The sequence below is a fragment of the Carya illinoinensis genome, chromosome 2 (assembly GCF_018687715.1).
Source record: "Carya illinoinensis cultivar Pawnee chromosome 2, C.illinoinensisPawnee_v1, whole genome shotgun sequence".
Classification (NCBI taxonomy): domain Eukaryota; kingdom Viridiplantae; phylum Streptophyta; class Magnoliopsida; order Fagales; family Juglandaceae; genus Carya; species Carya illinoinensis.
Window position 1 is genome coordinate 17,399,431 of NC_056753.1, and position 72,089 is coordinate 17,471,519.

A 72,089-nucleotide genomic window follows, 5' to 3' on the forward strand; every position below is an offset into this window, starting at 1 on the left:
CTAACAGTATCACAACCTAAGCAAAAAACATTCACCAAAGGGTTAATAACTCAAATAAGCACAAAATTAACTTTACTAATGAAAACCCATAACCCGAACTACAGATTCAGCATGCACAAATCCATCACAACATTCAAAGAAATTCACTACTTCCAAAAAACTAGCCCATCCTGCTCGTATTTGCTTAACCATTTAACACAAGCTCACTACTATTTACAAACTCATTCCTGACATGTTATACAACAGTCCACATGTTCAAAAATAACTTACACTCGACTTATCAAACAAATAGACAACTACATTTACTTTTGACAAGTCAAACCAACATGTCAAATAACCAAACAACCACCATTAAGTCTTCTCTATCCACAACACTATAAATGCAAGACCCTTGGCATGTCAAGCAATAACCTAAACATTCACACTATAGAGTCTCCTCTACCCACAACAACATAAACCAAAGACTCCCTACTTGTCAAACAACCAAACATCCCACAACTCAACATATCAAGTAATCAAACAGTCCACACTTACAAGTCAATTCCTTCCTCAGTCTCCACATTACATGCAAAAGAACCTCCACACACCAACCCACTATGTATTCACTACCTTAACAATTTCAAACACACAAACAGAGATAGTACAACCTTCCACAAGACACCAACATACAAGTCACATATTAACAATGTGATTACAAGACTATAACTTACTTGCATTACTGTGTTCTATCTTAGTTCAATACAAAATGAGAGAGAGTGTGTATGTGTAAAAGCCCAGGCCTAGACAAAGACTCAGCCCCTAAAGGACTAAACGGCGCCGTTTGGTAAGTTGGCCTTCTTCTTCCTGAAATTCCTCTTCCCCCACGAATTTCTCCCCTTCATATTTTCCACCTTCCCACGTTTTTAAAGTTTCTTTTATTTTATTGTTTCCAAGCCCAATCTAAACTCAATAGACCCACTCTCAAACTTTCCCTCAAATTTTTGGTCTTCGAGTGCTGCGGTTCATGGGTCTCACTGAATCCCAATGTCCCCATCAACCTCTTGCCGCTCTCTTGTGAGAGATGGTAAATCTCTCACCCACTCTCAGTTTTCACTCACACACACACACTCTGACACCCATTCACTCTTTGTTCTCACTCTCACACATCCACACATGCCGATTCTCACTCACGGAATTATCTTCAGAGAGCTTTTCCTTATCATGCCACTCCATTGTTACGGACCCCATCTCCGATCTCCTCTTCAGACAAGTAAAACCCATACACTCTTCAACATGATGGTTCAACTTCCCTTTTCCTTTTAACCCACTATTTCAGTGATGCTATTTTGGTGTTTCCCTTGTCGTCGCAGTGAGCCAGCCACTGTAAGCACTGCGTGCCACCAAGTTGGTAATTTTGTACACTAGAACGGTACTGAATGGGGTAAGTCTCTTGTCTCACACACTAATCTTAGTTTTACACAACCTAAATTTTCACACAAATCCCTCACAACATGCCCTTTGTTTTCGCATAAGCCATTTTTCCTTCAAATTATATTGAAAATTAATTATTGTTGGGTTGTGTGAATACTAATCGAAGGGTAGTATTCACTCACAAACCAGCAAATCATCACTTCAGGATTGTGAAAGGTAATCACGAACACTAGTGTTTAAGCCATGATTTATGTTAAAAATTCTTTTATCTACATCGATTGGAATATTTGTGTTGTTATGATATTCATGAATGAGTTAATGAATTATATGAAACTTTGGTGATAGTGTTGGGTGGTTTGGAATTGTTGTGGTTAGTTGGGGTTAAAGTGGTGGTGTGAATGGAGCTCTTGTGATTGTCTGAAGTTTTTATGGTTGTTTTGGGTTTAAGTGTTGTGACGGAGGCAATAGAGAACATTTACCAGTGTTGAACTCAGGTGAGGAAATTCGTCAGTTGCAAGAGCCCTAGAAGCAGCGGCATTAGCATACTAAGTAATTAGCCAAAAGTCAATCTCGGGTGTAGGGGAATAAATAGTGTAAAAATGGAGAGAGAGAGAGAGAGAGAGAGAGAGAGAGAGAGAGAGAGACACACACACACACACACACACACACAGAGTGAGAGGAACACTAAGAGAGATAAATAGAGAGACTAACAGTGAGGTACATATCAGCATTAGCGATGAAAACCCAAGGCAGAATGGACGACATGAGAGAGGGACCAAGAGAGGGACTTATGGAGAGAAAGACCATATCAAAGTGAACGCAGTGGGCCTTATGTTGTGGCAACTTGCTACAGCATCATGGTGTGGTGGCTCAATTCGACGGCAGCATGGGTACACAATGACTACGACAACCAGATAGATGAAGGAGAGAGAAATTGAGGCAGAAGAAAAAAAAAAAAAAAAAGAAGAAGAAGAAGAGAGAAATAAGCTTGGAGCTTACCAGCTGCAACTAATTTAGGTGAAGGAGCTTGCCGGCGACTAGAACTTGACAAGGAGGAGGCGGCAAAATGCAACACCTGTAACGCCTCATCCTAGAGGTCTAGGGAGTTAGCTCATGTCACCTTTCATCATATCCCATAACACAATTATATACTCCAAAGAATCTATAAAATATTAGTTTATTTCTTCAACACAAATATGTATGTTTCTCCATATGGACACCAAATAAATACCTCAACATAAAAATAACATTATGTGAAATTATATTATTTAGTAATAATATCTTTTAAAAAAATTTGAATATAAGAAGTAATAGTAAGTGTGAAGTTTTACATGGGCTTAGTTTCAATTGAGTAAAAATATTAGTCATGCATTTTATTTTTGTATATAAATAATTTAGAGTTTAATAGTCAGAGAAATTAAATGGATATTGATGAATTTGAGAAGTGATGGTATTTTAGGATTATGAGAATTTTAGGTTTTGAGGAATTAAAATAAGTTATTTAAGTATTTCAAATTAGGAAATAAGCGCTCAATTGGAAAATTTACTCTAGTTACATGACTATTCTATAGGTGACGATTAACATTCCTCGGCACTATTGTGAGGAAATCCAAAGAAGTTAAGAAGTAAAGGTAAGCAAGGTTCCTACACTAGACTTTGCAAGAAAAGAAAATAAACTGAAGTTGATTTTAAGGAAAATATTAATGTGCATTATATGTTTTGAAAAGAAATGTGAAAACAACCTCAGTCATGTATTCTACATTACTCATGAAACTTTGTATAAGAAGAAAGTATTTTCTATCATAACTGGTGTAAACATAGGCTATTTTTGGCATTCTGTTTCTGAACAGTGGGAAAAATAGCAAATATGAGAACTTTTGCATGCTTAAGTGAAAATGCTCTAAATCTGTTTTTAATTTTGTAAAGATGATATGAATTCATTCTGTACTCTATTTTGATATGATATAGCATCTGAAAGATCTTTGGCATGACTTTTTGATTCTATTATGGTTCTGATTCTGATTCTATTTATGTTTTGTTTAGTAATGGCCTTGCCATGGGTGATAATAGTGGCATATGACCCTACTAGGATATCAACTAAACATGATACAAATAATAAAAAATAATCATGTTTAGGATATCAACTAAACATGATACAAATAATTTTGCTTTTTTATTGATAGTAAAATAAAGAATAAAAATAATAAAAAAAACTTATTTAAGTAATACAAAAATACCTACAAAATCTTAGTTGAATTTCTAGGATGCCCTACCTGTAAATGCCATATATCGCATTCCAGTTCTGGAGGGAGGGAGGTTAAATAGAACTAGAGAAGAGAGTTCACGCGTTGAGATCTTAATGTGACACCGTTTAATTTCTTTCCTTTAATATTTAATAAATAATGTATTGATGACTTGCAAAATTTTGTATTGCAGATTTTACAAGATCGCTCGAGCGGAGGCTTTTGGCCGCTCCAGTGAATTCAGGCAGATTCAAATGCTCGACTGCCGCTCGACAATGAGTTAGAGCGGAATCAGGCAGAGTCAAACGCTCGATGTGCGCTCGATATCCCGCTCGAGCAAACATCGTAAATTGACAGATCAAGGGTTTTCCGCTGTCACACCATATAAAATGAATTTTTCACTCTATGGCCTAAGCTGTTGACTGAAGAACACTTTTTGGGACAGAAAAACACAGCTAGAAGGATTCAATTCGTCTGTTTTGGAGAGGGAATTCCATATATTGCACGTACGTTGGAATCATACACGAGGACATACGGGAGAAAAGCATTGAATCATTTTCTTGAGTTTTTTAAGATGAGTTGCGGCTGCGAGGAGTATTTTTCAGCCTTTATTTTCTTCCAATATTCTCAGAACAATTATGGTGAATTCATTTATGTTGAATTCCATTTCTAGCATGAGCTAAATTTTATTTATTCTAGGAAAACGATGTAACCTATTTCCGAACTATGCTTGATTGTCTATGCTAATTTAAGGCAATTCTCTCTTTGTTTATCTGATTTATTCTGAGTTTATTGCTTCTAATTAACTGGCCATTGATTAGATGATATTTAATCTTGTGATTTGCTATCGAAAGAGGGAATCATAGGGTAGATCTTGAATATTTCAGCATAGGTAAATATAGAGATCGAAAGACTTGTATGAACCTATGTAGTAATTAAATCATTGATCTTATTGCTTTCTTGATTATTTAATTTGCATATTCTTGTGTGAATTAATAAACAAGAGTCATTTCCAATTGACTATCGAAAGAGGCTTTTGGATGAATTAGAGATTTTGCTAATAGACGAAAAGAATTAAATTAAATTAACTGGATGAGAAAAGCATAGTGAAGAATTAGGTGAAATCGATTTCCTAAAAGTTTTCTTTCCCATAAATTTGATCTTTGAACGTCAGTTTTATTTCTTTTGAGTATTTCTCTTTGAGTTGATCTTAGTTTAATTTGTAACTATAAAAATCTTAGTGATTCCTCTAGATAAAATCGAGATTAGTATAATTTTGGTATTTGGCAAAAGTAAGGTACCAATCCCTGAGGACGATCTTTTCTTATCACTTTATTATAAAACTACGATACTGTGCACTTACAGTTTTGCACCGATCAAGTTTTTAATGTATAATACAGTAATGTAAGTATTGTGCATTCCTTTTAAAAATTGTGCAAGTGTCGTACAAAATTCATATTGAAAAAAAAATAGTCTATTATTAAAAATTTAATCTTTTAATATGGATCTCGTATTTATTCTAATTTTTTTAAAAAGAATGTGGCGTTTGCGAACTTTATAACAAAATATGTTAAACATCGTACTAAGATTCACAACTTTCAAAAAGAGTAGTAAAACTAATGCATAATCCAGCACTTATCCTTTTATAATCTGTCCTAATTCCAACTTAGCAAAACAGAGCAAACGTCAGTATATGTCATAACCATAAATTTAGTCTTAATTAAGGAAAGTTGCAAATACCATTAAACAGAGCAAACGTCGATATATGACAAATACCATAAATATAGTCTCAATTATAGTCTAACTTATAATCCTAACCCTCAATCATTGTCGTCATTGTTCTCTTCCTCTTGATCTTCTTCCTCTTCAGCATTTTCCTCTTCTTCATCTTTCTCTTCCTCTTCATTCTCATTTTGATTTTGTCCTTAAGCCTGAATATAAATTCAAATGAGGTTCAAAAATTCCAAAATAAGGTTGATTGATATCAACTAAACATATGTGGAGTGCTCACCTGCACGTGCATGAATGTGTTTACTAAGTTCCGCAATGCAGTTAATTCGTTCTGCATTTTATCAAACTCTTTCTTTGATATACCATCTTCTTGGTTTGAAGTTGGTAGTGAATGTTGACAAGTTTGCCTTGTAGGGGTTGGCCCAAACCCCAAACCGCGCACACGTCCAGGCCGTTCTAGGCCCATACCTTTCGAATAAATATCATCTGATTTCCAAGTCATGGTTCCTCCAGACCCCATTTCTATAGGATTTGTGTCCTGTGTTAAAATTTCCTCAATCTCAACCTGTAATAGACAATAAAAAATATACATTATTCTCCATCTTATAAATCCATTAAAATTAAAAAGTAATAAATTTGAAAATAAACATACCACTTTCTTTCTCGTTTCATCATTGTAGTGTGTGCCATCCTTTTTTTTATGGGTCTTGACAAACAACTGGGCTCGACTTGGCAATGCCCCAGTTGATTTTTTCTGCTTTCAATATTTTAGATTAAAGACATATTTTGAAAACAAAAAATTAACAAATATTCAACAATAAATAAATATTAATTAAATAAATACCACATCATGGGCATATCTTGCTAAACTTTTTGATCCTCCGCTGTGAACAATCACCTGCTTCTTACGATACTCCTTGTTTTTATTACATTTTGACTACAACATCACAAAGATTATGAGAAGTATGAAAATAACTAGTTGGTTGATTTTATAAATCTATAACAAAAATGTGCACGCTATTATCATATATTCTGGATCGAACCAAAGATTGACCAATTCTGTCAGTTGCTCTAAGTCCACCATATTGGGGACTTGCCCTTGCCACAACTTGTGCTGCTGATATGTCTTTTTCATTAAGTAACTTCTTCTTCAGCTCATGCTTGTACTCTTTCCATTTCTTCCCCATGTCCTTTAGTATCCATTTTTTAAATACATCCAATTTGTCATCAGGAACTTTAAACTTGCCCTACAGTCAAAATAAATTTACACAAGTGTGTGAGTAGCTTTCTAAAAACAAATTTCAAAATATACCTATTAATTAATAATAATGTTTTAATATGATTTTATAAAAAATCATACATTTATAAGACCCCACGCTTCCTCCTTCACGGTTTTAGGCACCGACCTCCAATCTTTGTAAATTATTAGAACCAACTTATTACTTCTCACTATCAGACCACCAAACCTTACCACCTTTGAGTCGTGCTTTTTTATACGTTGACCAAGAAGATTGAGCTCCATTTCAATGTGCTCCCCTTCTGGAAGATGCCAAATGTCAGGAATCAAGTGCAATGGTCTCTTTACTCGATCACCATTACTATCTACAAAAATGGATTTAGTTACATTGTTAGTATTTTGTAAATATTCATTCATAGTTAAATAAATAATAAGTAAGAAAAACATAAACATACATACGACGACGACAATGTGATCACCAATGTCAGAACACGAGTCGACATTTTCTGCTTCTGAACTAGGTGCTATTGGTACAGATGTGCATGGCTCGGTCTCTCTGCTTATCTCCGTATGTATGGATAGTTGTCCTCCCATTTGGTTAGATGTAGAAGGTTGGGTCTCTTGCTGTGAAGATAATGATGGCTGTGAAGGACAACCTATAGAAGGTGATGACTCCACCATCCTATTAACGGAATGGGGTGGCCCATCGACAGAGGGTAATGAAAGGGCCACCCTATCAGATTGTGTCTCACTGTGGACAACTTGTAGTCTTGTAGCTTGTCTTCGCAAGTGTGGTATGATAGTCTTTGCTTCTTTTTTGGACCCATTGTACCTATACAAAAAAAAAAATAAAAAAAAATTGAATATATGCAAATCAATAGAAATAATAATATTTTGAGCATGATATGAGATAGATTTATGTGATAAGAGATATCATGTTTTTTTTTTAAAAATTAATTAAATATAAATTAAATATAATTTATATAGATTAAAAAAATTAAAAAGAGGGTAGTCACATGTCCATTAGTGACCCCCGCCCAAATTTATTAATAAACCCCACTTTTGGTGGAGGAATACCATAGTAACAATCAAAGTACCTGGATTTTACAAAAATATAGAACAAAATTAAAAAATCCAAGTACCAACAAAATGCTATAGCAAAAAAAGTACCACTAAACAGGCCTATATAAAAGAAAATTGATGTAAACAAGCCTATAGAAATATAAACGAAACCTCAACACTATTAGTGAGTTTCGATTGTCATTCCATCTATGTCATTTCGCGTCCACACAACATCGTCAATACCAGGTTCAATAGCTTCATCGTTGGAAGTGTTAATATAATATTCATTGACTAAATATTCATCCTCATCGTCGTCAGTCACTTCCTCTTCACCAGTGTCATACACGTCTCTTGATTTTGTCTTAACGACGACGACCCAATTTGGGCATCTTTCATCTGCCACATAAAATACTTGAGATACTTGGGGTGATAAAACAAACGGATCATCAGTTATCTGACTACCAGTGTGTACTAGATGAGAAAAATTTACAATAGTAAAGCCAAACTCGTCCTCCTTGAAACCTCTACCCCGAGTAACGTCTGCCCAATCACATTTGAATAACACATATCGGGACCCATCATAATACATAACCTCAATTACGCGTGTTAATTGGCCATACCAAGCAGGGCCATCTTGATCAGTACACACACTAACACCACAATTATGAGTTTTCTTCCCATTTTCGTGATTCCTAGTGCGATATTTTATGCCATTGATGACAATTTATTTAAATTCTTTGGCAACTCGCATGGGTCCTTTAGAATGCATTACGACTTTATGGCCCAATTTGCTTCTTCCATTGTTGACTCACTCAAAAATGAGTAGCACTAATGTTATCCCAAGTGCAGGAGGATGTCGTGTAATAATTAGGAATAAATTCCTAGATCGTCTCCTCAGGGAAAGTTGCTTAAAATTAAACTCGTTGAAAAAATGTGAAAAACTTTACAAAGAGAAAATAAAATGATGGTATATACAATGGATGGAAAAGGGTACTAGTCATGGACTAGATTCATGTCTTTTGATTTTTTTGTTTGTTGGATTGGAATGTAAAGGACTAAAAAATTAAACTCAGAAATTAATAAAACTAAATTAAGCATTAAACTAAATTAGAAAGTAATTGACAAAACATGAACGGAAAATTTAAAATGCCCAAAACCAAGATTCTAGAATTCATCTTTGTAATTAAATCACGAATTCTCAAAATAACACATAACAGTTGTAATCACTATTAAATGAAAACTTAAAGAAGTAAGAAAAATAAATAACACAAAATAAGTAAACAGAAACTCAAAAGTATTCTATAAACTTTAAACTGAAGTTAAATAAAATAGGGAACGAAAAGTCTAAACGAAAACTTCCTTTCACTATTCAATTGAAATTCGAAACAAAAAGGGACAATTTCTCACGTATCACTCTTGAAAATTAATCTCTAAACCTTTAATAAAAACTCAATAACAATTCCTCTGCTCTCCACGTATGATGTTCAAAAAAATCAAAAACAAAAACAAAAGCTTAAAACCAAACCTTTCTTGCAATAAATTAAGGAAACACAATTAATTAGAACTTCTAAAACAATTCTTTATGAAACAAAATAGCACACTTGATTAAAACTTCTAAAACAATTTCTTTTTGTTACATGAAATAAACTAGTAATGAAACAAACTAGCACACTTAATATTAAGATATTACTTAATGAAATAAAAGTCTAGAACAAATCTTAATACACTTAATAAAAATGCTAAAACAACAAAGCTTTGAAACTAAAAGGAGAAAAAAAAATTCTTAAAACAAAAAGGAGCTAATTCTTTCAAGTACATAGCAGAAAATTGTGTGTGTTGGGTTGTGTTTGTCTAAGTTTGAGTTGTCCTAGTTGTTCTCCTTGTAAGCTTCGGACTGCACCCATTTTATAGCCGAACATCTTGGCTAGTTCATCTCTCATTCAATTGGTTTCACACTTCAATCTTGCATTCACACTCAATTTGCATTCACACCTCAATTGGTTTCACACTTCATTCTTGCATTCACACCTCAATTTCGGCCACTTGCATTCCTCTTTAATTGTCGTGTCTTGCATTGCATTCCTCCTCTCTTATTTTATTCAATTGGTTTATTAATTCAAACCAAACAACCAAGTCTTCATGCCTAACTTCTTGCCTAGCTTGTTGACTAACTTCATGCCTAACTTGTTGACTAACTTCATGCCTAACTTCTTGCAAATTCATACACGGTTTCTTCATTGCCTCCCAGCCGACTTCTTCAATCTTTTTGTTTTCAATTTCAGCACACAATACTTCATTCACACGTCTCTCTCTATTTCTAGAAATTGCCCTTTGACTTGAAGAATGCCTCTCACCGACTTTATATTTCAGCAAAATACAAACACCCATCGACAGAAAATTCTTTCACTCAATCTCGCCTGCACCTTTTACTCAATTCTCACTCCCTACACGTCTCTCTCTCCCTCTCTTCAACTGACCTCAACTCCTCTCTATCCCCCACTTAATCATGCACTGACTTTTCATATCATAAGCAGCCGACTCTCCTCAATGATTTCACAAATAGCCGACTACTTCCCTTTACAATCAACCAAAACAAATCCCAACCAATTAAATTATTCTAGCTTTCAACCCTAGAAAAATCAGCACATCATGCACTTTAATTTCAGCACATGTTTCTCTATATTTTCTTCTCATTTCGGTGGTCAGCAGCAGCCTTTGATTGCACCAACTTCTTCCTTCATTTCGGTGGACAGCAGCAGCCTTTGATTGCACCAATCCATCACATGTTCGTCACACTAATTTAGCTGCACCAACCGATGTAAGTTAAGCCAAACAAGCAGCCTCCCAATTAATGTATAATTTAGGTGGGTTGGAAATAAGTTGGTGGATTTGTGGGGTGATTGGTGTAGCCGTGTATGAGGTTAGATGGAGTTGGGATTATTTAAATGGTGGGAAAGCTTAAGACAAAGTATGAACAAGGCATGAACATAATTAACCATGGTATGCATGAAAAATGGAGATGGAGATTAAAAAAAAAAAAAAAACACTTAACAACAAAATAACACAAATGAAAAATTAGCTTGAGCAACTTGCATTCAAAGATGGCAAGAAGTGCTTCTATTTTTGGAGGTTCATGAATTGAACCCAAAAGATGGAAAGATAGCTCAAGAAACTTTATGAACATGAAGAACAAGAAAAACAATGGTACAAATGCAAATGATAATGAAAAGCAAGAAAAATTATGGACTAGAATGCACAGTAATCAATAGTTGGTAGAATTCAAGCAGACATTCATGCTTTTAATCAATTAAAATCACAACTTTGATTTATTCATTTTAACCATTTTTCCATTTAAAACCAATAATAATGTCATGATGAATTTAAAATACATTAGTTTTAAATAGCTAAAATATACAATATTTAAGCTCAATCAATTGTCATCCATTTTCATTACCTGAAAGGTTGGATTATTAGCATTGATTAAAATGACAAAAAACTAGCTACAGAGGCATAATAAATTAATATTGTGATACAATATTGAATGAGGTGTAATCCATACATATTCTTGGAACCAATTGCAAAATTGGTCTTCATGCATCTTCTGTAGTTCATCATTCGATAAATGATTCCCATCAACTGTATTCCTCATTATTTCCAAGTGCATCCTACTATATGTTCACGACATCACAAATGTCTGTTACAATTACACAAATATAAATTAAATATAATTTAATTCATACGTATCAAGCATTGCATCTCACATGCGGAGTGGAGTGAAATCGTTAGAGTTGAAGAGAATATAGCGATGTGCTTGGGTCCACGACGTAAAATCGAGGCGAACGTCAACAACTTTCCCTTTAGAATCATCCGGGTTTCTAGATGGTCTATTGAAAACAATTCGAGCGGATTCTAAATAACGAGAAAAAAATGTCAATAATTCGTCCAGCAAATATCCTTCAGCAATGGAACCTTCTGGCACAGCTTTGTTATGCACATGAAACTTAAGTCGGTGTAGGTCCTACCACATAAATCATTAGATGACTTTTATTATTTTTTTAAAAATATGTTCTTACTTTAATAGATTTATGTGTTTCTAATTCAATAACTATAGAATACCTTTCAATGGGATACATCCATCGATAATGAACAGGTCCTCCAAGCTTACATTTTGCAACTAAATGTATAGTTAAGTGAACCATAACTGTGAAAAACGATGGCGGAAATATCATTTCTAGTTGGCACAATATGTAAGGTATTCTAGATTCCAATCGGTCCAAATCTTCAAGCCGCAACGTTTTGGAACAAATTCCCCTGAAGAATCCAGATAGCTCGCTTAATGGTTCTATTACCTTCTTAGGTGATGACCCACCTAATGCAATTGGCAGGAGCTGTTGCATCAATATATGGCAATCATGACTCTTCATGCCCACTATAGTACGGTGTTGAAGCTTGACACAACGTGAAACATTTGAAGAATAACCGTCCGGTACTTTTATATTTTGTATAACCTTCAACAATCTTCTTTTTCTTTGTTACTCATTGTGAAAATAGCAGGCGGCAAATATGTCTTGTTTGCATCTGTTATAATCGGATGAAGTTGTGGTCTCAAATCCATCTCTTGTAAGTCAAGGCGTGCCTTTATGCCATCTTTTGGTTTTGTATCAATATTTAACAGTGTGCCAACAATATTATCCACCACATTTTTTTCAATGTGCATCACATCAAGATTATGACGCAATAAATTATCTTTCCAGTAAGGTAAACTAAAGAAAATACTACATTTCTTCCATGAGTGTTACCTAACACTAGTTGACCCCACAACTCTTTTTCTTTTGCGATCTGCTCTATCATTCCAATTTATATCATCTAATTGTTCCAAGATTTCATCAGGTGTTGGCATAGTAGGTGAAGGATCAATTTCTCGTGTACCATCAAATGTTTTTGCCATCATTCTCCACCTATGATTACTTGGCAAGAATCGTCTATGCCCCATATAGGAAAACTTTTTTCCATGTTTCAGCCATCTAGATTCGTGTGTTACCCATACAAATAGGACATGCTAAACAACCTTTCGTACTCCACCCAGACAAATCACCATATGTAGGAAAATCATTTATTGTCCACATTAAAGCTACGCGCATTGTAAAGATCTCTCTAGAGCAAATATCATAGGTTGGTGCTCCAACCTCCCATAATTCCTTTAATTCTGATATTAGAGGCTTTAAGTATACATCTATATTCATTGAAGGTGATGATGGTCCTAGTATAATCAACGATAGCATGAAACTTGATCGTTTCATGCACATCTAAGGAGGTAAATTGTAAGGTACCAACATAACGAGCCAAGTACTATAAGAAATGCTCATCTTCCCAAAAGGATTAAAGCCATCTGCAGATAAACCAAGCCTAACATTGCGAAGCTCAGAGGAAAAATCATCATGTTGTGTATCAAACGTCTTCCAAGCCATGCCATCTGCTGGATGCCTTAATACCCCATCATTTGTGCGACCCATAGCATGCCATTTCATTTGTGAAGAAGTCTTCGATAACATAAAAAGCCTTTGCAACCTTGTTTTCAACGGAAACCACCTTAATATTTTCGCTAGACCTCTTTTACCTTTTTTAGACCTATCATCCATAGACTCTTTTTGCTTCCACTTTGACGCTCTGCATACCATGCATGTTTCCAGATTCTCATTGTCCTTCCAAAATAACATACAACCATTGGGACATACTAAGATCTTCTCATATCCAAGACCTAACTCATTCATATACTTCTTCGCCTCGTATGTATTTTTAGGCAATGATGCTCCTGGTGGGAGGAGCTCATTCACAAATTCAAGCAGATCTGTGAATATGCTATTACTCAATCCACCCAAACACTTCATATTCCAGAGACGTACGATAGCACTAAACTTAGTATGTTTTGTGCACCCTTCATATAATGGCTCATCAGCATCTTTCAACATATTGTAAAATTTATTAACTCTTTCACTAGAACCTTGTCGATTTTCATTTTGCACTCCAGCCTCTCCAACATCCACACCTATTTCAGGTCCACCCTCTACCATTTCAAGATCAAACATGGGGAAAACGTCATGTAACATGGTTGTCATCTCACTAGAGTCTTCATTTATTTGCTCATTATTATTTTGGCCATCAGTAGCATGGTAAGATGCCCCCCCTATTCTCTCCCCATGAGCATGCCAAATGGTGTAACCTTGAAAAATTCCATAACTAATCAAATGATCATATACCATGTTGGGGATGAACATCTTACGTAATCCACATTTTCTACATGGGCAACAAATCAACGAATTTGTATCACAATGCTCGCATGCAAACTTCAAAAACTCATTGACACCATCGACATACTCTTTTGTATGTCGAGGTTTTTTCATCCAATTTTTATCCATAGCTTAACTATAATATTAATATGTAAACAGAAACCTATGAGAATGCAAGATCATCAATAACTTAAAATATAGTTTGGAAAATAATTTAATTGTATAAGTAAAGCAAAATAAAGCTTAAATTTGCATATAACCAGTGTATGGAGGGTTATGCTAAGAAACCAACCACAAGAATAAACAAGCCAATGATGTAGAAGCCAATAAATTTTAACACTATTAAACCACAAGAATAAACAAGCCAATAATACTTACGGCGATAAATTTCAAAATTTTAACATTAAATTTTAACCACAAGAATTTATATTTTATATGAATAAGGACAGCAGCCCACGATTCATGACACCGGTAGTAATATTTTGAAGTTTTTTTTTATTATTTTATTTCAAAATTGCTAGTTCACTTCATGTAGTATTTTAACATGTTTGTTTAATAAAGATTGCTAATTGCTAATTCACGTCATAGGCAAAATTGCTAATTCACGTCATAGTCTAATAAAGATTTTATTATACCTACTGAGAAACCTTTACAGGAATGCCATGCAATATTTTAACAAAAGAAAATACACAGAAAAAATAAAATCTTTATTAGACCCAATTTGTTTTTAGGATCTTTTTCATTTAAGTAATTTTTCAAGTCTTTTGAGTTTGCCGTTATTATTATGGGTTTGCCATTTGTATTATAACGATTTTAAATCTGTAAGAATGGACAATCAAAGTGTGCATCATATACGGTAACGATTTTGGGGCTATATTATAACAATTAAATAAGAGTTAATATGGGTTTGTATTATAACGATTTTCAGAATAATGGTTAAATTGCAGGGACATCATGTACGATTTTTAGTACAGCTAAAGGGAATAATGAGGTAGAGAATCTTACGTACGGTGTGTTTGATGGTGGAGAGCTGTTCTCTGGCGCCCTCTGCTAATGGTCTCGGTATCGTGCGTGGTGGGCCGTGGCAATGACGACTGAACTGCAGTTGAAGTGCTCTGTTTTGAGGGTGAAAAATAGAGCATGATGTGGTCAGCCGGTGTTCAAGCAAATTGCATTGAGTTTAAGGGAGGAAGGCTGGTGTTTTTTAATTGCAGTGTGGGGACATTGCTATGTGGAAGAGGAGATGGGATTAGTCGGCGTTATGATCAAGTGATGTGTGGAGGCGTTGCTGTTTGGGAACGTGATGCACGATCTATGTGTGGTGAACATTCGGCAGCCCTAGATATGTTAATAGGGAAGATGTTTAATGGGAATGTGATGCACGATCTGTGGGCTCGTTTGGATATATACTTGAAGGATAATTTGGCTAAAAATATTTAATGGCAAGGGTTCTAGAGTTGTAATCCAATTGGAAGAGTTGTTCGGCAGTGATAAGCTTGAAACGACTTCATAATTTATTTTAATAAAAAGCCTTCAATTATTTTTTTATTTTAATTTTGAAAAAATTAAGAACAAGAAGAAAATATTAATATTTTACAATAATAACCTTGGAGTATATAACTTTTCATGATACAACCAATAGTTCAGTATACGACAACTATGATCTTAATGTTACTGGAGAAAACATTGGATTTAAAAATTACTGCTGTTTAAAAAAAAAGAAGAATAAGAGAGTTTGGTAGGATATCCAGATTTCAATCCGGGTGGATAATCGGATTCAATCCGAATCTCCAGATTGTAACTGGATATTCGGATTTTTTTTTTAATTTTGACTTAAAACCTGGATATCCAAGTATTTGAGTATAAAACGTAAATCTAGATTGTGAACACTTTATTTAGTCATATCAACCCAAGCTGCCCACTACAACAGATATATAAGATTATTTGTTATATTTTGCTTTTGCCTGGGGGCAAATTTTGGTCCCAAATAGCACCCATTACAAAACATCCTACGATTTTCCATCGATTTGGTGTATCGCTTGAAATACCTACCTATTTGATTGGTTGTTTGTCGAAGCAATTGTGATATATATAGTATAGTTCCTCTTCGGAACGGTCAGGCTGATATAAGACGTTTAACAGCCTCCGATCATAGGTCACCACCTCAGCAATTCTACAAAAATGAATATAAGATTATCAAACTCGATAATTTCAAGATTTCACTTATCATCTTTGTCTCTTTGTGTGATCACCCACTTTTGCGTGTATTTTCACTGAAGGATTGTTTTTATTTTAATTAATATATTAGTTTAATTATTTTAATTTATTGCGTTTTAAAATTGGTTTTTAATTTATTTGGTGTTGTGTTTTATTTATTTTAGTCGTTTTGTGGTTTTTGATCTCTTTCTCAGCAGTTTTGTTTTGTTTTCCCGGAGTGAGGATTAGACCTCATCTCTTTCCTACATCTCTTTTTCCCTTTTTCATTTTTCTTTTTTTTTCTCTTTTCTTTTTTCTTCTTTCTTTTTCTTTCTCCCTTTTTCTTTCTTTTTCTTTTTCTTTTTCTTCCTTCCTCCCCGCGTCGACCCCGTCTCTCTCTCTCTCTCCTCTCCCACGCCGTTGTAGCCCAACCCTTCGACCTGCCGCCGTCCGGCTGCCGTGCGGCACACCGCCCCCACCGGTCGAACCCCCTCCCTCCGGCGCAACCCCCCACCAAATCTCAGCCCCATTCGGCCAGCCGTTTGGCCGAAAAATGCCATCAAAGCCCCCACAGTTTTTGCCTCGATCCGCCGCCGTCGCTCCACCTTCGGCCACCATTTCTTCACCACTTCATCACCGGTCCTTTGCCGTCCTAACCCACCCATTTCCGGCCCCTAATAGCCACCGGAACAACTCCCACGAACTAGCTTTCCTTTTTGGGAAATCCGGCCTCCCTCCGCCGTTTCCGCCGCCACCCACGGCCAACCACCACTTCCAATAGCTTCATAATCATCCTTAGACCATTCCCTATCAATCCCAAGCCCTGGTTTGTCCCCGTTCAAAAGTGGGTATTTTACAACCCACGGCCACAGTGAATTTTCACTGTTACGTTGCTTTTTCTCCGCCGTTTGCAATGGTGCAAGCTTTCTAAAAATACCATATAGCGCTGTAAGTATTTTCCAAACCCTATTTTCAGATTTAAATATATATTGCTCGTTCAATAATTTTATCTGCTGGTTGGTTGATTCCGAACTGAGTCCGAAGAGTTCGGGGGTCGGATGGATGGAGGACGGAGTTGTTTGTTTTATTGAATTATGTTGGTTGATTATTTTTGTGCATTGATATGGCATATACATGGTGCATGCACGTGTGTTTTTGTTTATTTGAGAAAAGCCTGTTTATTGGCGTAAGTGAACTTACGGGTGCGTGTGTATCACGACCCCAAGCTGGGATGGGGTATTATCTCGGTGGAGCTCCTCTGGTCACTCGGGAGTGGAATAAACTGAGTGATGTCCCCTAGGTTGTCGCTGGGCTACAACGGGAGCGGGGGCTAGGGGATGCTTGGCTACGAACGCGCCTGGCGCAGAACCGGGCATCGCCCTACGCACCGACTCCGTGGCCCTTCGCTGGTGAGGGCTAGAGGATGCTTGGCTACGAACGCGCGGGGCGCAGAACTGGGCATCGCTCGTTAGGTGTCACATGCATGGTGGTACTCTGCGGTGTGGCACTAGAGCCAGGGTGTGCGAATGACCCCTAGTGGAGGTGAGTGAGTAGCACTAATGCTATCCCAAGTGCAGGAGAATGTCGTATAATAATTAGGAATAAATTCCTAGATTGTCTCCTCAGGGAAAGTTGCTTAAAATTAAACTCGTTGAAAAAATGTGAAAAACTTCACAAAGAGAAAATAAAATGATGGTATATACAATGGATGGAAAAGGGTACTAGTCATGGACTAGATTCATGTCTTTTGATTTTTTTGTTTGTTGGATTGGAATGTAAAGGACTAATAAATTAAACTTAGAAATTAATAAAACTAAATTAAGCATTAAACTAAATTAGAAAGTAATTGACAAAACATGAACGGAAAATTTAAAATGCCCAAAACCAAGATTCTAGAATTCATCTTTGTAATTAAATCACGAATTCTCAAAATAACACATAACAGTTGTAATCACTATTAAATGAAAACTTAAAGAAGTAAGAAAAATAAATAACACGAAATAAGTAAACAGAAACTCAAAAGTATTCTATAAACTTTAAACTGAAGTTAAATAAAATAGGGAACGAAAAGTCTAAACAAAAACTTCCTTTCACTATTCAATTGAAATTCGAAACAAAAAGGGACAATTTCTCACGTATCACTCTTGAAAATTAATCTCTAAACCTTTAATAAAAACTCAATAACAATTCCTCTGCTCTCCACGTATGATGTTCAGAAAAATCAAAAACAAAAACAAAAGCTTAAAACCAAACCTTTCTTGCAATAAATTAAGGTAACACAATTAATTAGAACTTCTAAAACAATTCTTTATGAAACAAAATAGCACACTTGATTAAAACTTCTAAAATAATTTCTTTTTGTTACATGAAATAAACTAGTAATGAAACAAACTAGCACACATTTAATATTAAGGTATTACTCTTAATGAAATAAAAGTCTAGAACAAATCTTAATACACTTAATAAAAATGCTAAAACAACAAAGCTTTGAAACTAAAAGGAGAAAAAAAATTTCTTAAAACAAAAAGGAGCTAATTCTTTCAAGTACATAGCAGAAAATTGTGTGTGTTGAGTTGTGTTTGTCTAAGTTTGAGTTGTCCTAGTTGTTCTCCTTGTAAGCTTCGGACTGCACCCATTTTATAGCCGAACATCTTGGCTAGTTCATCTCTCATTCAATTGGTTTCACACTTCAATCTTGCATTCACACTCAATTTGCATTCACACCTCAATTGGTTTCACACTTCATTCTTGCATTCACACCTCAATTTCGGCCACTTGCATTCCTCTTTAATTGTCGTGTCTTGCATTGCATTCCTCCTCTCTTATTTTATTCAATTGGTTTATTAATTCAAACCAAACAACCAAGTCTTCATGCCTAACTTCTTGCCTAGCTTGTTGACTAACTTCATGCCTAACTTGTTGACTAACTTCATGCCTAACTTCTTGCAAATTCATACACGGTTTCTTCATTACCTCCCAGCCGACTTCTTCAATCTTTTTGTTTTCAATTTCAGCACACAATACTTCATTCACACGTCTCTCTCTATTTCTGGAAATTGCCCTTTGACTTGAAGAATGCCTCTCACCGACTTTATATTTCAGCAAAATACAAACACCCATCGACAGAAAATTCTTTCACTCAATCTCGCCTGCACCTTTTACTCAATTCTCACTCCCTACACGTCTCTCTCTCCCTCTCTTCAACCGACCTCAACTCCTCTCTATCCCCCACTTAATCATGCACTGACTTTTCATATCATAAGCAGCCGACTCTCCTCAATGATTTCACAAATAGCCGACTACTTCCCTTTACAATCAACCAAAACAAATCCCAACTAATTAAATTATTCCAGCTTTCAACCCCAGAAAAATCAACACATCATGCACTTTAATTTCAGCACATGTTTCTGTTGTGACTAAACTTTGACTCAAATTAATGGATCAAAAATCTAGTACAGTTTTACCTGCAAGTATACAGGTGTTGTAGTATCTTACAGGATCGAGTCCACAGGGATTGACTTTTGTGATAAATAAAATAAATTTAGACAATGAAACAAAATTATGAAAAGAAACGTGCAATCAAATGGAGGTTTCAAGGATCCGTCTAATAATTTATGATATTGTTTCCGATCAATTTACTTCAATTAAACTAGAATAATGATTCCGTTTAATTGGTAGATTTAGCATTTAAGATCGAGAAAAAAACAGACACTTATGATTGAGCGTGAACGATTGATGATTAAAACATTTACAAATCTATTTGAATACCACAGGGATTCCTCAAGCATTCACTGTATTCGGAAATCACAATGAATCAAGACGAGTGTATAGATAATCAAAATATCCAAATAAAATCTTTCAATCAATCAAGCTCGCAAAATAGATTTTACGTGGATTCGGAAACAATATTTAAATCATTAAACTTCACCTCTAACCTTAGTATGAAAATTTAGCCAAACATATTTATTACAAATACTATAGAAATCACATAAGCATTCTCCATTAAATAACTAACACAAGAAATACTAAGCAATAATTTAGAAACAACAAAATCTGAAATCCAATTGATACAGAGGAATAAAGCTCACGATAAAACAGAAATTGAAATTAAAAGATATTGATCAAGAAGAAGCTGCAGCCCCACCAGATGCCAAACGAAAAACACGAAGAAGCAAAAAAATAAAACTCCAACCACTTCAACTCCACGTTAAACTCAAGCATCAATCTCATCATGTTCCTTTCTCCACCAAAATAAATCCCATCCAATTAGATTACTCCAACCGGCCTACACATCTCCAAGAAAGAAATAATTCCAGCCGTCTCCCCTTAACTCTCTCAATCCGTGTCTCTTCTCCCTATCTTTCAACCGACCTACACGTCTCTCTCTCCCTCTCTTCACACGTCCTCAACTTCCTCTCTATCTCTTTTCGTCCAGCACACACCGTCTCACTTGGTTGAAAATTCTGCACCGACTCCTCTCTCCAATTCTCTCAACTCCCCACCTATCCCTTTCACTCTACACCCACCGATTGCTACCCTTTACTTCTCTCCATCTCTCCGTCCTCACTCTTCTGAACTTACCTCTTTTTATAGAAAAAATCAATAGCCGAACAACTCCACTTGCCTCTTGAAGAATCATTTAATTGGTTGTTTAATCTTGCACCCACCGGTTGGTCCTTCTCTAATCATGCACTGAATAATTAATCCCAGCCAACTACTCCACTAGCTGCCTCTTGAGGAATCATTTAATTGAATCAATTTCCTCAATTCCGGTTCCACGTTCCCCTCTCCTTCATCCGTTGCTTTATACTCCCTTTTCTTTCAACTTTTGCACCACCGGTTGGTCCCTCATTCCAGCACAACTCCAGCAAATCATGCACCGAATATACACAATAGAGATAAATTCAAAAGCAACCAATGTTTCTTTTTTAATATATCCAATGTGCTTTCATGCGTCCACTTGGTCTCCCTTGTGGTCTCTTTTATTTATTCCATGGGGTCCCGCATAAGCCTAAAGAATAAGCTTCAACAATTCTTTTCAACAGCCACCTGTTTTGATTCCGTAAAAATGCTTCTGTTTGTGTGTTTCCACCAATGTTGGTCCCGCGTGCATCTATAAACAACCACTGAAAAGTCATCTTGTCTTGGATCCCATGTGAATTTTATTCAAGCTGAAAATAAGTAGATAAAAATAACACTCAAACATAAATTAAAATGAAAAATAGATTATCAAAAATATGTTATATATGTGAGGAAATATTACCCAATTACATCATAGTTGTAAAATTAAGTATAAACATGATATCAATCAATTAAAAATCACAACTCGTATTTATGCTTATTAACCATTTTTCCATCTAAAACCAATAATAATGTCACGAAGAATTTAAAATACATTGGTTTTAAATAGCTAAAAATATGTAATATCTCAGCTCAATCAGTTTCTCTATATTTTCTTCTCATTTCGGTGGACAGCAGCAGCCTTTGATTGCACCAACTTCTTCCTTCATTTCGGTGGACAGCAGCAGCCTTTGATTGCACCAATCCATCACATGTTCCCCACACTAATTTAGCTACACCAACCGATGTAAGTTAAGCCAAACAAGCAGCCTCTCAATTAATGTATAATTTAGGTGGGTTGGAAATGAGTTGGTGGATTTGTGGGGTGATTGGTGTAGCCATGTATGAGGTTAGATGGAGTTGGGATTGTTTAAATGGTGGGAAAGCTTAAGACAAAGTATGAACAAGGCATGAACATAATTAACCATGGTATGCATGAAAAATGGAGATGGAGATTAAAAAAAAAAACACTTAACAACAAAATAACACAAATGAAAAATTAGCTTGAGCAACTTCCATTCAAAGATGGCAAGAAGTGCTTCTATCTTTTGAGGTTCATGAATTGAACCCAAAAGATGGAAAGATAGCTGAAGAAACTTTATGAACATGAAGAGCAAGAAAAACAATGATACAAATGCAAATGATAATGGAAAGCAAGAAAAATTATGGACTAGAATGCACAGTAATCAATAATTGGTAGAATTCAAGCAGAAATTCATGCTTTTAATCAATTAAAATCACAACTTTGATTTATTCATTTTAACCATTTTTTCATTTAAAACCAATAATAATGTCATGATGAATTTAAAATACATTGGTTGTAAATAGCTAAAATATACAATATTTAAGCTCAATCAGGAGGTCATGGTGCATACGAATAAAATGGATAATGGTTTGAGTTGAATAAAGGCCAAATGTGACTTTTGGCGTGATATTTGGAAAGGATGTGTTTTTCGGCCAAATGGCATTTTTGGCTTGCGTGGAAAAATATGTTTTTATGGGTTTGTGCATTGGCATTAATTCATGCATATTGTTTGAGTTCTATATGTTTTTATCTGGTGGTGTTTGGATTTTACTTACCTGCGGTACCATTATTGGTTCCGTAGATTTTGGTGCAAGATTCGAGGAGGAGGAGGAGGCTGAGCCCGAGGATGCGGCTCCGCCGGAGTTTTGAGTCGAAGTTATGCTTTATAGTTTGGTTTAAAACTATATTCGTGTTTTGTAGTATTTTATTTATGTATGTTTTAAAACAGCTTGTATTATATTAAGAAAAATTCTGGTACTTACTTATATGACTTTCGTTATCCGTTGCGTGTTTCTTCGTGCACATATGTTGCTTTTGCACACACTTGGCACTCGTCGATAGGGTGGTGATCCGGGTTGTCACTGTCCGGATGTCTCGATTTCCCCGTGTCCGTGCGTGGGGATTTTGGGGGCGTCACACTTTGTTCCATCGTCCAAAATTCCTCTGCTAATTGTCAAACCAGTTCCATCACCGGTGCCAGACCAGTTCAACCACAGCCACACCTAGTTCCAACGCCTCTTTAAGCTGAATTTGAAACTCTCAATTGCTCTCTTCGCAAGCTCTCATCCGCACCCAAACTCCCCATGGGAAGGTAAAGAAGAAAACTCCTCAATGCTCCCACTTTTTACACGTGCCATTCAATCAATACCTTTCGCAGCCCCCCACTTGGCCGATTCTACTAATTCCTCAAAACAAACAAGAAAAAGAAAAATTGCAAACGCTCAGATTCAAACCCGATTCTGGTACTACATCGAGTTCAGTGGGCACAAAAGGTAAGGATCATACTTTCTTGGTGGGGTGCTTTCTTTCTTCTTCTTGTTTTTTTTTTTTTGTCAAGCATGTTTGTAGTGCAATAATAGTATGTGGTGCAGTTATAGTGGAGATAAAATGAGATGTATACGTGGCATTTTCTCATTGGGAGGCTGTTATTTGGAGAGAAATAGATAGACCAGTGGGAAGTTTTTCTCTATATAGTGTAGTATAACTAATACTATAGTGATTTCTATAATAATTTTTATATAGACTTAAAGTATATTACTAATAATATTAAAGTGTTATTATAAGACCATAAAGTATAAATTATAATTAATATACATTATATACTAATATAAATTAGTATTACTAATTTACTAATATAATTATCAAAATGAATATTTTGAGAATTTATTAAGCGATAAAATGTAGTTAATGTATATATTTAAAGCATATGATCAATTAAATATTCATCTTTAAGATTATAATAACATTATTATATATATTTTTAATATTAACATAACATTATAATAACATTACCTTATATATAATATATAATAATATATTATTATTATATATATTATATAATATAATTATATATAATATGAAAAAATATTATATTAACGTTTCAATTATAGATAGGATTGGAATATTGAAATAGTTAAAATTAATCAAGAAATTAGAAAATAAAGGTGGAGAAAAGGTAATTTTACATTAAGGTGGAGAAAAGGTAATTTTACGTTAAGGTGTACATGCACGAATATTCTGTAATTTCCTTTAAAATATTGTTATCAAAACAAAAACTAGTGAACAGTTAAGTTGGCGCCTCATACACTGCATCAAAATTTCAAAAAATTCAAATTTCCCTCTGTTATGCAATTAGCGCCTCTTATAGGCTGCCATTTCGCTCTGAACAAAGACTAAAATCATCAAATCTGCAACACATCTAACGCTACCACCCTTGTGATCTATGGGTGATGCGAATTTGGAAAGCTTCCAGATTTACTGTATGGTCTTCCACTCCACACGCTGGTAAGCAGTTTTCCCTATTTTTCTCTTTCTCTCTCTTGCAATTTCATTCCTTATTTCATGTAGTTTCCCCTTCACATAGTTCCAGATTTTATGGGTGCTTTGTTCGTAAGTCAAGGGAACGGGTGGCCGTTGAAGCCATCATCGTACGGAGGTAGGATTTCCCTTCTCATCCCGATTCCAACAGATTTTAATTTCTCTCTATTTTTCACTGCTGTGATTTTCTTTTGGAGAATTGGGTGGTGTCATCTTCAAGTTCATGTTGGTAGGTTCACCCCTCTCCTTCATGAGTTCTTGGGGATCGGTGACTTCTACCATGAACTCAGCTGGTATTGAGAGCAAAGGAGAGGAGCATTCTATCTTTTCTTATGCTATACGAAGAAAATAGTGTGCTGCTTCGTAGTGCCTTTACCATGCCCCCAGCAAATTCAATGCACCACTTTTTTTTTTACCAATTATTAGTTGAAAGTTACACTTCTATTATTTTCCTGAATGTGGGCTTATTTTACTGCTTCTCAATTTGCTCGATTATTTGATGCAGCTCAATTATAAGGTTTGCTAAGAAGAGTTTAGATGCTGAATTGAGAGCATTGGTTTTCAGTCCTCGACTCATGGAGGTAGCATATTATTTTCTTTTCCTCTTTGCCTAACCTTACCTTTACCATCCTATGTTCCTCTTTACCCCTTTTAGCATGTCACTGAATATGCGTATCAAATCCTGATCTGTTCTCATACTTGGCTAGTATAGCTTGCAATAAAAGCATACATTTTCAAGGCTATATTTCGGTTGGGGTTATTGAAAAGGTTGACTGGAGACTAGCTGGTTGGAACAGGGTGGATCAGCCTAAGGGTGATAGGATTTCTTTGTTCAAGAGTACTCTTGCTAATTTGCCTAAGTATTTCATGTCCTTATTTCTACTTCTAGCGAGTTTAGCTAACCACCTAGAAAGGCTATAGAGGGACTTCCTTTGGGGTGGGATAGGAGAAAAGTTTAAGTTTCACTTGGTAAGCTTTGCCAAAGTATTCTCTGACTCCTTAGGGTGAGTTAGGAGTTCAGAACTTGTGTTCTTCAATCCTGTTGCTAAAGTGGCTTTAGCACTACTAGAATGAGAGAGAGGCTGTGGGGAATGGTTGTAAATGCTAAGTATGGATGTTTGTGGGCTCTATGGTATTCTAATGAGATCCAAGGACCTTATGGGCTGTGATTATGGAAAAACATCAGCTAACGAGGTGTGAAGTTTTCTGAGCATACTAAAGTTGTCGTGGTAGATGGTGAAAGGACCAGTTCCTGGTGTGAAGATTTGGACCGATACAATATTACTCATCATTTTAAATTTCGCAATTGTTAATCATATTTGTTGATATATAGATGTATATGACTTCAATTTAAGTAGATAAAAATGACGGAAATGAAACACAAACAGGAAAAGGATGCATTACAAAAAACTGTCCATGTAGGTAGTGAAACAGACCATCTGCTATTAGCCTATTAGGGAAATTCTTGATTAGACATATACAGGCTATGTTTGTCCAGAAACATTAATAATTGGTAAGAATATTCAATGCGATCCTTTATTAATTTACACTCAATGCTAATTTCTATTATTATTATTATTATTAATCAGCTTTTTGAGGTGTGCTGGAAATGGAAAACATAGACACAGAGCAGGAAACAGAGTCTTCATCGAGAGGGGTTTTCAAGTTACTCGAAGAACCTGCGATAGTTATTAATGGGTAGCACAATTCGAATAGTAGACTCGAGTATTCAGAGAGATTATTTCTCGGCTTCTATCCCTAGTAATTTAAGCTGGTTGCATCCATTTTTTTACACACCATATTTCCCATTACTAATTACTATGGTTTTCTTGAGCTGTGAAAAGCAAGTGAATACATCCTTTTATTGGAACAATTCAACTTATTGCTTTAACACCGAAGTATATTATTCAACCTCTTCATCGTCTTGCCATGATATGCATAGATATGTTAAATATCTAGATAGATCTCCATATCCAGGGCAGGTGGAGGAATCTTGTCGAATAGAGCAAATATCCCTAATATCGAGGGAAGGCCGTCAATATATCCAAAAACTACTTCTTGCAAAGAGATTCGCAACGAATTGTTATGTGGTTTTAAGTTTAATTGGCTACATGTTTCTTGTCAATGCGACGGACCCAACAATTGCTACCTCGATGACGGCTACCTTGATGATGTGAATAAAATTCAATGCGATAATTGTACGTACGCAGAAGAATGCATGCTTGAAAAATACGCAACACTTTCAAGTAGTAGTCAAGATCTTGTAGATGATCTCGACTATTTCAATCTTTTTTTCAAAATTCTTCGATTTCTAATTTTATATATATTGGTTTGTTTGGGTTGTCAAAATAGGATTCTTCAAAGGACTGGCGGACTTATACAAAGGACTGGCAGACGTATACAATGGTGAGACTAATTATAACTCAAAAAATTGTTTGAAGTCAATAGTATACATGATATAATGGCAAACGGTTCATTATGCTTGGTTGTAACATAATTTGAGGAATATTAAAATATTGAGAAGTATAAATTCTTCTCCGTCCTAAAATATTTTAACCTCAACTACACTTTTCATGTGGTAGATATTAATGGTTGCATTGCAATTTTTTATATTATAGCATTCAAAATTCCAAATCCATGATGGGCACACTTTGAGAAATTCTTATGTCATGCCTTCTCACCTTCTAGCTGGTGGAGTTATTGGATCAATCTTGGTGGTCCTTTGCTTGTTTTGGGTGGTCTGGTAGAAGAACTACCCGTGAAAGAAATGGTCAGAAAGCTAACGACAAACACAAAGTAAAGTAAAATAATTATCCATGAAGAAGAGCTTTCATGTAATGTGATTTGTGTTTTTTTTTTAATAATGATCCATTATATCATATTTATTATTAATTTATTTATTATATATTTTTATTATGGTATATCATATTATTGGTGTGTTCTAAAGGTTGTTAATTAATGCAATGTGCTGGCAACATTTTTGTAGCAGCATTTATAATAACACCGTTAATTTAAAAAATGCACCAGCAATGAACTAGTGGGGGCGTTTACATTACATTGTTAATTTATGCAATGTGGTGGTAACAAACTCATGGTAGCATCTAGATAAACATCGTTAATAAATTCAATGTGTCGTCAACGTACTATTAGTGGCATTTAAAGAAACACCGTTAATTTATAAGATGCGCTGGCAATGTAATGCGGTGGCATTTATGTTAACGCATTATTTTAAAAATTAGTGTTGTTTAGATAAACGCCGTTAATAAATTTGCCAAAGTACTATTAGTGGCATTTAAAGAAATGCTGCCACATTATATGACGAGTGGACAGTTTACTTGTAGTGGCGTTTAGATACTAGCTAGAAATTAGGTTATTGGCAGAGTTTAGTTAAACGCCATTAAATTTTTCAATGTGGCACCGCCAAGATACTATTAGTGGCATTTAAATAAATGCCGCCAATTTATATGATGAGTCAGCAAATTACTAGTAGCGGCATTTATCGTAACGTCGCTATTTGAAAAAGTGGTGGTGGTAGAATAAATGTCATTTGAGTTGAATTTATACGCACATAGACAGAAGAAGAACAATGTGGAACGATAGGCAATTGTTGGGAATCATTTTTGTTAGATGGATAAGAAAACATTGCTTTCATTGCCATTATTTCTAATGTTTCATTTTTCTTTTGGGATTGTGTTACTTTGTTCTGTCAACATCTTTTGAGTTTTGGAGTATTCATTTTAATTTACGAGGCTATTTCTTATTGATTTATCTTGGCCTATTCAACGTTTTGCTTCTTGCATTGTTGTTTTCAAATTTGAACCGTATTGGTGAGCAAATGATTGGCCTCAATTTCGTTATAAGATCTTTTGTCTCAGTTTTTTTGTTTTGCTTTTGTTCATAACATTTCAGAAGCTGAGATTGAAGATTGGAGCCTCATGGCTAGGACTTGAAGAGATAGAAAGTCTAATAAGTTGGACTTAGTTCAATCCATATATATATATAATATTCTAGCTAGTATGTATGGTAAATTGGTAATATGACTTATTCTATATTTTGTAAATCAATTATACTAATTGATTTATTGTATTTCCATTATTTTTCTAATCTCATTCATCTATATATAAATAGGGACATATTTTATGTATTCAAGAACAATTGACAATAGTAAAGACGTAGCCCTAAAAGTCTCTCTTCTCCTTCTCTTTTTCTATTTTATTCAATTTTCTACCTTTGTTTTTTAAATTGCTTGAATCAAAGCTGTTCCCAGTTCCCCCCGCATGGATCCAGCAAAGTTCAAATGCTCTACAGATTTCTTAAAAGTCTATAACATTTTCAACCAATTTTGGCAAACCAATTATGAGTTTTGATAAATATCTTTATATAGTCTTTAAGGTAAGCTATAAAAAAATTAGACCCCTCTGCAGTTAATTAATTCTTTTCAAATTCAAGTTGCTAAATCAAATTGATCCCTCAATTGAAAATTCGTTACCAAAGAGTACCTAAAAGTGATGCCACGTGCAATTAACTGTTGGCCACTATCTCTGAAAAATGTGTTAATATTATACACACACACACACACATATATATACAATCAAAAACAGAATGGATAGAAGATTCAGAAACAAGCTAGTTTTGATAGAAGGCTTAATTTATTCCTTAATGACAGCAGAACTGCTTCGTAAAGAAGTTTACAGTTTTGATCATGACAACCTTCGCAATAAGAAAGGAGACAACTCTTAGGATAGGACGACTTACTTTAGAAAAGTAATATTTGATACTATAATCTTCCTGTGATTGGTCATGATAGGCCTTATTCGCATACGTATTTAACTTATTTGTTGATCAAACTGTGACATTTAAAAAGACGAACGCAGATGGAACAATGTTGATATTATTAATAAGTCCAACAGTAGTGTTTCCTATAAACTGTAAGGGCGAGCGCAAGACCCCCACACCGGGAAGAGCAGCGTTGCACCTGGCGAGTAGTGTGATTAAAATAGATTGCACTCGGCCAAGATTGAAGAGAGCGTTTGTCGGGGAAGGAACTGCATCAAGAACATTCCTAACCTATTCGTCGTTGCCCTCGAAACCACATCTCCAATTCCACACCGCAGTTGTACCTGAGCATCTATAACAATATGACAAAGTGATGAACATGCTAGGAATATTTAAGCAAGCACGCAGTGGTAATAAATTTTGAGAAATTAACTTACTTGGGAAGACCGGGCTGGCAGTACCAGTGGCATTGATAGAGCAAAACACAGTCCCCTGTATGCGGATCCGATCCAGCAGACGACCTACGGTCCCCAATTGTGCTACTGCTATTGGGGCTGCTACTGCAACGACTACCATGAGCAAAACAAAGACAGCTGATTTCGAGGCCATGTTTCGTACGTTGATTACTAACAGAGTATCAGTACTTCAGTTACAGTGTCTTGCTATAATAATATCACAACTGACTTGCAGGAACTCTGCCCATGCATGCAACCATTTTATAGGCTATGAGTGTCCAACTTGCAACCAATTTTTCTGGCTTGAATCATAAATAGCTTGCTGCATATGCACGCATGCGTGTAGAAGTAAACTACAATTTGGAGGATCCGTTCTGCTCCTTGCCCCTTAATTTTGGTAAACCCAAAATTCACCGGTAACTCATTTAATTCTTTCCAAAAGTTCGTAGATGGGTCCATTGCTCTAAACTAGAGAGTGCGAATTCAAAATTCGTTACTTCAAAATGTTGTAGACAGGTCCATATATACATATAATGCTTGAGCAAATCCAGGTTTTTGTCAATTTTTCTTTGATCTCATGCTACAATTACAGCTAGTTGCATCCGGCGCCTGGGGGCATTCGGGGTGGAATTTGCAGACAGCGACAGACCGCTTGATGTCAATATCATGACTTGTGCATTGGATGTTGATCAACGAAAGCTTTCTATAGCCCTTTCATCCGAAGTCCCTTCACTCTTTACAACACCTGTAACGCCCCCATACCCGGAGGGTCAAGGAATTAGTTTCTGTCTCTTAAAACCACAACTCAACAATACGAATATATATTCTAAATGACAAGAAAACAACTTCATAAAATGTAAAACTCATTTATTCCAAACCTATACGTTTCTTCGTAACTGAGCCCGAATATGTAAAACAAAATAAGAAGATCGAAAAACTCCACAAGGCTCAAAAACCGTACCCTTCACTCACAATACTTTTATAGCAAAGAATTAAATTCTTAGATAAAATACTCCAATGGTCCCTAGTCCCCTTTGGCACTTATTCAAAATTGGTAACGCACTTGTGCCTATCAAGCACTTATTCCTCTATGCTCAACTAGTCCCATCCATGCTTTCTATTCTTCATGTTCAACCGGCATCTCAAAGTCATCTGAAAAATATTAGAGAAAAATTGATGAGTTATCAACAACTTTGTAAGCAGTGATCCTATACCAATCTGTAAACACAAGCCACTTACAGAATGCATAAGACAATCAGCCATTGTCAAAATAGTAGTGATATTTCTAGAAGCATCTTATTTCAATGATCGTACATATATATATATATATAATAATGGATCTTCGGCACAAGCATATTGAATAACATTAGAAATAGAACAAATGTCATGTTTACCCTATGGTAGGATTGTGCATTCTACGGATAGCAAAGGGGATTATAAATCACTAAGTTAACAAAGGGATTGCACTTAGAAATCGGAGGGAAAATTTTATACCCTTAGCGAAATCAGACCTCAGAGGCCACTATTTTACACCCATGGCAAGGTCGGACATTAGAGGCCACAATTTTACACCTGTGGCGAGGTCAAACATCAGAAGCCAAATTTATAACCGAATCGGCCGAGGGAGAGGGGGAAAACCTGCCGGACTAGTTCAATAGTTTGGGCTTTGTTTTGGACTTTTTTTTTACCCTATTTCTAGATAATTTGGGACTATTTTTTGGGTTACTTTAAAATCTTAGGTTCCTGTAGTGAGTTTTTAAAGCGAATTTTAAATAATTCAAGTTTCATTTTAATTTTAATGTCATTTGTTATTATAGGTTTAAAAAATAAATAAATTAGTGATAGTTAAATGGTGATGGCGTAAGTAGATACGACTATACTGATTACTAGATAAGTAAAAAATAAAAACAGCTCCACTAGATATTTAATACATATTACAAATAAAAAAAATGCAACTAAAAACCATAAGATAAATAAATGGCAACAATTATTGTCATTTATTTATTTATTTGGAGAAACACTTTCATTCATTGGATTAAATGTTGAATATAAGGAGGATAATCCTCAGTAAGTAAACACTCATAAGAGAGTTGTTCTAAAGCATATTTGGCCAAACAATGGGCCATTTCATTGACCTTCCAAGGGACATGCCTAATTGACCAGCTGTGAACCTTGTATACCAGGAGCTTAATGTCCCTAATGAGGATTCCAACTGAGCTCTAGTTCTCCTCCTTCCTTTTGATAGAGTTGACCACTGTGAAAGAGATGATCTGCTTAACTCCCAATTCAGCATAGAAGGTTAAGGCTTTTAGTGCAGCTGCAGCTTCCCCCAATAAGGGGTTAGGACACAAGGATTTTGGGGAGCAAAGAGTGGCAATGATGCAGCCTGCTGAATCCTTGATCACTACACATGTGCTCACCTTAGAGTTGCTTTTGTCGATGGCCACATCCCAATTGACTTTGTAGAAATTGGGATGGGGAGAAGACCATTGGTTAGAGATGGCCGGACACAAACCCTTTTGGTTATTTAAGGCCACCCTCAAACGAGAGACAATAAGTACTCAGCTCTGTGTACGCTTGTTTGGAAACCTGCATAGGGGGGACCAAAAAAATTCTCAAAGACCCAAGTAGTCCTCTTGTTCCAGATCTGTTTGGTAGTGAAAGCCATCACAAAAATTTCCTCGTCGGTCAAATTGGCCATAATGTCCTTCAGTATCCCTCTAAAGGAACCATTATCAACTCTAGTCTTTTGAATACTCCTCAAGGATAAGGTCCATACATCTTGAGCAGCCTTGCATGACCAGTTAGCATGGGCAACAGATTCTAGTTGGAGTAGATAGATTGGGCACAATGGGGACTCCACTACCTTCCTTTTGTATAGATTTAGCTTAGTGGGAAGGGATTCATTAGCCGCTCTCCAAAGGAAGGACTTGACTGCATTAGGCACCCTAATTCTCCAATATTTTTGCCAAACTTTGGTTTTGATTGGGTCATTGAAGACTGACCCAGCCTATTTTCCAAAATGGACCCTTGCAGATGGTGAGCACTCCTCGCTGAAAATTTTCCATTAGCTGAGCATCTCCAATTTAACAGGTCACAGTTCCTACAAGGGCTAATGGGTAGCAAGCTAATTATGCTAGCCTCTTGATCTGAGAAAATTGTATGGATTAGAGGGAGGTTTCACTGTAAGGTATCTAGGTTAATTAATGAGGATACTTTGGCATCCGCCTCAAGGACACTGATTGGAGATTGGACACGATAGGTAGAAGGACTGGGAAGCCATTTATCATGCCAGATCCTCACACTACAACCATTCCCAATTTTCCAGATTAAGCCCTTTGATAGTAGGTGCCTTGCTAACAGAAAACTTCTCCAAACAAATGCGTCATTGCACCTTGGTCTAGCTAAAAAAAAGTCAGATTTTGCATAGTATTTAGCTTATAATACCTGAGCAACAAGGGAGGACTGGTTTTGGATGATTCTCCATCCTTGTTTAGCAAGTAAGGCAAGGTTAAAATGTTCAAAATCCCGAAAGCCTAGACCTCCAATACTGTTAGGTTTACCAAGGGTTTGCCAATTCAGCCAGTGTATTTTAGACATTTGCTCCTTCTGACCCCACCAGAATACTTGCAGTAGTTTATTGAGGCTTTTGAGAATAGTTTTAGGGAGCTTAAAGATACCCATGGAGTAGGTAAGGATGGACTAGAGTACTGACTTGAGTAAGATCTCCTTTCCTGCCTAGGACAGCATATTGGTCTTCCAGCTAGCCATCTTAGCTTTGATTCTGTCCAATATTGAGCCGAATGCTTTTGACTTGTGTCTCCCAACGTATGAGGGGAGTCCCAGGTATTTTTCAAAGGTGCCAAAAGCTTTAATGCCTACTGTAGCAAGAATGGTTTGTTGGACTTCTTGTCGATTATTCTTGCTGAAGAAAATTGAGGTTTTCTCTAGATTTAGTCTATGGCCAGATACTTTCTCATAAGTACCAAGGAGCTGATGTATCCTGCTCCACTTAATAGAATTAGCATTGTAGAAGATAAGGTTTTCATCTGTAAAAAAATAAATAGTTGACTTGGTAGGCACCTTGAGCTACTGAGATACCAATAATTAAACCTTGCTGCTCAAGTTTGATTAGTGGCAAGGTTGTTGATAGCCACTATCATTCTTGCTTGTTTGACCCTTTTGTGAGTCAAAATGAGCCTATAAACCACCTCCCCATGCCTCTTGTTGTACTTTGGCTTGTCAATAGCACCCATGGGCACATTAGACGAGCTAAGAGGTCCCATCTTCCTAAGCCCCCTAACCCTTCTTTTCTAGCTAGGCCCACCCTTCAAATTACCTAGCTTGATAGGTTTTACAGGAGAGCTAAGGGAGGAAGAACTGACCTATTTGTCCCCTAGGATAGGACCTTCTACAAGGACAGCAACTCTGTGGGAGAGGCCAGTCTGGATGCAAAAGTGTTTTCCACATGCATATCAATTAAATACAAGGAAGTCTCAAGACTTGCTGAACTTGCTTGAATTGGAAAGATAGATTGAGCTTAGAAATCAAGGTTGTTTTCCATACCATATTTAGACCCCATCACCTGGTCATTGTTAGAGCTCCCGATGTCAACTTGCTCTGATGCTGGGGTAGGAAAGCCATTATCGTCATTTCCCATCCCAGCATCATCATACATGTTTGCCTCAGGCTTGTTTTGGTGCCACTTATTTGAGTCTTCGAAACCTTCCGTCCTTCTGCTGAAAATATGGGTTGCTTTTGGTTGAAGGCTTGCTCTTAACCAAGAACCGTATTGAGCTGGTAACCTTTCTCTTAATCTTCCATCATATGCATTCCATGGACACTGGTCTCTAACATGCTTTATGACACCACATTGGAAATAGAACATTGGCAGCCTTTCATATTTGAAAGGGATCCAGAGGCATTTATCACCCATGTTTAGAAGACGACCTCTAGCTAATGAAAATATCTACTAATTCACTTGAACAAATTGGTTAGATCTCAGTCTTACAATTATTTAATCAATCAAACATATAAATAATCAAGTTTGCACGACACAACAAATGGGGATGAAGGGAAACCCGAAAAAGGTAGGCTCTTAAATAATCAAACATATAAATAATCAAGTTTGCACGACACATCTGAGTGTTTATCACAAGTAAATCGAATGAGATAAAGAAGGAATGAGAAGCGGCTGGGCTCATAAAAGGTAGTGTCGTGGGTCTGTGTATCGTGGGGAATGAGCAAGGGAGGTATCAGGATGTATAGGGGGTTTGCGTCATAGTTGTCTAAGTGACTTAAGTCACTTAATAGCTACCCGTGCCATGCACGAACTCTTGGCATAGAGTCCCACTAGGACTTATCCCATAAAAACATAAACCAACTCCCAAATAAACACCTACGACTCCCAGACTTCTACTTAAGAAGCTAAAACGCCCAATACTGACACATACGAAGTAAACCAAAATGAAAATAATAGACTAACAAAAATTAAAACTAACAAAATATATATATATATATATTATAATTTCTCCCTTTTTTTAAAAAAAAAATTAATCTTTTTCCTTCATTTTTTTTAAATAAAAAAAGGAGGCAATGAACATGCCTAGAAATAAAATATAGTGTTACCCACACAAAGAAAAATAAATAAAATACACTCTGAAAAAGCAGTGGTTCTACACAACACTACACCTAGAGGGGGGGTGAATAGGTGTAATCTAATTTTTATGGCCTTTTTGAAAATTAATCAAACAAGCAGATAATAAATGAAACAAATAACACAAATAATCAACACATGATTTTGTTCACGGAGTGGAAACTCATTTGAAGAACCTCTTCAAAATCTAAAACCACTCCGGGTGTAAGACACCACCTCAAATCCACTATAGAAACTTTAGTTTGTTACAACCAATTTAGAACACTCACAAAACCTTTGTAGTAGCTAAACTTGGCTTGCAACACCACGAGTGACCCACTCGATCTCTACACGCATGTAGTGTCGGAACTCCGACCTTCCTATAGCTTCCCACGAGAACCTCTCGATCTCTGCATCAACGGCAGCTCCGGACTCTTCCGGCCAACAGCAATGTCCACTTCAATGGACTCAAATAAGAGTTGATTTTGAATGTGTTATAATGGAGAAATATTTTTCCAAGAGAGAATCAACCAAATGGTGGAGAGGTTGCTCTAAGAAGTTCTTGGAGGCCCTTAGGGTTTTTGCTCTGATTCTCCACACATAGAACAGAAGCTAACATGTTCTATTTATAGTTCCCATCAAATGAGGCGTTCAAAACCCTACATTGTAAGTGATCTGGAACATTGGCTCGAGCGAAGGGTCGAGCGAAGGTCGAGCGCCGAAATCTACCTGAGTTCGCTCGAGCGCCATGTCGAGCGAGTATCGAGCGGTCGACTCTGCCTGAGTTCGCTCGAGCTCAGTGTCGAGCGAGGGTCGAGCGACACACTCTGCCTGGGTTCGCTTGAGCTCAGTGTCGAGCGAGGGTCGAGCGGTTGAATCTGCCTGAGTTCGCTCGAGCCGTATGTCGAGCGAGGGTCGAGCGGTTGAATCTGCCTGAGTTCGCTCGAGCCGTATGTCGAGCGAGGGTCGAGCGGTTGAATCTGCCTGAGTTCGCTCGAGCGCTCTGTCGAGCGAGGGTCGAGCGAAGTCGCTTCTTTTGACCAATAATGAGCACACTTCAAGCCCACTTCAATCCTTCCGCAACAACACTTGTTACAACACTATTTTACACAGGTTTTCACAAGAATATGCCAACACGCTCATTTTTCCCTCAACAATCTCCCCCTTTGGCATTTCTGTGACAAAACCTCTAACCTATACATATGACCTAATCCTAGCACACCCAATTAGATCCATATTCTTGAACATGTTGAAAAATTTCTGCACACGCTTAGCAAACGGTTAAACATACCCATTCACATATGCACAAAAACGTATTTGCAATTCTCAAATCATAATTCATGTCAAGTACAGGTTTTAGAAGAGAAATATTTCATTAAACAACAAATCATAGATTGAGTTCAAGAAACATTTGTCAGACAATCAGCAGCTAACAAGAAATATAAATCAACAGAAATAACCAAAAGCTGCTGTTCCCCCAAAACAAAAAAATGTGTTAGTACAAGTAACACTCCCCCTGAGTTAATACTGTACTCCTCCCCCTCAACAATATCTCTAAATATCTCCCCCTCAACAATCAATCTCCCCCTTTTTGTCACAAGAAGCCAAGGGTCTCAATCATCACCATCGACATCCTCATCATCCTCATTGAGCTGCCTCTCGATGTCATTGAAGCGTTGAGTCACAAGTTGTTGCAGGTTGTCAACTTTCACCTCAAGACTGTCGAACCGGGCGTCAAGGCGAGCTAGATACTCAAGTACCTCCTGAAGACTGGGCTCCGACGAACCGGGGGCTGAGGAAGATGGCTGAGAGCTGGATGGGGCCGAGGTAGACGGCTGAGAACTAGATGGTCGAGAGCTCGAAGGCTGAGAGGAGGGAGCGGGAGGGTGCTCAACACGGATAGGCTGTGGAGTTGTGTGAGCACGACTCAGCTGAACCGTCCTACGACCAATAGGAGCCTTAAGAGCAATCCTAGGCTCCTGAGGATGGAAAGCAACAGATTGGGAGAGAGCTATTCGGGTGATCAAACACGGTAAGGGCAAACCAGTCCGTGTTTTGGAGGACCGATACGCCTCAACAATAACCCGACACAAAAGACTTCCTAGATCAATGGAGACACCATTGATCAAGGCATACAGCAGACGGGCACGGTCAAGACCCACATCACTATTATGACCAGTAGGATCTAAGTTCGTAAGAACAATCCTACTAAGAATGAGGTGATCGGGGGTAAAACGAGCAGTTGAAATAGGGGTTGTCCCTTCCCAACTACTAGGTTGGCCACAAAGACAAGTAGCAATGACTTGTGGACTTGGAGGAGATGTCCGTGAGTAGGGAAACCTAGGATAGAGCTCACGAGGGGCATTTAGCAGAGTCGCTATCATGCCCGGAGTGACTCGGAAAACAACATTCCTGAGACTGACTTCAAATGAGTCATCAACAGATATGTCATGAATATTGGAGTAAAACTCCCTAACCAACTCCACAGAAGGAGTGGGATGACCAGTGGTCAATGCTTGCCACTGACGAGACTCAAAAATATGGGGAATTATAGTCTCGGTAAGCTCACCTAATGTCACTTCACGCTCGACTATGGGAGTACGATGCGAGAAGTTCTGAGAATATAACTCTTGGGCTCGAGCACTATGGAATTGGGCTTGAGCGGGTGCAGGGGGGTTTTGGCGAGGACGAACACGTCGAGACATGGTTTCAGCTGTAGACAGAGTCAACGACGTTAGACAAGGCTAAGGCAATGCAAAGATGTGATGAATGCATGCATGCTGACGCAACAATGCCAACTAACAATGCAAGACTCGGTGCATGCCCGATGTCACTCCTCATTTTTCAAAACAATAACAAATGCCTAGGTCAAAGTGTGCCATATGCATGCTAATGCCTACTCATGTGAAAGACCAACATGCATGCTGATGCCAACCACATTCATGACACATATGCAATGACAACTCAAGCCATTTACAAGCTAATGCCAACCCATGTGCATGACTCATGTTAAACGATTCCAAACCTCATGCATGACCCATGTGCAAACCAATGCCAATTCTAAACCAAAACACCTTCAAAACATAATGCAATCCTAGTTAAACGATGTCTCAAACCTAGGATAGACATGAAATAGATATGGGAGCAATGCTATGCCAATGCATGATGAAAAACCAAAAACACACTTCATTGAGACATTTTATCGAACACTTGGAGTGCATCCAAGTGAGAAACTCGGGTATAGACCCATGGGAGTTTCAAAAACCTCCTAAATACAACCAATCCCAACAATGGCTATACAATAGCCTCAATAAAACAAGATAAAAGAAAAACAATCGAAGAAAGACTCTCAAACACCCAATCCGAAACCCAAATGCATAACAACACACGGAAAACCCTAAAATAAAAGCATCAAATCACGAAAATACAAGAGAGAAAAGGATTTACCTTGGTTTGAGGATGATTTCGGGAGGAAAACACTTGTTTAAACGAAGAAATTTGAGAAAAAGGAGGAAGAAAATCGCACGGGAGGGAGAAAGATGCCACTGTGCTCGAGCGGCTCGAGCGGCGCTGGGTTTTTATACCAGGCGTTCGCTCGAGCGAACTTAAAACCCTCGAGCGGCTGTCGAGCGGTTTTCGCTCGAGCGGGGTCGAGCGAGTGTCGAGCGAGACCTCCAGAAAAACACATTTTGCCCAGTTTTGAGGCACACAACACTCACATGACTTAGAAAAATACTGGGAATGTCAATTTTCACACCAAGAGTACATATCAAATGTAGAGAAGCATCATATTCCCATACAACACGCAGTTTAAAACAAAGTATCACAAGTAATATAGACGTGCGTGTTTAAAACGGTCCTTGCTCAATCAAGAAATTTCAACCGTAAGGCGTGAGTGGGGCTAGGCTGAACATGAAACCATAGGTGCTTGGGAAGCTCATTCAAGACACAGAAAGTCAAACCTAATGCTGCTAGGACCTAAATCTTTCTGTTTAAAAACTTGTCTCAGTATGTTCAAGAAAACAGAAAACTTATTCTGTTTTTCACCCTCCTTTTTCTTTTCCTTTTTTTTTTTTTTTTTTTTTTTTTTTTTTTTTTTTTTATGTCAACTTCACTTTTTCTTTTCCTTTTGAGATACATATTTTTGCACAAATGAACCATGATGAGGTCATCTAGCCCGTGGTCAATTCTGTATGAAGATAGAGCTTCCTACCACTTTTGATTGCCTCCCCAATAAACTCACAAGTGGTGAAATGTCAATTGACCGAGTTTGGAGTGAAGTGTGTGATGCCAGTCACAGATTACACGAGATACTCATGTTCCAAATCTTTGTAAAATATAGAAATATGATACAAATCTCAAAAGACACATGCACTTAGATTTTAGAATTAACAACCCCACTATCATATAGCCCAATCATGAAGTGCATGTAGGGGCAGCAAACAACGATAAATAAACTAGACAACAACAAACAAGAAAAATAAACAACAACAAAATAAAACAAAAATGCATGTAATGTATGTAATGCATGCCTGTCAGTCTACAGCACCAAAACCATGTGTGGCTCGCGTCTTTCCCTTTTGGATGATCCACCTTGGTATCCATTTCTTTGAGAAAGGCTTTTCAATTTTCTTGGTGTGCCTCTTAAGCTCAAAACAGTTTGGTCGGATGTGACCAATCTTACCACAATGATGACACACGGGGCTTGCTTTGTGAGGTCTTTGTCTCAAGAAGGTTGAGACATTCTTAGAGTCATTCATGTAATTCTTACCCCTTCCAGAAGGATAAGCAGTTCTACTATTAACAAATGCAGGAGCATGCACAAAATGACTCATTAATTTAAAACAGTTTGGTCTAATATGGCCTAGCTTCCCACAATGATGACATATGGGGCTCATGTTGCGAGCTCCTTGTCTTTTGGGAGGAGGAACAAACTTTTGCACTTGCACAGGCTTCTTGCCCTTTTCAGATGGATGAGCCTTCTTTTTCTCAGTCATTTCAGGAACAAACACTGTGGTTCTCACATTTTTACCGAAAGCTTTTGAGCTTGAAGGAGCATCAGGATTCTCTTCAAAATAGCCTAAACCACTTTTATCACTAGATGACTTTCCTAAACCTAGGATTTTGTCAAGCTGGTTTGTCCCAATGGAGAATTTTTGCAACTTAGTATTTAACAAAGTTAGCTCATTTTCATGAGTTGTCACTTTATCTTCCAAAGTCACATTTCTCTTTTGCAACTCATCTGTTAGACCAATGGCTTCTCTCAGTTTGCTCTGAAGCCCTTCATTTTCTCTTTTGCATAAATCTATTTCCTCAATATGTGCTTTATTGAGTTTCCTCAATTTCACACATTCCTTGTACAACTTCTCATAGATTTCCTGCAAGTCATCTTCATCCCCGGATTCATTTTCAGAAACACTCTCAATTTCACCCACAGATTCACTGTTATGACTTTTTCCTGCAACAGAGGAAGTGAAAGCCATGTAGTTGAAATTTTTCTTCCTGGGAGAACTCTCTTGTGAGTCACTTGACTCAGACTCACTATCAGTCAAGGAAGCAGCATTCGCTTTCTCTTTGGCCCTTTTGTAATTTGCACACTCAAGTCGAATGTGACCAAAACCATGACATTCATGGCACTGAATATTGTCATTGACAGCTCTAGTTTCTCTCTTATACCTCCCTTCTCGGTTTTCTGAACTAGAACCTCCATTGATACCCTTGAACCTTCTCTTTTCTTGTCTTGGGTTTTTCTGGGCAAACATCTTCCTGAATTTTTTAGCATAAAATGCTATCTCCTTGTCACTCATGGCAAGTTCGTCAGAAGATTCACCAGACTCTTCTCTAATAGCTTTGAGGGCTATGGACTTGTTTTTCTTATCCATAGGAAGAGTATGTTCATAGGTTTGTAAGGAACCCACCAACTCTTCAACTCTCATGCTGTCCAAGTCTTTGCTTTCTTCTATAGCAGTGACTTTGGGACGAAACCTCTCAGGAAGAGATCTAAGGACTTTTCTCACAATTCTGTCCTCAGGAATTCTATCCCCTAAATTAAAACGAGAATTGACAATATCATTAAGTTTGCTATAGAAGACATCAAAAGTTTCATCATCCTTCATCCTAAGTTCTTCAAAGTTGGTGGTCAGCATTTGAAGTTTAGAATTTTTTACAGCCTTGGTACCTTCATGGGTAACCTCAAGAATGTCCCATGCCTCTTTGCAATTTTCACACATGGAGATTCTTTTGAACTCCTCCTGGGACACGGCCATGAATATCGCATTTAGGCCTTTGCTATTCCAACTACACTCGTTGACTTCATCCCTAGAGTAATTTTCCACACCCTTGGGGGTTTCGACTCCCTCAATGAATACAACCGGTTGTTTCCATCCCTTTGTTATAGAGGTCCACACTCGTTCATCCACAGACTTAAGGAAAGCTCTCATTCGAACCTTCCAATACGCATAGTTACTTCCATCAAAAAATGGTGGAGATGTGAGTGATTGAGACCTATCCATTTAAACCACTACAGCAGGATCACACTCAGGAACTAAATCCTAGCGGAGTGAACCCGCTCTGATACCAATTGAAAAAGCAGTGGTTCTACACAACACTACACCTAGAGGGGGGGTGAATAGGTGTAATCTAATTTTTATGGCCTTTTTGAAAATTAATCAAACAAGCAGATAATAAATGAAACAAATAACACAAATAATCAACACATGATTTTGTTCACGGAGTGGAAACTCATTTGAAGAACCTCTTCAAAATCTAAAACCACTCCGGGTGTAAGACACCACCTCAAATCCACTATAGAAACTTTAGTTTGTTACAACCAATTTAGAACACTCACAAAACCTTTGTAGTAGCTAAACTTGGCTTGCAACACCACGAGTGACCCACTCGATCTCTACACGCATGTAGTGTCGGAACTCCGACCTTCCTATAGCTTCCCACGAGAACCTCTCGATCTCTGCATCAACGGCAGCTCCGGACTCTTCCGGCCAACAGCAATGTCCACTTCAATGGACTCAAATAAGAGTTGATTTTGAATGTGTTATAATGGAGAAATATTTTTCCAAGAGAGAATCAACCAAATGGTGGAGAGGTTGCTCTAAGAAGTTCTTGGAGGCCCTTAGGGTTTTTGCTCTGATTCTCCACACATAGAACAGAAGCTAACATGTTCTATTTATAGTTCCCATCAAATGAGGCGTTCAAAACCCTACATTGTAAGTGATCTGGAACATTGGCTCGAGCGAAGGGTCGAGCGAAAATCGAGCGCCGAAATCTACCTGAGTTCGCTCGAGCGCCATGTCGAGCGAGTATCGAGCGGTCGACTCTGCCTGAGTTCGCTCGAGCTCAGTGTCGAGCGAGGGTCGAGCGACACACTCTGCCTGGGTTCGCTTGAGCTCAGTGTCGAGCGAGGGTCGAGCGGTTGAATCTGCCTGAGTTCGCTCGAGCCGTATGTCGAGCGAGGGTCGAGCGGTTGAATCTGCCTGAGTTCGCTCGAGCCGTATGTCGAGCGAGGGTCGAGCGGTTGAATCTGCCTGAGTTCGCTCGAGCGCTCTGTCGAGCGAGGGTCGAGCGAAGTCGCTTCTTTTGACCAATAATGAGCACACTTCAAGCCCACTTCAATCCTTCCGCAACAACACTTGTTACAACACTATTTTACACAGGTTTTCACAAGAATATGCCAACACGCTCATTTTTCCCTCAACACACTCTTATTTGCAACAATCACAATAGTTGTTCACAACTTATAAGATCATCAATATCAAATTTCATGTATGTGTGTGAGTGGGCAAACTTAAATAAAACATAACCTTTTATCTCTTTCTCTCTTACATATTGTTATTCTTATTATGATTATTCATGAGTATTTCCTTCTTATACATGTTTCCAAGAGTTGTCACTTACCTCAAAAGTCAAACTTTATAATAGGGCCTAGATACCTGAAAGAGTATCTACTCCAAACACTAGTTTGCACTACCCTTTGATATGTTTATTTTTGTTGCTCATTTTTTTCCACAATGATTAGAGCAACAATTTTTTCTAAAAGGATTTAAGGGATAGATCTGTGTATAATATTCATCTTTATATGGATCAACCATTAGTGTTTAGCAAAAAGAGATTTCTTTATTATTATACTAGGTTCAATTAGTATTATTTAATTCAAGGTATGGACTCCCTTTATGGTGAGCATTTCAATAATAAATACGGAACATAATTATAATAAAAATAAATATAAGCTCATCACAGTACTTGTAAATAAACTTTGTCAAGATGACCTATGGGATTAGTATACACAAAGTTGATTGCACAAAATAGAGAAATGTATAAGTTCAAGAATTTACTATGTGATAACACAAGTGCTCATACCTTGACACATCAAGTATACACTTTCCTTAAAAATAAAAAATAAAAAATTAGAAACAAACCAGGAAAAATAGTACATATCTTGCTCTTTTTTTTTTTATGAAAAAAAAAAGAAAGAAAAAAAGAAGAAGAAGAAGCATGTCATAGACTAATGCAACAAAAACAATATATCACTCACTTGATATCACACACACCAATGACTTTCCTTAAAAATTCAAACCTTAAACCATCTAAAGGTTTAGTAAACAAATAAGTCTATTACTGTTCAGTAGGCACGTGTTCCAAAGATACTATTTTAGACTCGACCAAGTCTAAATAAAATGATGTCTAATGTTTAATATGCTTGGTCCTAGAGTGTTGAACATGATTTTTTGAAATGCTAATAGCACTAGGATTATCACAATAAATAGTCATAGTATCTTGAGAAAAACCATAATCTTCAAGCATCCTTTTCATCCATAGCAGTTGTGTATAGCAACTCCCTGTAGCTATGTATTCGACTTTAGCAGTAGACAAGGAAATTGAAATTTGCTTTTTGCTCATCCAAGCTACAAGGTTCCCTCCTACATTGAAACATCCTCCAGTAGTACTCTTTCTATCATCAACATTGCCAGTCCAATTAATATCTGAATAACTAACTAGTTTTAGGTTAGTGTATTTAGAATACCAATTCCCATAATCAATAGTTGCGTTTAGATATTTAATTATTCTTTTTATTACTATAAGATGAGATTCCTTTGGATTAGCTTGAAATCTAGCACACACACCAACACTAAAGGCTATATCGGGTCTACTAGCAGTAATATACAGTAGACTTCCTATCATGCTTCTATAAAGAGTAGGATCAATGTTCTTATCTATAGAATCTGTGCTGATTTTTACTGATGTGCTTATGGGTGTGCAGGCATTGTTTTTTCCTTCCATTCCAAACTTCATAACAAGGTCCCTAGCATACTTAGATTGTGAGATAAAACCTTCTTCTTTACTTTGTTTTGCTTGAATGCCCAAGAGAAATTTTAGCTCACCAATCTTGCTCATTTTAAACTTAAATTTTATTTCAGTAGCAAAATCATATGCAAGAGAATCAAGTGTTGCTCCAAAAACAATATCATCAACATAGATTTGAGCAACTAGAAGTTGCTTACCATATCTTCTTATGAGAAAAGTCCTATCAACTTGTAAGTAAGCTATCAATCTTTCATACCACGCACAAGGTACTGTTTCAGTCCATAGAGTGCTTTTTTTCACCTATAAACATGTTCAGAATAGACTTGATTAATAAAGTCTTTAAGTTGTTCAACATAAACGTGATTAATAAAGTCTTTAAGTTGTTCAACTAGTGAATTGATGAAGTTCTTTTGCATGGCATTGACCCAACTTTCATTATTCAATGCTTCATCAACTTTTTTGGGTTCAACCAGTGACAAAAATACACAAAAGAAGCTTGATTTAGTACTCTTCTTCTAAGTCTCATACTTTCATCTTTCTCACCAAGTATACTCTCCCTTGGATGATTATGAACAACCCTGGAGGAGGTGAGTTTTGTGGTGTTTGCTCCATGTGATCTTCTTCATTTTGCCCTTGTGAGCCCTCTTCAATAGCTTGCACCAACTCCTTCATATTTTCAAGTTTCCTCTTGGTAGTCTCAGCCGAAATGTCATCTACAACCACATTGCCTGGTTCTATAACAGTTTTTGTACCAAGGTTGTAAACTCTATAATCCTTATTGTTTGAGAAACTCAATCTTGCAAGATGTAACACTTGTTGCCAAAGACTCTAAAATACTTTACCGTGGGTTTTTTGTTTTTCCACAAGCCATAAGGTGTATGCCTGGTGTCGGGTCTCAAGACCACTCTATTCAGAATATGACTTGCTATGTTTACAGCTTCCCCAAAAAAATATAGTGCCAACTTTTTGTTGCTCAACATAGTTTGGGCCATTTATTGAATAGCACTATTTTTCCTTTCCACCACTCCATTTTGTTGTGGAGTGGTTGGAGTAGAAAATTCCTCATGTATGCTTTGTTCATCACAAAAAGAAGAAAAGTTAGTATTCTCAAATGCTCTATCATAATCATTACGTATTCTTGAGATAGAACATCCTTCTCTATTTGTAGTCTCTTCAATAGCTTCTTGGCAAGGTCAAATGCTTCAAATTTTTTTCTCAAGTGGATTGTCCATGTATATCTTGAAAAATCATCCACAACAACTATAATAGGCTTTTTTTCACCAAGACTCTTAGGGCAGGTTTGGAAATCCAAAAATTTTAACTCAAACTCAAAATTCTCATCTCATCATTACTACTTTTCCAAATTCTCACACTGTGACGCCCCCAAATCCCTATGCAACGGACACGGGGAGATCGAGACATCCGGATGATAACATCACGGGTCATCATCCTATCGACGAGTGTCAAGTGTGTGTAAAAGCAACAAATGTGCAGAAAGAAATACGTAGCGGATAACTAAAGTCATGACTAAGTACCAGAATTTTTCTTGTTTAATACAAAGCTGTTCAAAACATACATAAATAAATATTACAAAACACAAATATAGCTTTAAAGCAAATACAAAACATAAACTTCAGCACCCCGGCGGAGCCGCATCCTCGGGCTCAGCCTCCTCCTCCTCATCCTCGATCTCTGCACGCAAATCTACGGTACCAAAAATGGTGCCGCAGGTAAGTAAAATCCAAACATCACCAGATAAAAACATATAGAACTCAAACAATATGCATGAAAGGATGCCAATACACAAAACCCATAAAATCATATTTTTCCACGCACGCCAAAAATCCCATTTGGCCCAAAAACATAACCTTTCCAAATATCACGCCAAAAGTCACATTTGGCCCATATCAAACTCAAACCATTAACCCATTAATCCGTATGCACCATGACCTCCCCTAGGTGTCATTCGCACACCCTGGCTCCAGTGCCACACCGCAGGTAACGACCACGCATGTGACACCTAAACGAGCGATGCCCAGTTCCGCGCCCCGCGAGTTCGTAGCCAAGCATCCTCTAGCCCTTGCCAATGAAGGGCCACAGAGTCGGTGCGTAGAGCGATGCCCGGTTCCGCGCCCGGCGCGTTCGTAGCCAAGCATCCTCTAGCCCCCACTCCCATCGTCACCCAGTGACAACTCAGGGGACGTCACTCAGTTTATTACGCTCCCGAGTGACCAGAGGAGCTCTACCGAGATAATACCCCATTCTAGCTTGGGGTCGTGATACACATGCACCCGAAAATCCACTTACGCCAATAAAACAGGATTTTCTCAAATTAAATAAAACGATTCACAAAACAATCAACCAACCATAAATCAATAAAACAAGCAACTCCGTCCTCCATCCATTCGACCTCCGAACTTCTCGAACTCAGTCCGGAATCAGCCATCCAACAACAAATAATTATTGAATGAGCAAAATATATTTAGATCTAAAAGTAGGGTTTGGAAAATACTTACAGCGCTATATGGTGTTTTTAGAAAGCTCACGGCGTTGCAAACGGCGGAAGAAAAGCAACATAACAGTGAAATTTCACTATGGCTGTGGGTTGTAAAATACCCACTTTTGATCGGAGACAAACCAAGGCTCGGGATTGATAGGGAAGGGTCTAAGGATGTTTATGAAGCTAAGGGAAGTGGAGTTTGGCCATGGCTGGAGGCGAAAACGGCGGAAGAAGGGCTTAAATGCCCAAAACAGAAACTAGCTCGTGGGAGCTGTTCCGGCGACTGTTAGAGGCCGGAAATGGGTGGGTTAGGACGGCAAGGAGTCGGTGATGAAGGGGTGAAGAGGTGGTGGCCGGAGGTGGAGCGACGGTGGCAGATCGGAGCAAAAACCGTGTGGCTTGATGGGTTTTTTCTGTCTAAATGGCAGCTCCGTTGGTAGTAAAAATTTGTGGGGTGGTTCACCGGTGGGAGGGGAAGAAAATGGTAGGGGTGGTGTGCCGCACGGTGGCCAGCGGCGGTGGGTCTGGGCAGATGGTGTGATTGGCGTGAAGGAGAGGAGAGAGAGAGAGAGAGAGAGACGGACCGGGGGGGTCGCGCGGGAGGGGAGGGGAAAAGAAAGAAAAAAAAAGAAAAAAAAGAAAGAAAAGATAAAAAAGAGAAAAAGGAAAAAGAGAAAACAAAAGATGGAGGGAAGAAATGAGGTCCAATCCTCACTCCGGAAACCAAAACAGATCCGCCGAAAACGAGATTAAAAACCGTAAAACGACTAAATAAATAAAACATAACAGCAAATAAATAAAAACCAATTTAAAACTCAATAATTTAAAATAAATAAATTAATATATTAATTAAATTAAAAACAACCCTTCAGTGAAAATACACGTAAAAGCGAGTCGTCACACACAAAATATAATAAACAATTCAACTTTTTCAAATTCCAATACAATTTTTTCAAATCTCATTACAATAATAACACTAAAAACTAATATTTTAAACTTTCATCTCAACTCAAAATTCTCATCTCTACCCCCAAACCTCCCCTTAGTTTGTGTTTGTAACAGCCCGCTAGAAATTCAATGGTGAAATTTCTATAGGCTTTAGGAATCTCGTAAAGACCCCATAAGTTTTCACGAATCTATTAATTGTATAGGTTTTAGTCTAATTAAATAGTTAGTGTTATTGCTCACTATGGTATCAGGAGTGTATTTTTTATTATTGGAGATACTTAGAAAAGTTTTAATTGGACACATGGAAAGATCTTAGCCACCTCACTCTTCTAAGTCTACTCTCCACCTTTAGAAAATATTTTGAACTGATTTTTGTGGATATTATTGGGTAAGAAAGACCTACACTCAACCCTCAGTTCAGTCTCATCCTCTTCATATCTTTTGCATAAATATCTCCAGCCCACTCTCCATGAAATCATCTTCCTTTACACTTTTCATTGAAAGAATAGCAATCACTCTCTCGGACAGCTTTTAGGTGTTCGTTTGCACACCCATTTCGAAGCTTTTGTAAGTGTTTTATCGTAAAGTCTCCTTCATATAAGTTGTTTTTTTTAGTCTAGTTTACATGGATAGCTTAAGTGTTCCATTTAAAAATTATTTGGTCAGTAAAATATTGTTTAAACTCTAGAAAGGTCATTCTGGGAGATAAACTGGAGAATATATTATATTTTGGAGTTTTTGACCAAGCTAATGGATAGATCTTGGTCTGAAATTTTTATGGAGTATTTTTAACATGTGTATATGATTATTGGTTGAGGATTTGTTGCATGATTAAAGGTTTTGATGAAATATTTTCTTAGATCTAAAAACTTAGAAACTGGAAGAGGAAAAACAATTTTTGTTTTGAGAAAGTTTAAATATTTGGTGGTTTAAACCTATTCCAATGGCTTTTATAATTTTATTGGAGGATACTAAGCCTCTTATATACATGTTAAAATATTATTTTGAAGAGATTTGATGTTAGTTTCAAGGATATGAAATTTTGTGCAAAGAGATATTCGGATAGGCCAAAGTGTGGATGTTCTTGGCTAAATTTATGTTTTGGTTAATTTTTAACCATGTGATATTGAATTAGAAGCTTAAATATTTTTTAGGACAGCTTTTTAAATCATGTGATAGTTTGGTTTGGATATCACATCTTTATAAGTCATAGATCAAAAGGTTGATCAAAACAAGTGAGAAACAAAAATCAATGGAAATAGCATATGAGAATTTTGGCCCTATAGAGTTTTAATAGTTGTGATTAGTTTTAAATTTTTCTAAATTGATATTTGAGTTTAGGATAAAATTTACATGAGGCATGTAAATTTTGGTGACTTTTGGAGTTAGCATGCAAAACCCTTAAGTTAGGAGTAAAATGGTGATTTTCTCACATGTAGAGGGTAAAATAGAAATTTTACTCTTAAATTAGTATTTTTTCATATTTTAAATTATTAGTGATTTAGTTCTAACTTTTAAAATCATTAATTACAGTTCCTCATGATCGAGCTTGAGCTTTCATAAGAAACGCAGAGATCAAGGTAAGTTAGCTTTTAACTTACTAGTAGTTTACTGTGTATGTGTGCTAAGTAAAGGAACTTCAGTGTATGTATGTGTGCTATCATATATGCCATGCCATGCCAAGCTTTCACATATTTTTCTGTTACATAGAATTTATTCTATCATGAGTTTCATCTCTTACACAAGATATTCTATCACTTATTACTATATATTGCAAGTACATCATGTTAAATATGTCATCTATTACATGTATGCCATGTCATGTTCATTGTTCCAAGTATGTCATGTTAAGTATGTTTCCATTACATGTGATATCATGTTATGAAATATTGTGTGTTACATGTTTAAGTCATGTTACGATATAACCCTATCTCAAGTTGGTCATGTCTTTCAAGTTATGTTCAAGTAACGTTATGTTACGCCAGGGCTTCTGTCCTTACGTATTCCAGTCATGTTTCATCTTGAGTTACATTCAGTTTCGTGGGATCCACAACAACTGTAGCACACGAAGTATAGGATCACAGTAATTGTGATGCATACAGTACGTGAAACATAGTAATTGTGACATGTAGAATATATGGGGCCACAACAAATGTGGAGTATGTATTTAACTGCATTGTGACACGAAGAATACATAGGGCCACAACAACTGTGGAGTATGTATTTAACCAGTTAAAGAAAAGTTTCAGATCACGTTCATGTTAAGTCAAGTTTCAGAGCAAGTTTATGTTAAGTCAAGTTTCAGATCAAGTTCAAGTCAAGTTAAGTTCAGTTCACATTTCAATTTAAGTTATGTCAGTTATGCTATGTTGTACTTAAAGTTATGCTTTAATTACTTATGAATTTGATTATGCATTCATGCTTTTACTGTCATCCATACATCATAAGCCTGTGTGGAAGTTTTTTTGTTAACTTACTGAGATTTGTATTCAAATCTCACGTGGTAGTCCCAACTACCATTTCGCCTAATGGTAGACCTTATTACAGGACCTGAAGAAGAATCAGGAGCTGACGAACTAGACATATTTGACTGAGCGACGGTGCAACGTCAATGTTAATATAGTAGTTAACGTAAATTACTACTTGCATGATGGAGTTGCATCTCCAGTACTTGTTGGATCATAACCATTTTGGACTAGTGTTGTGATCTTAGTTGTTCAATAGGTGTTTATGTATGAAGTATGTTTTAAGCATTTGGAATATTTTCAATTTGGTGTATAGTATTGCTAACGAAAAAATTTATCCGCTACGAATATTGCATAATATTAGATGCATGTTAGGAACATTGCATCTTATATGTCGTGAACGCGGGCAGGTAACCTTGTGTTGCATGTCTTGATGCTTCAAATATCCGTCTGTTTCCAAACGAAATTTGAGGGCATCACAGTGTTGGACCCATCAAGTCCAAGTGCAACAGCTCAAGTGGCCGAGAGGTAAGAATATAAGAAACTTTCATGTGTTGAGCTGTAGTTTGCTTTCCCTCTTGGCATGATCTACACATCATTTTCTTGGCTTTAATAGCCTTGGGCAATCCAACTACAACTTTTCTTTTTGAAATTTTTTATAGATCTCTAAGATTAATGTACCCAAGGGGTTGATGCCACAACTCGGCTTCATCAAGTAAGACATTATGACAACTCAAACTTCATGTAGAGAAGACTCCATATATAGTAATTACCGGAGGTTCTAGTGCCCTTTAAAATACATTCTGCAGCTTGGTTGTAGATATTGCATTCATATTTTGAAAACCGCACTGAAAGACTATCATCTCAAAATTGACTAATGTTGAATAAATTAGCTTTAAGACTACTAACAAATAAAAAATTATGAAGAATAGGCAATCCAAGTATAATTTCAATACTCTATTTACCTTCTACAATGGACTTGCTACCATCTCCAAATGTCACAATGCCTCCATGAGTTGGTTCAATATTCTTGAATAGTGTTTTACCTCCAAAGATGTGTTTTGAGCAAGCGCTGTCCAAGTGCCAAAGTCAACTCTCCATTGATCTAAGTGCTATGTGTGCAACTAGACACGAAATCTTCTTTAACCATCCATTTTTCCTTGAGTTTTGACTTATTCTTTTCATTTTCACTGCTTTGTATGATATTTTCTTTGTTGTGAAGATAAAATTATGCTAGTTCACCAAGCCTGGGACTTATGAAGGTGATTTGTTAACTAATATCATCAACTTGATTTTCTAGAGTCTTTTCTTTCCTTTTTGATTTTCTTTCACCTTCACTTTTTTATACTTTCTACAAGTTAAAACCATATGGCCTTATATGTCTAGCAATACCACAATGATGAAAAGTAGGAATAAAATTACCTCCATACTTACCTCTCTTCAGCCTTTTTGAAGTTGACTTTCCATGAGAATTTTGGAATGACCTGACTTGGATACAGCATGATTTTGAGCATTTACACCTTAACTTCCTTTGACAAAAATAATATCTTTAGATGTAGTGACAGCGGATAATGACACTAGATATTCTTTTCTTTTGGAAGTCGTGTACCCTAAACCAATTCTATCATAGCTGGACTTCTGAAAACTCAACATTTCTTCCAATTTCATGTTGCAATTTTTTGTTTGCACTCTTGAAAATTTATCAATGTTTTTTCTAGTGCAATCATTTGATCATTTAACCTTGATACTTCAACATCTGAAATTTTCAGTGCTTCAGATAGTTTATTCGTCTCATTCTCCACAGCAATGAATTTATTGTATAGCTTCTTGTTGAGTTTTTTTAAGTTTGACCACTTATTCACATAAATCATTTAATGCTTCCTATACACTCATCTCTTGGTCAACATCAACAAGTGTTACATCCGAGTCACTATTATCACATTCACTCTATTGAGATAATCATTAACAATAGTAGAAAAAGTCATAAAAGCGTTTTCATAATCAGACGACGAGCTTGAAGTTTCAGAATCTAAACTGTCACTAAGTGTGACATTAAATGTTTTTCCTTTATTTTTTTAAAAATTTGGACATTCAACTCTTATGTGACAATAACCAAAACATTCATGTCACTTTACTTTGTCATTTTTCTCAAATTTATCTTTATTTTAATTTTCAGATTCATTTTTCTTTGAAGGAAATTCTTTACCTCATTTTTGCTTTCCACTAGCTTTCTTGTTAAACATGAATTTTCTAAATTTCCTTGCAATGAGAGCTATGTCCCCATCATTCAGATTTTCTTCATTAGAAAAACGCTCACAATCTTCTTTTACAGTTCTTAAAGTGATAGACTTACATTTTCTTGTTTGAGGAAGTAAGGATTCATATGTTTGTAAGGAACCAACCAGCTTTTCAACCTTTATTGAATCCAAATATTTGATTTCCTGAACAGTAGTAACCTTTGGCTAATATATTTCGGATAAAGACCTCAAAATCTTCCTCACAACCATTGAGTCTTCGACTTCTTCACGGAGATTAAACCTAAAATTTACAATATCGTTAAACTTAGCATAGAAATCATAATGCTTTAATCTTCCAGCATCTCAATCTCATCAAATTTTGTGATTAGCAATTGTAATTTTGAATTTTTCACAATTTTTGTTCTTTCATGTATAAACTCCAAGATATCCCATACTTCTTTAGCAACCTCACACATGGAGATCCTTTTAAATTCTTAAGGGGATACAACCATGAAAATAGCATTCAGTCCCTTCCTATTCCAGTTACAGTTGCTAATCTCATCTTTTGTCCAAGCATCAATAGTTGCCTCGGGTTTAGTCCATCCTTGTTCAACTGAGTACCATACACGTTTATCCAATGATTTGAGGAAAGCCCTAATATATACTTTCAAATATGCATAGTTTTCCCCATTGATTGAGTTTCAACCATTGGATTTCCAGGAGAGAAGCCAATATTAGAAGATCGCCAGAGGCTCTGGCTGATACCGAGGTAAAGGCAAATGAATCGTTTGTCGAGTCAAGTAAGATAGTCAATTAACAACAGTTTTGTAATTGAGAACTTGCTTATAATGTGATCCGTGCTCCTGTAGAACATGTTTTCATTGATTGCCCTACCACACTTCAATGGGAAAAGTTATGCATATTGGAAAATACGTATGAAGGCTTTCCTTAAATTGTTGGATGAACGTGTATGGTACTCATTGGAACGAGGATAGACTAAACCTGATCTAACTATTGATGCTTGAACAAGAGATGAGATTAACACTGTAACTGGAATAGCAAGGGACTGAATGCTATTTTCGTGGTTGTATCCCTAAAAGAATTTAAAAGATTCTCTATGGGTGAGGTTGCTGAAGAAGCATGAGGCATCTTAGAGGTTACATATGAGGGGATAAAATTTATGGAAAATTCAAAATTACAATTGCAAATCTCAAAATTTGAAGAGATTAAGATGCAGGAAGATAAAAACTTTAATGATTTCTATGCTAATCTTAATGATATTGTAAATTCCAGATTTAATCTCAGTGAAAAAATCAAAAACTCAATAGTTGTTAAGAAGATTTTGAGGTCTCTATCTGAAAGATTTCTACCTAAGGTTACTACTATTGAGGGAAACAAATATTTGGATGCAATAAAGGTTGAAGAGCTGGTCAGTTCCTTGCAAACATATGAATCCTCACTCCCTCAAACAAGAAAAGCTAAGCCTATCACGTTAAAACTATAAAAGAAGATCGTGAGGATTTTTCTGATGAAGAAAATCTGAACGATGATGATATAGCTCTCATTGCAAGAAAATTAACATGAATGCTAGTGGAAAGCAAACACGAGGTAAAAAATTTCCTGCAAAAAATAATAAATAAAATTAAAAATTGGAATAAAGGTAAATTTGAGAAAAAGACAAAGTAAAGTGTCATGAATATTTTGGTTATAGTCACGTAAGAGTTAAATGTCCAAATTTTAAGAAAAATAAAGGGAAAATATTGAATCTCACACTTAGTGACTTTTTCTACTGTTGTTAATGATTTTCCTCAGATTGTGCTAACAAAATCTTAAAGTGAATGTGATGATAGTGACTCGGATGTAGCACTCGTTGATACTGACCCAGAGCTAAGTGTACAGGAAGCATATATTGATTTATGTGAAGAAATGGTCAAACTGAAAAAACTGAACAAGAAGCTATACAATAAACTCACTGTTGTGGAGAATGAGAAGACTAACCTTTCTGAAGCACTGGAAATTTCTAACATTGAAGTATCAAAACTAAATGACCAAAATGTTGAACTAGAAAAAGAACTAAAATTTTTCCAGGAGTGCAAACAAGAAACTACAACACAAAAATTGGAAGAAATATTGAGAGGGAATAGTAGTTGGGATTACTACAGCGACCGTTTCTAGCTGGTTGATCCTCGGCTCTTCGCCAAATCCTATAACAAGATCTACCATTCAGAGGGAATAGTAGTTGAGACTACTACAATGAGATTTGAACAAATCTCAGCAAGTTAACAAAAAACCTCCACACAAGTTAGTGATGCATGTATGGCAATAAAAGTATGAATGCATAATCACAATCATAAGTAAGCATAACTTCACATATGACATAGCATAACTTCACATTTGACATAGTATAACATAACATAATTGACAAAAAGCATAACATAACTTTACATCTGACATAGCATAACATAACAAAACTTGACATAAAGCATAACATAACTCACATATGACATAGCATAACTGACATAAGTTAATCTGAAACATGAACTAAACTTGACTTGCTTGACATGAACCTGATCTGAAATTTGACTTAACTTGCACCTGATCTGAAACTTGATTTAATATGAACTTGATCTGAAACTTATTCTTATCTCATAGGGTCACCCTAATTGCTTATTCTTACCTCATGGGTTCGCCATGATTGCTTATTCATATCTCATGGGGTTACCACAATCGTGTATTCTTATCTCATGGGGTTACCATAATTGCTTATTCTTATCTCATTGGTTCACCATGATTGCTTATTCTTATCTCATGGGGTCACCATAATTGATTATTATTATCTCATAGGGTTATCATGATGGTGTATTCTTATCTCATGGGGTTACCATGATTGCTTATTCTTATCTCATGGGTTCACCATGATTGATTATTCTTATCCCATAAGGGTTACCATGATAGTGTATTCTTATCTCATGGGGTTACCATGATTGTTTATTCTTAACTCATGGGTTCACCATGATTGCTTATTCTTATCTCCTGAGGGTTACCATGATGGTGTATTCTTATCTCATTGGGTTATCATGATGGTGTAGCAAGAATAAATTGAACAATAATTTAACTGCACAAGGACATACATGGGACAAAAGCATTTCATAATTGGACATGGCATGCAACAGACAACAGTTTGTAATATAGCATACTTGCAATAGTGAACTTTACGTAACATGACTTACATGTAACAAATGGCATACTTAACATAATACACTTGCATTGTATAGCAATACGTGACAAAATATCTTGTGTAACAGATGCATAATTCATGACAGAATAAATTATGTGTAACAAAAAAATATGTGAGAACTTGATATGGCATGGCATATATGATAACATACATACATACACTATAGCTCTTTTACTTATCACCCATACACAGAAAATTGCTACTAAACTAAAAGCTAACTTACTTCGATCTCTACATTTTTTATGAAAGCTCAAGTGCGATTATGAGAACCTGTAATTATTATTTATAAAATTTAGAACTAAATCACTAATAATTTGAAATATGAAAAAATATTAACTTAGAGTAAAATTTTCATTTTACACTACATATAGAAAAATGACCATTTTAATCCTAATTTAAGGATTTTGCATGCTAACTCCAAAAGTCATCAAAATTGACATGCCTCATGTAAATTTTATCTTAAACTCAAATATAAATTTAGAAAAATTTAAGACTAATCACAACTATGAAAACTCCATAGAGCCGAAATTCTCATATGTTATTTCCATTCATTTTTACTTCTAACTTGTTTTGATCAACCTCTTGATCCATGATTTATAAAGAGTGCGATCTTCAAATTAAAACATCACATGGTTTAAAAAGGTATCGTAAAACATATCTAAGCTTAAAATTCAAGATCACATGGTTAAAAATCAACCAAAACATAAATTTAGCCAAGAACATCAACACTTTAGCCTACCCAAATATCTCTTTGTATAAAATTTCATATATTTGAAACTAACATAAAATATCTTCAAAACAACATTATAACATGTATATAAGAGGCTTAGGATCCTCCAATAAAATTATCAAAACCTTTGGAATATGTTTAAACCACCAAAGATTTAAACTTTCTCAAAACAGAAACTGTTTCTCCTCTTCTATTTTCTAAGTTTATAGATCTAAGAAAATATTTCATCAAAACCTTTAATCATGCAACAAATACTCAACCAATAATCATATACACATGTTAACAATACTCCATAAAAATTTTGGACCAAGATTTATCCATGCACTTGGTCAAAAACTCCAAAATATAACATACTCTCCAGTTTATCACCTAAAATGACCTTTTTGGAGTTTAAATAATATTTGACTAACCAAATAATCTTCAAATAGAACAAATAAGATATTCACGTAAACTAGACTAAAAAGGGAACAACTTTTATGAGAAAAATTTGTGATAAAACACTTGCAAAATTTTTGAAATGGGCGTGTAAAAGAACTCCTAAAAGCTGTCCAAGAGAGTGTTTAGTGTTCTTTCAATGAAAAGTGTAAAGGAAGATTAATTTCCTCGGGAGTGGGCTGGAGATATGTTTTGCACAAGTTATGGAAGAGGATGGGGCTAAAGTGAGGCTTGATTGTTGGCCTTTCTTACCCAATAAAATACACAAAAATTACCCCAAGATATTTCCTAATAGTGGAGTGTATACTTGAAAGAGTGAGGTGGCTCCTTTAGCTCATCCCTTTTGAAAGATCTGGTCAGCCAAGTGAGGGTACAAAATTAAGTCAAGAAGCAATGCTAAGGTGCCCAATTTCGTGGGCCTTAATGGGCCTAAACCGAATGGGCCTAAATTTGGGATTTTAAGAGGGTTTGGGTTGGTATCAAGCCCAAATCCAATTTCTCTTTGTCCAATCAAATATCCAAGGTTAAAAAGGTTGGATGATGATGTTCTAACATAAATTTGAAGGATTAATCGCACGTAGAAGTAATTTAATCAAGCGATTAAACACAATGCTAAAAACCGATTGAGTTAGCATTCTGAGATCAACTTTAGAATTTAGATAAAACCATTTAGGATTTTGGTTTCAACTGTGCTATTGGGTTCTTAGTCGGATTCCAGCCATATAGGGTTTTACTAGGGTATAAACCCTCTATGGTTTAGCATAATTTGATTGGTCGGATTGGATAGGATTTTTTTGCTTTGGTGGCATGATCTCACACCTTGATTCTTTCAAATCCATCAAACGTTCCTCACAGTGCCAAGTGTCTAATATTATTCATCATGTGTGGCTAAGATCTTACCAAGTGTCCAAATAAAACTTCTCTAATTTAATTTAGACATTCCACACTGTGATTTTGAAAAGACTGCACTTTGTGCGCTTATTGAGGTGACTATTCACTCCGAAAAAGTGCATGATAAACTTAATACCGAAAAATCCTAAATATTCATATGAACCTACAGTGAAAATCGTTTATCAAAATTCAATCCCGAAGTGCTCCTAAAAATAAATTCACAATTTCGAACAAGCGCTTCGTCTGAAAATATTTAAATAGGTTATTGTGTCATAAAATCCTAAATAATCAATTGAGTCTAATGACGCAGACCATAATATATTTTGACCATTCTAACTACCTTAAATAATAAAAACTTCACTTCTGACACCATAGTGAGTGATAACACTATGTAATCAGATTAAAATATATACGATTAGTTGATTCACGAAAATGAAAACTTATGGAGACTTCACGAGGTTCCTAAAGCTAATAAAAATTCCACCATTAAATTTCTAGCGGGCTTTTACATATTACCTAAAGCTTGTAGATTCTAAAACCTTAAATATCAAAAGAATCATCTCTTTCAGCCCGTAAGTTTCTACACCTCAAGTCTGAAAATTATTTCCCAAAGCCAACAAATATCCAAAACCTCTAATATTATAGTATACAGAACCTCACACATTGATTTCGATCAATCATATGTACACCTTCAAAATCTAAACCTCAAATCTTATCCAAGTAATTTCCTCAAGCCTACTAAATAAGCCTATCAGATCTAAAACCTCAAATTTTATAGTATGCAAAACCTGAAACCTAGTTTTGATGCTAGCTGTAATACCCCGGTCCTAAATAGGTCAGAGAGTTACTTATTGTCCCTTTAAATGATATCTCACCATATAGATATAAATTCTAAATTTCCAATTACACATAGATCTCAATGTTTTAAACTAACTATTCTAAACTAATTAACTAATAACACCACAAAATCTTAATATAAATATCAACCTCTCAACATACCATGTCATCAGAACACGAAAAAATTACTTAATAAAATTTACTAATACTTATAGAAACCTTCTATGCTTAATCCACCATGATTATATCATCTCACCCACATTTCCTAATTTTGATCCTCAATTGAAATATTTAGATTATCTGAAAAATATTATGGAGATAAGGCGTTAGTTATTAACAACTCAATAATCACAGAACATATGCTAGTATGTAAATATAAGCATTTATAGAATTTAGAATGTAGAACAAAATATTTAAGTTTCAGAATGCAAATAAAAAAAAATGTTTTCAGGATATCATAGCAACATTTCAAAACTTTCATGTTCAAAAGGGTCATTTGGCATAACATGACTCAACATCATCATCTTATCATATAATATCAGAGCATTATATCAAAACATAGACCATATTTAACCCCCGTGATAGGGTTGTGCATTATGTGGAAAGCCAAGTAGAACATAAATCATTATGATACCAAAGCAATTGCACTCAGAACAGATGTAGTTATTATATCCCATGGCAGAGCCAGAGGTCACTATTATATCCCGTGATAAGGCTAGAGTCACTATTATCACTTGTAACAAGGCCATAGGCCACTATTATGACCAGTGGTAGGGTCATATATCAAAGCAAAAAAAAAAACAAAAAAATAAAATCAAAATCATCAGATCATGACCAAAAACATAATCAGAAAGTCATGCGAAAGGTTTTCTTAGTTGCCACATCATATCAAAACAGAGTACTGAACAATTTCATATCATTTTCACATATTCAAAAAAGGTTCAAAGCATCTTCACATAACATGTACAAATTTCCAGATTTCATATTCGCTTGTTTTGCATAATCAGAAACAGAATGCAAAAATTTGTTCATGTGTAGACATGAACAAATTTTTGGATGCCACATCATATTAAAATAGAGTACGGAATAATTTCGTATCATTTTCACATATTCAAAATAGGTTCAGTACATCTTCATATGACATGTAAAAATTTTCAGATTGCATATTTGCTCTTTTTGCATAGTCAGAAACAGAATGCAAAAAATTTGCTCATGTCTATATTAGTTACGACAAAAATACTTTCGTCCATTATACAAATTTCATGAGTAATGCAGAATCAATAACTGGGTTGTTTTAAATTTCTTTTCATAATAAAACGTGCATATTTTCCAAAATCAACTTCGTTTCATTTTACTTTTTATACAAAATCTAGTATAGGAACTCTGCTTACTTAGACTTCTTATATGAATTATCACCTACAGAAAAGTCATGTAACAACAAGTTTCTAATTGAATAGTTACTTTATAATTGCACCTGAAATACTTAAATAACTTATTGTAATTCTTCAAAAACCTAAAATTCTTGTAATCCTAAAAGACCATCACGTTCTAAATTCATCGGTATCCACTAATTTATTCGACTAAAACATTAAATTATAAATTATTTACTACTATAATCTAACTATAAAAATTTAACACTAGATAATATAATTATATCAAAATCTATTAAAGGAAACAATAAAATTTCATTTAATAAAAATAGACTAGTTCAAACTTAAAGCGTCCAAAATAAAATTACACAGTTATCATTTCCTTCTCAAATTAAATAGTAAAGATCTATACCTAATAACATAATTTAAATCCTTTAAATATTTTCTGTTAAAAAAATAAAGTTTGTGAACTATTATGAATTAACAAAAAGCCCACTTATAAATATTAAGCCCAATCTACTTAAATATTATAACAGTGTAACTAAAATACTACAGACCAAAATGATTTCCGACCAAAGTCCAACAACACGAGAGCTGAGTTTAGAAGAGAAATGCTTGGGATCTATAGTGGGTATTTTTATTTTTTTATTAACTGATTAAGAAAGTTTTTTTTATTGATGTTGTGAATTTTTTTAAAAAATATTTAAGAATATCAAAAAAATAAATGAAAACAAATGAGAAAAATTTAAAAAAAAAACATATTTCACCAATTGATTCTCGGGCTACATTCCCGATGTGTAGAGGTGTGAAAAAAATCGATAAACCGACAAATCAGACTGGACAAAACTGGTGGAATGGGTCCAATCTTGAGTTTGGTTCGGTCCAATACCGTTTTGTATAACCTTCAACAGTTTTATGTTTTTTTTTTTAAACTTGACCTCACCGGTTTATATATATATATTTTAATTTTTTATATTGTATATAATATTATTATATAGTACATATTAATAGTTATACTAATACTATGTCACTATATATTATAATATATTAAAATATATCATTGTATTATAGACTATAATGATATTTATATTATATATTATAATATATTATTATAGTCTATAATATAATTATAATATACTATATTATATATATTAATATGTAATATAATATATTGAAATAAAAACATCGAACTGAACCGAATTGAAAATCAGTAAAACCGAAATATCGATTTAAAAAGATAATCGATACTTAATCAATTTTAAAAGATATAAATTTAATATATATCAGTTCGATTTTAAATTTGTTATAAAATTAAATCAAACTGGATCGGTTAGAACACGATGAATGTGGCACTACTCGGACTTAAAAATATCCATCCGAGATCAAAGCTGGCCCACTAGAAGAAATAACCCAACTTAGTAGACACGGTTCACTCCGAGACACCAAAGAAAATGAAAACAAAGTGTTTGGCATTATACAAACCAAGAGGTAAAGAGAGGGAGAGTCAGGTAGCTGCTCACCAAGGAAGCGGAGAGGCTGGGGTAGACGGCGACAGAGAGTAAAAAGGAATCGGCGCCGTTAAAAGAAGAAAATGCTAGGAAGGGGAGAGGGGATAGGAGGGAAACTCAGGCTTACCGAGAGAGAGTACTCTTGCGACCGATCTGGGCTGGTGGGAGGCTTCCAGCGTCACTTCCTGTTGTTGATTCAGGCGGGGTGGTGGTTTGTGGCCCACGGTGAGGGAAGCAGGTGCTGTGTTTTGAAGAGCAAAAACAGAGCCTGTCGTATGTGTGTTATGGGACCTCGGTCTAGTCCCTAAACACTATGGTTCTCTAGATCTGCTTCACCCAACTATGACCAATGAGCCTATCCTTCTTGCCCGCCTTCTTACTTGAGTCTAGACTTGAGTGATGAGATTTGGTGAATATGGATGATGGGTGTTTGTGGTATGTGAATCGGATCTTGGTGGGATGGTATGGTGTATGGGATGATGATGGTATGGTATGGTATGATGATGGTCGAATGGTGTGATTAGGCTATGGTAGGAGCCTCTTGGGTGGTATTATGGTAATTATGGAAGTGAGGCTAGGGTTTAAGGTTTCCTAAAATATAGGAAATCCTTATGGAGGCTAGGGTTTATGGTAGGGAATATGGAGGCACTAGATCTATTGTAGATCTAGGGCTTTATGATGAAAGGGGTTTAGATCTAGGATTATGAAAGGTATATGGATGATAATATGGTGATGGAATGATATGGAAGTGAAGGAAATATGAAGGGAATAATCCAACAAGGATAGATCTACTTGGCAAAATAGATCTAGTGTGTTGGGATGATATGGGGTGTGTGATATAATGTTAAGTGCAAAAAAGAGTAATACAAATAACAAGTAAATAACAAGATTGAAACTCAATAATGGAAAAGAGAAACAAACTTGCTCATAGATTGATAAATGAAGCAACACCCATCCACAAATGTCAAGGTCTTGAATCTTTATTTGGGATTCACATGGGTTGCACCCAAATAGCCCAAGTGCCAAGCACCGAAGGAGATCTCAAGAACAAATAAGCCAACCACAAAGGGAATTTGTCAAAAGATAATGAAAAATGGGATTGGGGTGGCCTTTATATAGGCTTACAAGGGGAGAGTCCTAATGGTGCTTGAACAAGGAAATAAATCCTAGAAAGGAATTAATTCCTAGTAACACTAGCCTAAGGAATTAATTCCTAGTTGTACTAAAACAAGAAAATAATGAAATATATAAATACTATATGATTTTATTAAAATAATAAAATGCTGATAAAATTCTGGCCGTGGGGCCCATGTGGGACCCACGGCCTAATTGGTGCTAGCCGTTGCTAAAAATGGCCCATGGCATGGGCCATGGGCACTGGCTGGTCCGTGGGCTTGCCATGACATGGGCCATGGCATGCTGATGGCTCACCCTGGGGGCCGACTAGGCATGTCAGTGAGTGTGTCGAGGCTTGTCCCGGGTTAACTTTTTAAGAGGGTCTAACATTCTCCCTCCCTTTAAGCACATCCTTGCCCTCAAGGATAAATTGAGGAAACCTCAGCTCCATATCCTCATAGTCTTCCCAAGTGGCTTCTTCTCTCGGCACTCCACCCCATTGGATCAATACTTGCCACACCTTCCTCCTCTTTCTTCCTCGTGTGATCACTTTATAATCAAGTGCTTCCTTTGGTTGCAAAAGCATCCTTCCCTATTCATCAAACTTTGGCAACTCTTCCACAATGAGCTTAGGGTCACCAACTCTCTTTTTTAACATGGTCACATGAAAAGCCGGGTGTAGTTTTGATGTGGAAGGAAGTTCCAACCTATATGCAACATCTCCTAGCCTCTCAATCACCTTGAAAGGCCCATAATATTTCTTGGACAGCTTCAAATTAAGTTTCTTCCTTAGTGTCATTTGTCCATAGGGTTGTAGCTTTAGGTATACATAATCACCTACCTCGAATGCAACCATACATCTTCCTTTGTCATAATACTTCTTCATTCTCTCTTGAGCTCTCTTGAGCTCTTTCTTCACCTTCACTAGGATCTCATCCCTAGTTATTAATTCCCTCTCCACCTCATCATTCTTGGCCATGCCTCTCTCATAATTCACCAAGATAGGTGGTGGTCTTCCATACACTACCTCAAAAGGACTTCTTTGGATGGAAGCATGGAATGATGTGTAGTACCAATACTCGGCCCATGACATGTAATCTCCCCATCTCCTTTGTTCTTCATGGCAAAAACACCTCAAATATTGTTCAAGTGTTCTATTGACCACTTTGGTTTGCCCATCGGTTTGAGGATGGTAAGAAGAACTTGCCTTTAATTTGCTCCCTTGGAGCTCAAAGAGTTCTTTCCAAAAGGTGCTCATGAACACCCTATCTCGATTGGTCACAATACTCTTTGGAAAACCATGGAGCTTCACAACATTGTTCACAAAAGCTTTGGCCACACTCTTGGCCGTATAGGGGTAAATAAGTGAGATAAAGTGGCCATATTTGCTAAGGCGGTCAACTACCACTAGAATCACCTCAAATCCACCACTAATGGGTAGGCCCTCCACAAAGTCCATTGACAATTCCTCCCAAATCAAGTTTGGAATTGGCAAAGTTTGTAAGAGCCCGGAGGGAGGTCTTGTCTCATATTTGTTCTTTTGGCATACATCACACTCGGCTACTAGAGTTTTCACTGCTTTCTTGAGCCCTTCCCAATAGAAGAAGTGCTTCAGTCTTATGTATGTCCTCAACGAACCCGAGTGTCCCCCTTCCTTGCTATTATGAAAGTGATCAAGGATCTCTTTCCTCAAATTAGGAACATTCGGCACATAAATATTCTCCTTGTAGTAGATAAGACCGTGTGATGACCCGTTTCTATGTGTATTTTCACTGAAGGCACTTTTTAATTTATTTAATATAATAGTTCTTTTATTTTAAATTATTGTATTTTAAATTTATTTTAATTTATTTGATGTTGTGTTTAATTTATTTAGTCGTTTTACGGTTTTTAACATCGTTTTTGGCGGATCAATTTTGGTTTCCGGAGTGAGGACTGGACCTCATTTCTTTTCCCTCATATTTTCTTTTTCTTTTCTCTTTTTCCTTTTTATTTTTCCTTTTTCCTTCTTTTTCTTTCTTTTTCTTTCTTTTCTTCTCCTTTCTCTCCCGCGTACGCCGAACAGCCTCTTTTTCTCCTTCCCCTCGCCGCCACTTTGACCACCCAGTTCCCCGCCGTCCAGCCACCGTTTAGTGTACCACCACCACCATTCTCTTTCCCTTCCACCAGAGATCATCCTCACCAACTTTCAGAGCCATCGGGCTAGCCGTTAGCCACCGCGAGCCGCCGGAAGTCACTGCACCTGCTCTGTTTTTGCCCCTGTCGCCGGTTGCTTTCGCAGCCCAGAACCGCCGCTCACCGGCGGCATGGCATACACCACCCACCCATTTTCCTTTCCCTCTCACCGGTGAGCATCCCCACCAAGTTTTACCTCCATCTGAGCCACCGTTAGCCACCACGAGCTCCTCCAAGCCATACGGTTTTTCACCGATTCTGGTGCCGTCGCACCACTTCCGGCCACCATCTCTTCACAGGTTCTTTCCCCACCTCTTGCCGACCTAACCCACCCATTTTCGGCCTTGATCCATTGCCGGAGCAGCTCCCACGAGCTCAACTTCGTTCAGCCCCTTTTTGGCCTTCGATCGCCATTTCCACCACCACCCACGGCCAAAACTCGTTTCCCTTAGCTTCATAAATATCTCAGGGCCATTCTCTATGAATCCTGAGCTTTGGTTTGTCCCCGTTCAAAAATGCGTAATTTATTACCCACGGCAACAGTATAAATTACACTGTTACGTTGCTTTTCTTCTGCCGTTTGCAACGCCGCGAGCTTTCTAAAAATACCGTATAGCGCTGTAAGTATTTTCCAAATTCTACTTTTACATTTAAATATATTTTGCTCCTACAATAATTATTTGACTCCTGGTTGGTTGATTCCGGACTGAGTCCGAAGAGTTCGGGGGTTGGATGGATTGAGGACGGAGTTGTTTGGTTGATGTTGTTATTTGTTTGAGATATTTGTGCCTTGATCTTTGCTTTGTATAGTGCACGCATGTTCATGTTTAAAAAGGGAAAATCGGGTTTTTCGTGTAGTTGCATGCATGTACATGTGTTTGAAAAATGAAAGCTGTGCTGGTAAGCGAGAAATGATTTATGGTATATGTGAACGGTTGGACTGACTGGTTTGAGTCAGAGGCACGCGTAGGGATGGTGGTAAGCAGGGATGGTGGTAGAATCCCGCCTACGGTGCACGCATAGGGATGGTGGTGAGCAGGGATGGTGGTAAAGTCCCGCCTACGATTCCCGCACAGACGGACTTGTAGGGACGATGTAAGTAGGGACGGTGGTAGAGTCCCACCTGTGATTCCTGCCTACGGTGCATGTGTAGGGATGGTGGTAAGCAGGGATGGTGGTAGAGTCCCGCCTGCGATTCCTGCCTACAGTACTCTGATGGTTTGGTTAATGGGTTATTTTCTGGAAAAACGGAGAGGTTTTGTATGAGGATATTGCGATCCATTTTCTAAAAAAATGGTGGTTTGGGCCATTATCTGGGATAATGGCGAGGCTTGGTTTTATACGATATGTTTTTGAGCCAAATGGGATTTTGGCGTGCATGGAAAAAATGTGATTTTATGGGATGAGAGCATTTGCATTCTTTCATGCATATTGTGGAGTTTATTATATTTTTATCTAGTAGTGTTTGGATTTTACTTACCTGCGGCACCATTTTTGGTACCGTAGATTTTGGTGCAGGGATCGAAGAGGAGGAGGAGGCTGAGCCCGAGGATGCGGCTCCACCAGAGTTCTGAGTTGAAATTATTATCTTGTTGTTGCTTTGAATAATATTTGTATCTTGTAATATTTTAATATGTAAGTTTTGAACAGCTTTGTATTATTTTAAGAAAAAAAATTCTGGTACTTAGTTATGACTTTCGTTATCCGCTGCGTTTTCTTTTGCACATTTGTTGCTTTTACACACACTTGGCACTCGTCGTTAGGGTGGTGACCCGGGTTGTCATCATCCAGACGTCTCGATTTTCCCGTGTCTGTGCATGGGGATTTAGGGGCGTCACAGACCGTCTCTTACCTTGAAGCTCACAACCCCCTCCCTTTGTGCTTCTAAGAGCTCAATAATCTCGAGCGGCCTGTCGAGCGAACATTGAGCGTTCAACTTTGCCTGAATTCGCTGGAGCAGCCAGAAGCCGCCATTCGAGCGATATGTACCATAAACCATATTAATCAACAGTTGATAAAATTAGAGCAGAAATTCATGCTTTTAATCAATTAAAATCACAACTTTGTTTTATTCATTTTTCCATATAAAACCAATGATAAAGTAATGAAAGAATTAATATATATTGGTTCCAAAAGCATTAAAAATGCAATAATTCAGCTCAATCACCAATCCCAATGGCAACCCAAACTTCCAATGGGCACAATTACAAGAGTTACAAATTTAAAGATGGTAATAAGGCTAGAGCTCGAGAGTACCTGACCAACTCTCGGAGCGGTAATCAGTCAGGTTCAATAGTGTGACTGCATTGTCTATTGATTCTTAGGGTGCTCTGTGATATTCAAAATACATAAACCAAATTCAAGAATAGTGAAGTGGCACACCACGTAAGATCAAAATTGGACCAAGTGGGCTAATGGAAAAGAGTAAGAGGTAGAAATATGGGCTTACCGTTGGTGGTGTTGTGGCATGGAGTATGATAGCACTCACGATGGAGAGGGAGGACAAAATAGCAAGGAAGATGGTGCAGGTTGAGTTCCTACCAAGAAAAACTGAGGGATGCCTAACCGAGCCACAACCACAAAGAAGAGAAGGAAAACTAGTTGGAGAAAAGGTGGGGAGTTGGGGGGGGGGGGCTAGGAAGGAAATAATGGGAGAAAGAAAAATCAAAACTTGATGAAACGGTGCTTTTTGCACCTTTGTTTTAGGGGGTTCTTACACATTTGATCACCAAGGCACTGAAAGAAACAAACAAATATCTGCTTGAACTAGATTTTTTGGGATGAAATATAACATTTCAGAAAAGAAAATCATTTGAACGTGCCCAAACTAGTTTGAACAGTATTGTCATTCAAGTTCAAATATTGATATAACTATTCGAATAATAGTCATGGTGAAAAAGTATACGCAATTGTTAGAAACCGTTCAACATAATATTTAATCATTCAAACGATTATGTTTTTGTGGGAAGTTACAAATAAATCTCACATGCATGATTGTTGTATCATTCGCATGGTCATTTTACATTCGAACTGATCTATAAACCATTTCACTTCTTATAAAAGTCGTTCAAACAATGGCGTATTGTGAAAATAAATTTAATTATTGAAATTTATTGAAAGACATTCAAATATTTTAAAAATAAATATTATTTGAGTCTATTAATTATTTTTTTCAAAATTTGAAAACTCTACCTATACAGATTAATTAATATTTATGGTAAATTAAAATATATCATATGTGCCGTCCTAGAAAATTTATATAATTAATTTAAAAATTAATTAATGACTTTTGTTATGGGAAATAAAAATTTGCAATTAAAAAAAAATCCTTCCAGGGAGTGTCATTTTTTATATTGTCAAATCGTAAGTAAAATAAGAAAAATAAGTTTTGATAAGAAATAAGCTAGCTATATATAAAAAATAACAATATAATAATTAAAGTGACAATATTCCATACAAAACAAAAAGTCTAATCTGAAATAACACTATTGTGTTAGACTATCTAGGTCCTCTTGCTTTGCAGTAATGCATTCCTCAATCTCTTGTAAACGAACCATGATGGGCTCAATGATCCTCTCTATGTCTTGGATCAAAAGTATGCGATGCTCCTCGAGTAGCCTGTGTACCAGCACTGTATCCATAGAAGTTGGATCACACTCCTTGCCACTATCTTGTGCCACTGCAATATTACTGTGAGCCTTTCGTAAGTGGCCTTTGCTCTTGCTAAAAGTGGTCTTGTTAAGGAGCTTGATCTATAGTTACCACAGCTCTGTCATTAGCACATCAACCCTGAACAAACTAGGAGGTTAGAGATTTTTTTTTTTTTTTAAACAAGATAAACTATCATTGATTAAACACACTATTACAAAGATCTAGTTGAACAACTTGTCTAATAAAATTAGGTATCTCCTCTAAATCATAGAGATCACACTCATTCAATAGGGCATCCTTGGAAAGCATGTGCTCTACCATGTTCGAACCCCTCTTAGTGTGCCTAAAACTCCAAGCAACAAATTCTTGTAAAAGATGTTTTGTATCCTTGATGATAAGGCCACCTTGGCTCCAGTCAAAAAGAAATTTCTGCATTCTCTCCACTACTTGAAGTGAGTCCCCCTCAAACATGAAGGAATGAAAGCCAGCCTCTTTGCAAAATAACACTGCCATCATCATGGCATAAGCTTTTGCAGTGAAAGGGGAAAAGTTGCAACTTCTTCTTGCTCAGAGAGTACCAAGGACTTGGCCATTACAATCCCTGATAATTGCACCAATGCCTGTGAGTCCCAAGGATGGGTTCATTGCAGCATCCCAGTTCAACTAGTATGTCCCTTCAAGAGGTGGTTTCCATCATTGGTTTTCAGAAGAGTCAACTACTATTTCCTTTGTTTACTTATGGTTTGTGGTTTTAAAGTAGTTTAGATTATCCAATGCTTTATGCATCACAAAATTTGGGTGTCTAAATTCCTTTCCATGTACAAACTCATTCCTTCTTGCCCATACTAATCTCATAACTAAGCCTACTTCCTCCATCAATGACTTAGGTAGCTTGCCCATCATTTGTTGCCAGACTTCTTTTAGGACCTTCCATCAAGGGAGAGCTTTTGAATTGGTCTACAAACTTGACTCCATCTTGTGCATGGAGAGAAATATGGGAGGCTAAGAACATGCTTTTAAAAGGAGGGAGATGGAATGTAGGGAATGGGAGGAATATACACATCCTTGATGAAGTATGGCTGCCTGGTTTTCGAGAACTAAGAAAGGAAGTCAATTTCCAAAATCCTCAACAGAATTGGTGGTCTGAGGTGCAAGATGGTAAAGTCGATCTTCTATGGTTAGATCTCTCTTCAATCCAAAGATTGTTGAGCCCATTTTAAAGGTGCATCCTAGTATTCAAATGAGGCTGATAAATGGATTTGGGAACATGAGAGAAGTGGCATCTTCAGTGTTAAAAGTGCATATCGTTTTTTCAAGGTGCTTGATGCTGAGAATGTGGGGGAATCTTCTAATGGGGCTATTACGAAGAAGTTTTGGAATGGTTTATGGAAATTAGAAGTTCCCCATAAAGTCAGAATTTTTACTTAGAGAGCTTGTAAAGACATACTTCCCACGAAGGAAAATTAGCTTAATAAAAGAGTGGATATGGATGGTGACTGCTGCTTCTGTGATCATAATATGGAAGACCTAGCTCATGCAATATTTTGCTGTCCTGCAATCCATGAATTCTGGTCAAGAAAGTTCCCTATTTTCAAGATATGCATCTGTTTTCATCTTTTATGGCTTCTCCTATGCATGTGTTCACAGAAGGATCATCTGAGGCTTTAGCTGATTTTGCTCTGATGGCTTGGGGATTCTGGTATGGGAGAAACAAAATGATCCATGAGCGAATCAATATTCCACCTCTGCAAGTTGTTGATTTTGCTCTATCTAGGAAAGTTTTTCATGTTTCTGGATTGCAACATTCTATTAAGTCCAAAGGGATGAGTTATAGGTGATCTCCTCCAGCAACTGATTGATTAGACTCAATTGTGATGGAGCATTATTTTTTTACTAGAATAAACCGAGTATTGGTGCAATACTTAGAGATTCACATGGTTCTGTGGTTATGGCTTTGAGCAGAGGGGAAGAGAAGTTCCTTCAACTAGAAGTTGTGGAAGCTACTGCTATTTTAAGTTCCACAACTTCTGGTTGAAGGGGCTTGCAATTGTGTCTTAATATTGGCATCCAAAACCTGTTGATTGAAAGTGAGTGCAAGAATTTGGTTGAGGAAGTGAATAGTGAAGGTGACTCTTTTTCAGTTATGAGAACTATCATAACAGAGAACAGAAGACTTATGCAAGGCATTGGGAGTCACAGTATCCAACATGGGGGACGTCTCTCGAATGCTGCTGCATATCAACTGGCCAGACATGCTTGGTCCAATTCTAAAATGCAATTGTGGTGGCATTCTGTTCCGGCTTTTATTGAGCATGTTATCTTTGTTGATCAATTATCTTGTACTCAGTTTTGAGGTCTTTTGTACCTCTTTGAAATGAATATTAATCTTTCTATAAAATAAAATAAAAAAGTAACACCCAAAACACTTGAAAAAAAAAGTTACACCTAAAACTTTGTTAGACTGTTTTGATGCACTACATGGTCTAGGGGACCATTTTCGTAAAAGAGCTGGTCAAGGTTGATGTTGAATGCTTTATCCTTTATGTGCTCTTAGGCAACTATTTTTTTGAACTTGTGTTGCTGTGATTTTGTAGGTGAACTTTTTCTTGCTGCAGTGGCTTCTAGGTGTTCGGACTAAGGGCACAGAGAGACAAGGAAAGGTCTCTAAGCTGACCAAGCAAGAGGTCTTGATGTTGAATATAGGATCTATGTCAACGGGGGCATGGGTTCTTGCTGTAAAGAATGATTTGGCAAAGTTGCAACTTACATCTCCAGTGTGCACCAATAGAGGGGAGAAGATTACCCTCAGTCGACGAGTTGAGAAGCACTGGCGACTGATTGGTTGGGGTCAGATCCAAGCTGGAACCACACTTGACGTCTTGCCTTGCCCCATTTGAGTTGAATTTATACGCACATAGACAGACAGAAGAAGAACAATGTGGAACGATAGGCAATTGTTGGGAATCATTTTTGTCAGATGGTTAAGAAAACATTGCTTTCATTGCCATTATTTCTAATGTTTCATTTTTCTTTTGGGACTGTGTTACTTTGTGCTGTCAACATCTTTTGAGTTTTGGAGTATTCATTTTAATTTTCGAGGCTATTTCTTATTGATTTATCTTGGGCTATTCAACATTTTGCTTCTTGCATTGCTGTTTTCAAATTTGAACCATATTGGTGAGCAAATGATTGGCCTCAATTTCGTTATAAGATCTTTTTTCTCAGTTTTTTTGTTTTGCTTTTGTTCATAACATTTCAAAAGCTAAGATTGAAGACTGGAACCTCATGGCTAGGACTTGAAGAGACAGAAAGTCTATAACATTATCAACCAATTTTGGCAAACCAATTATGAGTTTTGATAAATATCTTTATATAGTCTTTAAGGTAAGCTATAAAAAAATTAGACCCCTCTGCAGTTAATTAATTCTTTTCAAATTCAAGTTGCTAAATCAAATT

At 36.6% G+C, this 72,089-nt stretch overlaps 2 protein-coding genes across 7 annotated transcripts; one reads left to right on the forward strand and one right to left on the reverse strand.

The window, feature by feature from the left end:
• Positions 1-24,129: 24,129 nt before the first annotated feature.
• On the forward strand, positions 24,130-28,462 carry LOC122300207. 6 transcript variants are annotated; one of them, XR_006239950.1, is made up of 6 exons: positions 24,130-24,315; positions 24,401-24,466; positions 24,854-24,929; positions 25,938-26,546; positions 26,701-26,754; positions 26,967-28,086. XR_006239950.1 is itself a non-coding variant. In XM_043110707.1 (5 exons), exons 1-5 carry the CDS (start codon positions 24,254-24,256, stop codon positions 27,151-27,153), a joined length of 381 nt encoding a protein of 126 aa, XP_042966641.1. In that variant the 5' UTR covers positions 24,134-24,253; the 3' UTR covers positions 27,154-28,086. The 6 variants fall into 6 exon arrangements, 3 of the variants coding, with proteins under 3 accessions (XP_042966641.1, XP_042966642.1, XP_042966640.1); XR_006239948.1 differs by having other exon boundaries at positions 24,135-24,315; positions 24,395-24,466; XR_006239949.1 differs by having other exon boundaries at positions 24,135-24,315; positions 24,395-24,466; positions 27,037-28,086.
• A 761-nt stretch (positions 28,463-29,223) lies between these two features.
• Positions 29,224-29,815, reverse strand: LOC122294508 (phylloplanin-like). The gene is made up of 2 exons (XM_043103301.1): positions 29,562-29,815; positions 29,224-29,476 (listed from the first exon to the last, which is right to left on the reverse strand). The coding sequence occupies exons 1-2, from the start codon at positions 29,731-29,733 to the stop codon at positions 29,340-29,342; spliced, it is 309 nt and encodes a 102-aa protein (XP_042959235.1). The 5' UTR covers positions 29,734-29,815; the 3' UTR covers positions 29,224-29,339.
• Between the last annotated feature and the right edge of the window lie 42,274 nt (positions 29,816-72,089).

Bases quoted from the DNA above. Each gene is read 5' to 3' on its own strand.
- LOC122294508 (XM_043103301.1), bottom strand. From the start codon at position 29,733: ATGGCCTCGAAATCAGCTGTCTTTGTTTTGCTCATGGTAGTCGTTGCA. The intron at 29,477-29,561 runs GTAAGTTAATTT...ATATTGTTATAG, and splicing joins TGCCAGCCCGGTCTTCCCAA to ATGCTCAGGTACAACTGCGG.
- LOC122300207 (XM_043110706.1), top strand. From the start codon at position 24,254: ATGGGTGATGCGAATTTGGAAAGCTTCCAGATTTACTGTATGGTCTTC. The intron at 24,316-24,394 runs GTAAGCAGTTTT...CCCTTCACATAG, and splicing joins GTCTTCCACTCCACACGCTG to TTCCAGATTTTATGGGTGCT. The intron at 24,930-26,700 runs GTAGCATATTAT...TTGTCAAAATAG, and splicing joins TCAGTCCTCGACTCATGGAG to GATTCTTCAAAGGACTGGCG.